Source organism: Cyprinodon tularosa, unplaced genomic scaffold (genome assembly GCF_016077235.1).
Source record: "Cyprinodon tularosa strain WSP-4 unplaced genomic scaffold, ASM1607723v1 ctg49, whole genome shotgun sequence".
Classification (NCBI taxonomy): domain Eukaryota; kingdom Metazoa; phylum Chordata; class Actinopteri; order Cyprinodontiformes; family Cyprinodontidae; genus Cyprinodon; species Cyprinodon tularosa.
The window spans coordinates 1,177,676-1,249,764 of record NW_024039218.1 but is presented as its reverse complement, the minus strand read 5'-3'; the positions used below and the strand labels follow the sequence as shown (position 1 = coordinate 1,249,764).

The 72,089-nt window shown below is 37.7% G+C and overlaps 2 protein-coding genes across 4 annotated transcripts; one reads left to right on the top strand and one right to left on the bottom strand.

Moving 5' to 3' along the window:
• Positions 1-4,286: 4,286 nt before the first annotated feature.
• klf5b (Kruppel-like factor 5b) lies at positions 4,287-8,687 on the top strand. 2 transcript variants are annotated; one of them, XM_038302364.1, is made up of 5 exons: positions 4,287-4,644; positions 6,499-7,177; positions 7,298-7,384; positions 7,470-7,529; positions 7,884-8,687. In XM_038302364.1, exons 1-5 carry the CDS (start codon positions 4,468-4,470, stop codon positions 8,072-8,074), a joined length of 1,194 nt encoding a protein of 397 aa, XP_038158292.1. In that variant the 5' UTR covers positions 4,287-4,467; the 3' UTR covers positions 8,075-8,687. The 2 variants fall into 2 exon arrangements, with proteins under 2 accessions (XP_038158292.1, XP_038158291.1); XM_038302363.1 differs by having other exon boundaries at positions 4,294-4,644; positions 6,499-7,384.
• A 3,576-nt stretch (positions 8,688-12,263) lies between these two features.
• klf12b (Kruppel-like factor 12b) lies at positions 12,264-70,190 on the bottom strand. 2 transcript variants are annotated; one of them, XM_038302374.1, is made up of 6 exons: positions 70,161-70,190; positions 48,432-48,514; positions 40,253-40,808; positions 32,826-32,961; positions 21,087-21,244; positions 12,264-18,661 (listed from the first exon to the last, which is right to left on the bottom strand). In XM_038302374.1, exons 2-6 carry the CDS (start codon positions 48,495-48,497, stop codon positions 18,480-18,482), a joined length of 1,098 nt encoding a protein of 365 aa, XP_038158302.1. In that variant the 5' UTR covers positions 48,498-48,514; positions 70,161-70,190; the 3' UTR covers positions 12,264-18,479. The 2 variants fall into 2 exon arrangements, with proteins under 2 accessions (XP_038158302.1, XP_038158301.1); XM_038302373.1 differs by lacking the exon at positions 70,161-70,190 and adding an exon at positions 63,689-63,722.
• Between the last annotated feature and the right edge of the window lie 1,899 nt (positions 70,191-72,089).

Below are 72,089 nucleotides of genomic sequence, written 5' to 3'. Positions count from 1 at the left end.
AAATGTGGACTTTAGAAAAAAATTATAAGAATAACATAATAGTGAAGAGGTAAAACATAAATAATAAAATATTGTAATGTAGAGTGTTTTAACAATATAACACTATGCACATGGACAATAAATAACCAATATACAGCTATGTACATTTTTACAGTAATGGATATTTCAAAATAGCAGCAACATCAGCAAAAGTGCAAAAATGACAGCAGCATGTTATTCACTGACTGAGGTAGAAAATCAAAATCAGTATGAATGTAACAAATAATTAAGGTTGTTGGGAACAGTGGTGGTAATAAAGTCTTACAGCAACTAAGAGGAAGGATCTGTGATAACGCTCCCTGATGCATTTAGGGTGCAGCAGTCTGTCACTGAAGGAGGTCTCCAGTTCTTCAACAGCCTCGTGCGTGAGGTGGGAGACATTATCCAACAGAGATGTTAATATCATCAGCTGACATTACAAATTCTACACATCTTACGTTTACCATTTCTAATTTCTTCCCGTGGAAGAGGTTTATTGAAGTAGTTAATTGTTGAAGCTGGTAAAAAGTGATGAGAATCAAGGTCTGTTCTCTAACTCTACATAAATAGATATGTTTTGCGCAAATGTTTGTTTAAATCAGCCCAATTTCTTTCCTATCAAGTTAAATTGATAATCTGGGATAAAAAGACAAATCAGACGTTTTTCAAACCAAAGTAATCAGAGGAAGGGAGGTCATAAAGTTGACTGGAGCAAATAAAGGATTACAGTAGATGACCCAAAAAAACAAAAAGAAATGTTTCTGATGCCAAAAGGCCTCTAGCAATTTTTATAACACATTTCTACTTTGGTACAAAGAAATATATTTTTTTCTCCAACTTTTAAACAATAAAGAAACAATAAACATTAGTGGATTAACTCATTCCTACACAAACTGTATAAAGAGGAAACGCAATTTAGTTCAATTCAGGTCTATGTTCTCTAACATTTACAAGTTTGACCTTATATAACCCCAGTGATGCTGATATTTAGAACATGTTCGTTCAAGCCTGTAGTGGGTAGCAGTTACAGGATTTTAATAAGAGGACAAGAACTGCCAGAAGGAGCGTTTGGTTGAGAACAGCAATATAAATGTCTCATGTAAAAACATCTTACATACACTCTGAGATTTAATGCAGAATGTATCAATCAATGAAAGCTGCCCCACTCAGGTTTCTATCCGTGCTAAGGTTATGACACACAGCAAAACATGTTGCACTATGCAATGCTTACTTTCGTGGTAAAGATGAACAAGTGAATACAGATTTTTTTAAGCTGTGTTACAAAACTTCTGTCATTGGGATCAAAAGAGGGATAGAGGCTTATTATTGAGCCAAATCCATTGATAGCGAAACACAATACAGAGACTTTCTATAAACCCGCCAGTGAACTGAGTACATCATGTGGTGTTCAGGGAGACTTATTTAAAGACGACATTCCAACAACTGCAGTTAGAGATCAGATCATAACTCCTGAATGTAAGTATGAAACACAATGTATTTGCGTGAAACGGAGAGCTTCGCTGCAGGCTCAGGAATGTTGGCACCAAGCATGCAGTCCTGACAGACAGCTGCACCGCTGTGGCGTTTTTAACATGCCAGACCAAGGATCCGAGGCTTGCTGGATCATTAAAGAAAAAAAAAAAATCCAAGTTGAAAAGAGATGCACTGAAAATGGGATTTCAGATTAAGGTGTCAGTGACTAATGGAGAAAAAGAGGAAAAGCCAGGCCTGGCAGGGGTTGGACGTCGATCATAGGCAGATTTATTTCGTTCCATTCATCAAATAGAAACTATTTTTTAATACATTTGGGGAGCTTCCCATATCCATGCGTGCTTAGTGTGATGGACAGAGTCCATCACAATTTTTTTCCTCCATGGTGGCAGTTTTTAACATGGGTTAAATGGCTGTATGAATATTTTTTTCTCCCTGAGATTTGCATAAAATTACTCATTTTCCTACATACGCCTCCATTGAGTTTTGCAAAACATGCATACCCCTAAAACTTTCTAGCATTTCATTACATAAAAATTGAAGAAAGAAATATTTCCTATAAGTTTTCCAGATTTTTCTGAAAAATTATATACTGGCCAGGAAGTTCAATTTGGTCTGGAGCACCATCTTTCACACATATATATTTGGTTAGAGTCAAAGCAAAATGACCTCCATTCCAATTGAATAACACATTAGATGCTCGTTTAAAAAACAAAAAACGAAAGCCATCCATCATTTTTCGTTTCACTTTACATTCATGAATGAAACTCACAATGACATGTGTGTCTTTCTATTAATCAATAGAACTCAATAATCCTTTCTTTGCCATGCTTTGAAAGAACAAAGCTATGAGTGGTAAAAGAATAAACAGACCAGGAAATTATTAGAAAATAAATTTTTTACTCATGAAAAAGTAAAAAAAGTAAAAAAAATCTACTTTATATTTCTGTCATTCAGAGGTGTAGCTATATGGGGGGCCATGGCCACCCTTAGCCAATCATTGGCCACCCCTGTGGCCACCCTTACCATTTTCCCCTCTAATACAGACGGTGACATTAGTAATACTCCAAAGGGGAATGTTCAAACTTATTAAACATTTAAAATTGTCATATATTAACAACTACTTGACAACAGAAACACTGCGGTTAATTATGCACATCAATATACAAACATTAAAGATGATAGATAAAGAATTTATGCTCTTTTCAGAACAAAATTTTGAAATATTTGGGGTAAAGATAAAATTATGTGCCTCTGCAAGTCATCTAGGAGTCTTCAGTGAAATCATGGATAAATAACTACTTTAATAATAACATAAAAATTCATTAAATGTGGATATTAGTAGATTTAAATATCTTTTTTTTTGAAGAATGATTATTGATAAAAGCATTTAATGGCAATTGAAATATGTTCTACCCAGAACTCAAATCTCAAAGAATTTTGTTTCTTTTTACACAGCATATATGGTTGATTCTTTAACTATGGGCACTTTTATGTCCTTTGGTCATATTTCGTGAAAAAAATTGAAAAACAGACATTTCAAACCTTTTTTAGTTATTTTTACAATGAAACTGTTATAGGACATTTGTTTTAGTAGTCTGTGATGACTTTTTCACCTTTTTTCAGCCTCATTTATATGTAAATATTACCGTTTTGTGCTTGTCCCACACCCAGACTTTTGATCTTAAATGATAAAAAATGAATAGTAAAGAAACATTCTTTTTAATATTTTAAAATATCATTGCATAAAATATCAGTAAAATAATCAAACTATAATTGGAGTATTTAATGTCATACAGCTGTTTATGTGATTTTCTAAACCAATTGTAGTTGTCCCACACTATTGTTTTAATTTCCACCACACCATTTGTTTTTAAATAAAGTGTTGCAAAATTCTAATCACTCATTAAAACCTTCTTCATAACTTAAGAGATAATGCTCCACTTTAATTAAAAACACAAGTATTTACACCTTGAAATGTATCTTGCGAATCCAATGCTATATCTCAGGTTATGGGGAACATAACAATAAAGGCATAAACAGTTAAAACTATATATGAAATTGTTCTCCCACTGAAAAAACATTTTGTGTATCATAGTATTTTAGAATAAATGACAAATATATGTGATGGAAATTACATTTGTGCCAGCCGAGTTGGGAAATCTGTTAAAAAAAAAAAATTGTTTCCTCTTATGAATCTTCAAACTAGGCTAGTTATGCTCACCAATTACATTTTGAGAACTTATATTTCATTATAATTTTTCTCTTCAAGTTTGCAAGCTCAATAGCGTCCGTAGTTAAAGAATCACCCAGATGTTTAAATATATGCAACTATTTGTTAGTAAAGGCTGCAGGAAAGTACAGTTTGTCTTTATTTAGAAAATATGGATGTTTTGCGTGTTCCTGTTGGAAGAGTGTAGATTGACCCTGAGGTTCTGGTGCCTTTCGGCCACCCCTCAACGTTCATTGTTTATTGACTGGCCACCCCTGTTAGGATTTTCTGGCTACGCCTCTGCTATCATTTTCAATTTAACTAGAGAATGTGTAGAAAACCCCATTTATTTTGGAAATTAAACCAATGTTCAGCTGATAAGGTCACCTTATTTGTGGGCAAGCACAAACATGAACGCGAACAACTTAACACTTCTGAGTATTTGACTCATCGTGAACTTTTTAAAGCTCCACTTTATTTCCCCTCATAATCACTCACCCGCAGCCTTCATTGCTCTCTGTGCGCCAAATGCCGCCTGGTGCGCCCTGTTTATTTTGCACATGTTCGGTGCCGCCCTGCAGACGCGCTGATATCACGCCGTTGCGTAATTTAACAAGCCAGTGCAAACCAGAGGAGGATGAGCGTTTGACAGCTTGTTGCGAGGGATTGTTTTCGATGCAAACATAGTCCATATGTGCTGAAATCATTGAGAGATCTTTTTATTTTTTAATCTGTCTTCCATATTAATGGCCGCAGCCGTGACCAATTCGTTTTGGGTTGCTCCGGGGCAGGACGCGCAGTTTGTCCATAAAACCCACCCAGCGGCGCCGCTGACATCATCCGACGGTTTTAGGGGTGAGGATCATGGACAAGTGCTTTGTAACGTCGTCCCGGGAATATCATCCTTCCCGGATTATAATCTGGTAGGTTGGCTGTATTTGAACTGCCTCACAGCATCACTGTATCTCTGTTTTATTTTAATTTTATATTTTTGTTACGCACTGATTCTGCGTTAAATAAATATTTTCATTGCAATCTAATCTAATCTAATATCGATGGCTGCTTGAGGATTAGTGCCCAATATGTGAGGTTGACATTCACTTGCTGTGCTGGGATGAATGGGATGTGCACCCGTCCAGAAACTTGTCCTGCCTATAGTCCTGCAGAGCAACTGGGTGTTCTAATTTCAGCTATGTATTTGGAAATAGTTTACATGCAGGCTGGAGCATTTGCATGGAGCTGCTTGTAAATCGGAGCTGTGGTTAAGATGACTTTCTATTGAAAAAAATCTTACTTTGGTAGACAGTATCCTACATGCAGGCCCCAAGGTGTTTTTGATCCTTTCCTTTTTAGCATGCAATGAAGCAAAAGCAGGAAAAAAAACCTCTTGATTTCACTTCTTGAAACCTTTTGTTACATACTAGAAATAAATAAAAGGTACTATTTTTGCAATTCTAGTCCTGGATTAAAAAAACAATCAGGTCATAATTCAGCTTTCTGGTTTAGATGTTTAAAAGTACCAATGTTTAACATTTGTGAAAATTAATGTCAGTTTAAAATGTATCACCAATCAGTAGCTTGCCTTTAGTAGCTACTTTAAAGCTCTCATATATTCATTTTGCATAAATCCGAATTAGTTGGTTATTATGGCTTTTCTGTGAGGAAAAAAAAGTTGAAACAAACTTCTACCATCTCAAAATGCTTTCAGTCTCAAAAACCTCATAATGGAATATGCTTAATCTATTCGACTGACATTTAAACCACTGTTTTGTTGTTTGCTTTTGATTGTTATTCACACACGGTAGTGGACCCAGATAATTTTCATTGGAGTGGCTTGGCATGGTCCAACACCAGTTTAGGATTAGTCTACACCTATCGCAATGTACCAACAGAAACATGAACTTGTAAAACATCAATATTTATCCATATTCAGACTATCATAAAGCCCTGGCTATTAAATCAATATGCATATTTATAAACTGGCACTGTTCTACATAATATACACATTGAATTGGTTGAGAAGTGGTTCTTCATTGCTAATATAGAAGACTACCCTCCCATAAAGCACAAAACCTAGCTCTAAAAACACAAAACTTAGCACTAATTCTTTAAATGTCCCATTTAGTATTTAATGTAGATATTTAAAATGTTACTGTCATTGTTTTGTCAATTTATTGTTAATATAATGCCAACTGAAAAACCAAGTATCCCTGCTGCCACCCTCTGTTTTAGAGGTGAACTGCATGTTCTGGAGGTTGTAGTGTGTTCCAATGGGTACAACAAATCACCAGGTTTGGGTGGCCACTCATTGGCTTTATCAGGGCCTTTAGCTCCGCCTCTGTTCACACGAAAGTTGCCAATTTACATGTTAAAATTAACGTAGGAATGGGTGTCACCAGCGATTTTCTTCTGTGAAATGTGTTACAAAAATCATCTAAAGCTTTCAATTACCATTATGATACCTGCTTGAAGAGATTTCTGATTTAATGGTTTCCTCTGCTAGTTCAATGAAATGTATAAAGGATGGTCAAATTGATGTCTTGTTGCAGAAAATTTCTTTTCATACTAAAAAAAAAAAGTCTGGTTGGAAACAACCACCTCTGCAAAAGTACAAAATTGAATTCAATTGAATTGATCTGAATGAATGACCACCAGCCGGCCAATGTCTAGCCCTTTTGTTCCCGTGTTTGACTAAAACCAATCCTCCATCTAAAGTGCATAATGCTGTTATTTGAGTTAAAAAGTAAAATGTATTTCCCTTCTGCTTTTTTGACCAGGTTAAAGCCGAGATGGATGCCTACATACATCAGGATACAGTAGATACCAAAATGTTTGACAAGGATGGTGCCTCTATGCTGGAGCCATCATTTATTGAGGACTTCGCCACTTCTTACAGCGTCAACATGAGCCTGTTCCTCCCTGATGCATCCTACCTGCACCCTGGCCTATGCCGGACTGTGAAGCAAGTCAAAATGGAGCCACAGCCCTCCCTGATACACGCCACCTGCCAGGGCAATGAAGCACCAGCAATGCTGCCAGAGTACTCAGGAATGTATAAAGCAGTTGACAGTCCAGGTAATTTTTTCATCAAGCAGGAAGCACCAGAATTCCAAGAGATTCCCCAGTTTCAGATGCTGAACACTGATTTAGAGCAGGACTCTTTCCCCATCACACAACTAAGTCTTCCAGTGAGGAATCTAAACGTAAGAGAACTATCCAGCAGTTCACTGACTGTGACTGAGTGTTTTCCATTTAATCATCACTCTGGCCATCAGTTTAGGTCAAATTATTTGCCCCCATCTCCGCCAACTTCTAAGCCTCCAAGTCCAGACGTAAACAAGGAGCTCCTTCATAACATCTCCCCTCCTCCTTCCTATGAGGCCAGCATTGCCTCCAAGACAACACTTCAGACCCACAGTTCCACTGGATCCAGACAGACTTCCGGCAATTCTTTGAGTAAGAACCTCGACCAAAATTACACTCCTAAATTCAGCCGTAGTCCGGTTGTTGGAGCGGTTCAAAACTTGAGCCTGGCACCAGCTAACACAGCTCCATGTGTTGGCCCACTGTCTCCAGAGTTGGCCCAGTCTGCTCCGGTCAAGTACAACCGGAGGAATAACCCTGATCTGGAAAGGCGCAGGATACACCACTGTAATGTTGAAGGTGAGAATATGAAGCGGTACTGGTGGCAGTTATGATAGGACTTTGTAAAATGTATATCTAAAAGTAGTTATTCTCTCTTTTGAAGGTTGCAAGAAAGTATACACAAAGTCTTCTCATTTAAAGGCTCATCTACGGACCCACACAGGTAGACTCCTTTCAGCTCCACATCTTCTAATGGGAGGGAACATGATGATGTTGCCAGGCAGAGAAGTTTTCTTGGCTTGCATGTTCATTCTCTCTGGCCCACATCTTGCTGCTGTCAAATCACATAAACCCTCCAGCTCTCATAAAGAGAGGGGAGGTGGTAGATGCATGCAGTGATTTATAGCCCACAGATGAGGTGTACTATCAATTTTGTTCTTCTTTTCCAAACTCCTTTATTAGATGTGTGCTGTCAACAAAGTGCTGATATCCTCAAGGGACGATGGGGAGGGGGGGTAAATCCCAAAAAGTTGTGGAGTATGCTTTAGCTTCTCTGTTTGATTTGTACTTGGCAAAGGTGAGAAGCCGTACCAGTGTTCCTGGGAGGGATGCGAGTGGCGCTTCGCACGCTCTGATGAGTTGACACGACACTTCAGGAAGCACACCGGGGTGAAGCCTTTCCAGTGCGGCGTGTGCAGCCGCTGCTTCTCACGTTCGGACCACCTGGCCCTGCACACAAAGAGACACCAGAGCCACGGAGCCCCTTAGCTGCAACCTCATGGCTTCTACCAAACGTGGGGGAAAATGGAGTAAAAAAAGACAGCAGTTTATTCTATTTACTCTCAATAGAGACAATTTGATGTTCTGATCTGACACTATTTGACTTTTTTTCTAAGTGTCAAATCAGGTTGTTGCCTTACTACAAATATCTCATCAATGGAAGACTTATCAGTTAAAACTATTTAACCAGTTGTGTCCTTTTGAAAGCTTTATTTTGTTAATGCACAGATATGAACAGGTGACATTTTTATATCTGGACTGTTCATGGTGAAGATCATTTTAGCTTTTTGCTAAATTAGTTATGGTTTTATGTCTGTGACCTATGGAGAGTATTGGCAGTTAAGGAAAGCTGGACACGCTGGATGAAACACTTTGGTGTAGAGCACAGTTTTGTCATGCAGTCTGTGCATAGTCATATTTTGACTTTAATGCTGCCAGGTTCACAGGAAGATTTTTTTTTCCTTATTCAAAGGATAATGTTTGGTGTTAAATGACAATAGATAAGATTTTTTTTCTCCTTTTTTTGTCATACACTGTGTCACCAAAACATTTTAATGTAAAACAAAGATAACCTGAGTAAATATAGTCTTTGAAACGATGAGCAGTTTTCTTATCCATCCATTGTTTATACCTGTTTTTCTAAGTAGTGTGCAGCTGGTAGAATGAGGCAGGATACACCCCGGACAATTTGTTCATTTATCACAAGGCAACATGGAGACACACAGGACAAACAGCTATCCAAAGACACACTCAAAAGGGCAATTTAGAGTAACCAATAAACCAAGCATTTATATTTTAGGACTGTGGGTTGAAAGTCAGAGTACCCAGAAAGAAAATCTACACATGCAAAGGGGAGAGCATGCAAACTCCCAGGACCTGAGATTCCAACCCAGGACATTCTGGATACAAATGAACAGTGCTAACTGAGCCCACATGCAGCCAAAATACCACAATTGAGGGAAAACAAGATACCAACTTTGTCTTTTGGGAAAACTGTGATTAACCAGATTTTCTTGGTTCAGTTTCAGTCGCCACACCCAGGTTTGCTTACTGTCTGACCTGTAGAAAACAGAAATCATGTCTGAGAACATGAGGTAAGTTAAAATTACACTGAACTGCAAAAAATCAAACAATAGAACTAGTTAAAAAACGAGGTTTATACGAAATGTTAAAACTATTTTTAAGATGTTCAGAGTTCAGTTAACAAAGGGGGAGGCAGTTTTTAAACAAAATAGGCAATGAACATTGTTGAAACTAAAATACTCCAAGATTCATCCTGGATCTCACCAACATGGAGCAATATCTAAACTACTGCAGGCTAGGTGCATCAGCCTCAAATCTGTGCTCAAGAATAAACAATAGCAAAAAAGGTCTATGTAGAGGAAAGAAAGTTCCAAAACTAACACCACTGTCTATCTAAAATATCACAAAGTTCATTCAAGGTTACTGGGGGATCGTCAATATGATTTTTTTTTGGCAAATAGGATGTTTAACCAAGAACCTTATGCTTCCAAATAAGTGTTTTTCTGTTAAACCTCAGTTTAGACCATTTTAGAGTAAGTGCTGTCTATTGGAATGTGTTGGAGGGGGAGGATTTTTATTTTCTAAAACTGCAATATCAGGCAAAGTTTTTAAAACTGTACCTAACCCCGTCTAGCTGAAAGAGATTAAGATTCAGTGTGTATATATATATATATATATATATATATATATAGATAGATAGATAGATAGAAATAAGGACCTATCCATGCAGACTATCCATGTCTGCAATCTTTATAGAAAATAAAGTATAGATATTACATCAAAACTGTCACGTTGCAGATGAGTTTTCGGAAACTTATGCAACATCACAATTTAGATTAAACCGAAATCCGTTTTTAGCAGGAAGCAATTAAAATAGTAATCTTTGACCTTATCTCTCTCTATGACACCTTTGCAAAGAATGTATGACCCACTGTTATTAAAGGGTAATTAAAGATCACTTTTAAGGTTAGATCCAGTGTTAATTTTGAAAGTTTATTTTCATTTAGTTTGAGCCATTTTTAAAATAATTTTTAGATTCTAATTAGTCTTTTGTAGTCATTTTTTGTTTCAGTCAGTTCAATCTTATGAAATAATTAGTCAGATATTGTCTAAAAGATATAGTCATATATGAAAGAATTTTAGGTGATTCATGTTTGGGGAATTTCTAAATTACAGATATGGGAAATAAATTTACTCGTACTTTGCAAGAAAACACACATTTGGTTAGTTTAAAACTAGGCAGTAAAACTACATATAACTTGAGTAGTTTTGTCTGATATATATTAGTTAACAAATATGTCAGCCATTTTTTATTAAAATTCCTGTTTGACATTTAAGTTAGTTTTGATCTGAAAAGTTTTATCACCAAACCTAACAATTCTCCCTCCATGGCAGTTTCATATTGTTTAATTCTGAGCTTTTATTTTCTATCCAGTCTTTCTCTTTTCAGCTATTTCTGCTTTAAATCTGCTTGTGTGATTTTCCTATTACATGATCTAGTTTTTATGGAGACTTAAGCTGCCAGACAGATGACGTCACTGGTGTTTTAAACACCTGGTGGACTTAAAAAGCTGAAAATAAAGTCAGAAGTATGACTTACAGCTCATCTCTATCATGTTGGTTTGAAATTATAAAATCATTAGTTTTCTTGTCGGTTCAAGTCATGCATTATCTGGAATTTTATGATTAGTCTGATCTAAACCATTATTAGAACCGGTTTTAGACGCAATTGGGGCACACAACAAGATGTCCTCGTCTTTATTACAGTTTGCAAAAAGTGTGCTTGTGACATGAGTCATAGAGAGGGTTCCGACAAAGGGAGCCAAGAAAGCCAGAGAAGATGCCTGAGCTTGTTCTAAGAGTCAAGAGACGTACCTGCATGCAAGGACAAATTAATGCAAATTTTTTTCTGTACATATGACTCAACATGATTTTTACAGCATAACATCTAGGAACTGATAAATCTTGACTACAGTACAAACGAGGAATACTTTGTGGAGTCAGAATAGCTAGTAATCATCTAAATTCTTTAGCTGCTGACAAAAACATTCATCCAGATCTGATTATAATAGAGCAGAGTACAGGATGCTCAGGGTGTTTCCTTTAAACTGTAACCTGTTCTTGGAAACCGCATTGGCTTCATGCTGGGTTGGAGCATACCAGGTCTTAAAATATCGCTCTCTGTTAGTACAGGATTATAGCAACAAAGCAACGTGGTTTTATTCTGAGATTTATGATGTTTTACATAGAAGTATGAAAACATCAAAGCAAGAATGTGACTTCCAACTAGGTTAATTGATGCATTAAAAACACATACTCACTTTATATTGGCTATAGTTGAAAATGGTTCAGTTCAGGTGTGCAATGGCTCAACTGTTGGATGGGAAGTTATAGGTGGCGAAGATGACTGTAGTGGACTGATTGTCTCCTGACAGTTCCAATACTTAGATTTAACGCTTACTGATTCCTGGTTCATTTGGCTGTTTTAATCAGTTTTGTTTTTAAATGGACTTGTTTTTTTCTTTTTTATATTTTTTTTTGTCTCATTGTTTTCTATTTATGCTCAGAGCCTTTTCTCATATAAAAAATGCACATATTTGGGCTGAATCGAGCTGGTTGGAAAGTAGCTTCTTCAAGGTTTGACACCAATGAAATTAATGTGCTTCTTTGTCAGAGGGAGCATATTGTGGCCTCGTCAAATAATAATAAAAAAAAAACATAAAGCCTTAAGCCAAAAGTTTTATTTACATATATAATAGCTTTTGCCTCCTAATAAAGTTGTCATTTAAAAAATTATTTTTCAGTTGGTCTGATATTAAGATTTATTAAAAGATTTGATACATTTTAAGTGTTATAAATAAAAGAAAAAAATAGAAGAGATCTATAATGGAGAGAAATACTTTTTTCAGGCCTGTTTTAACACATTTTGCTGCTGCTTTTTTATTTATTGTTGTTGATTAAGATCATATACTTCAGGGGGTGTTTCTGCAACTCCAGCATCTCACTTGCTGTACTCCACACTAATGGTTTCCATCAAATCCAGATTAGGTTTCTGAATGCCAGTGTGAGTACAGCTCTCAAATGTCACTCAAATGTGTCACTGAAACCGCATTCCATCCATCCCAATCATAGATAGCAAAGGGCTTCATCCCAGTAGTGTTACATACAAAATGCAACTTTATTAACCTTCATGCCTCCATTCATTTCAATATACATGTATATGTTTCAACTTATCTTAATTTCACAGCTCCATCCATATGAAAAAATACAGGAAAAAAAAAGGCAAAACACTGACTTGTTACTGAAACAACTTTTGGAGAAAATAAAACTGTAACAGGGGGAAAAAAAAGAGAAAGCAAAAGGACACCTGCTTTTAAAGTTTTTAAAAATACCAGGATTAAAAATGTCTTTTTTTTTCCCATTAGCAGAATCTCCCTTTTGAAAACAATATCACATTTTATTTTCTCACAGTAAGAATGAAAAGATCTGAATATATTTACACAACACTCACTTTACATAAATACAGGAACAACAATTACTGTACGGAATATTAGCAAACTTGAAACATAGGCATTGGCTTCACTACTAAAGTTTTCAAAACCAGAAAAATGAAATACGATGTTACACTTAAATTAAAATATTTACTTAACTGATTGAACGCCTCAAATCATCAGCGAAGGCATCAATTTACCCAGCTGTGGGTTTGATTCCTCATGGCCTAATATGAAATCACTGTGCTGAAGCTGAAACATCCAGAGGTCTTTGTAACTCCGGTTTATTGCCCTTATGGAGAGGGACTTATTGCAGCCAAAGTAATGTGTGCTTCAAACTGGTGTTATTGTGGGACACTGCGTTTGACACTGTGATATATAAGGCTCAGTGCGAAGGATAGGTTCAACATTAGAGGTCCGACTTGCATATTGTTGTCTGTGCTTTTTATCCCCAAAATAATATCAATAATAAAAAGAAATCACTGTTTCTCCTTTTGAAATGTAGCAGTTGAAGAACAAGGGTTGGAATCATAACGCTGCACACAGCGGTTGATATTACAAGTTTGTGGTATGAGGCACTATTTATCATTATTGCATAACTTTGACCCTGGTTACCGTAACAAAATTATGCTTTAAAAGGAGCAAAGAGATGGTGTGTGTGTGTGTGTGTTGGGATGGGGGGGATTAGGAAAACAATACACCCTGCCTCCGTGGAGACATCATCAAGTCTAATTGAACTGTTTAAACACTGGTGTATTAAGGCATCCGACATCATAAAAGGATATACGGAATAAAAAGTAAATGTGTTGATATGTGAGATTGATTTGTGTATGTTTTTATTTTTATCAGGGTACAGTTGAAATCAGATGTTTAACTACACTGGATTATAGGACACAAATGCTGTATCTATGATTAGGTCAGACTGAACTTTTAATAAGCCGATTAACTAGGATTGCCAAAATTATTTCTATTTTTTTTTACAAATTTTTTATGACTTTTTTGAAAAACTTACTAACAGTTCAAGCAATTTCGAAAAGCCCACAGTATGTTATGGCTTTGGAAGCTTACGTTGATTGATTCAAAGCAGCTCAAAAACATTGCTTTCATGCGTGCTATGATGGAAAAAACAAAAGTATTATAGTACCAGAAAATATTAGCCAAATGATCAGCCTGGTTAGCCCTTCAGATACGATTGTTCCTTTGTGGTATAAATAACAGGTGATTTTTTACACATCATACCGTTAAAACGAACCGTTCCTGTGTCCCAGGGGTGAATATGTTTTGGTGCTTAATGTGATTTTTAACTAAGGCAAAATAAAGTGTGAATAAAGAAAAGTTTTTTACTAACATGGGCTGAAAGGCCACTTGGCAAACAAGAAGCAATCAATCCAAAAGCAATATAAAAAGCCAGATTTCCATTTGGAAAGGAACACAGCGATTGAAACTTTAATAGTCAAAGACGTGATCTGATGAAACAAGAGCGTTTGGCCATAATGACCATTGTTACGATTGGCGGATGAGGGTACAAAAATGGCAGCTTCAGGCTGCAGGTCTGGTCAAGTAACACTGAAAGGTAAAAACGGGTCATCCAGATGAATAATCATCTTAAACATCCAGCTGGATAAGTTAGAGGGTGGCTTAACAATGACAGTCAATATTATTGAGGGTTGCCAACACATACCTTTGATCTCAATCCCTTAGAAAATTAGCGGGAAGAGCTGAAAGGCAGCCAACGAACCTGACCCTGTTGGACTGGTTCTATGAATAGGAATAAGTCAAAATTCCTGTAACGACTATAATAAACTTCTGGCAGGTCACCAGATAAAAGCCTATTCTACCAAATACAAAGGAGTTTAATAAAATAAGGTGAAAAATATATATTTTAAAAATGCTTCCTCGTTATTCTCGCCTTTTAGCAAATAGAAATAATTATTTTAAACCCAAGTGACCTAAAAAAAAAAGAATAATTTGATCTCATTTACCATGAAAAACTGGAAAAAAAAGAATGTGTATGTAAATATCTGGTTTCAACTGTATGATAGTAAAATGGCAACAGGGGCAATCAAGTACCTTAATACAGTCAGTGTATATAAATAATTAGTTGTTTATAGCAAACACCGATTTTGCCTTATAAAATAAAAAAAGGACAATTTGACCATGAATTTGTCTAAATCCAAGCCAGAAAAATAAAAGAAATCAAATTTCTATATAACATCACACATGATCATTTACATGATGAACACCTTTAGCCCGTTTTAACTGTATATCAAATTAGATAAATTACGGTCTCAGAAAAAAAGACTTTACGTGTATAAATGTATCTGCTGCATCTACAAATCGAAAGCCCTATTTCTCCATTGTATGCACAGGTTGTAGAACTTTGTAATAGCTTTGTATCTACACTATCACATATATTACAACATTTCAAAAAATCATTATTTTTTTTCGACATTGGAGAAAGAGTTACAAGCCGTCCCATGAAGTGCCCCTCGATCATAAAAAAATTGTCTTAATACATTATACGGATGATAAAATATGATTATTTTGTTCAGAAATTGACATCTGGAATAAAATATCTGAAAGTCATCTCGATAAACAAAGAAGGTGCTAATATGCTTTTGCCAAAATGATAATATAATTGGGTGTAATGACATGTGCACAAATAATATACATAAATAAAGAACATACAAGAGGGATGCAAAAACTCTATGGAAACTGTTCCCTGGGTTTGGCTTCTTTACTAAAAGTGAGAGCTTTCAAGTGTGCATGTGTGTGTCTGTGTGGAGGCGTTAGTGTATGAGTGTATGGATTTCAAGATACCTTAATCAAAAGGTTGTTGTGTCTTCTTACTGGCTTCTGTCCAATAACTGCATTTGGCAGAACCATCGAATAACATTGGTTGGCTCTGTACCTAAAGTTTGAAGCTTTTAAACAGCATAAAGAGCACTGGATATACTTGAAAAAAGAAAACGAAACGCCTGCCTTCAGACTATAAAAATACACTTTTAATTTGATTCCCTGATTGAGGTCAAGTGATGTGATATTTCTGCCAGTAACAGCATCTAAGATCTTCCTCCTTGATATAATGTAGGGATTAATATCTGTGTTTTGTGCAGTGCATTGCAAAAGTACTCGGACTCCTTGAACTTTCTCAAATTTGACTATATTACAACCACAATTCTGTATATTTTGTATTAGTTTTAATGTGTAGACTGACTCAAAGTAGCAGATAATAACAAAGTGGGAGTAAAGTGATGACCCTTCCTAAACTTTTATCATCAAGAAAGTGTGCTGATGTATTCAGCTGCCTCTACCATAATGCCCTCTAATAGTGTGCCTTCAGATGTCACCTAGTTAGTAAATAGAGTTCATCTTTATCTTAGAATAAATGCATATTCTATATTAGGGCCTAAGCATGTTCTTAGAGAACACTGGTGAGATCAGCTTAATGAATACAAAGGAACAGACCAGATAGGCCAAGGAGAAATATGTGTTCAAAGTAGGGCTTGATTCTTAAAAAAGGATCACAAGCTTTGAATATATTTAAAGAAATGTTCAATATATAAAATTGGAAAGAGAGAAATTAAACTGCAGATCTACAGTTAAACACTGCATTAATGAGAGGAGCTGCAGAGAGGTGCATAGCTTCTCTTAAGGAGCTGCAGAGAAACGCAGATCAGGTGAGAGAATCTGTTAACAAAATAACCATTAGCAAACATGTGAGAGAAGATGCCCTGGCTAAATGACATCAAAATCAACCCCACCCAATTCTAGAAAAAATGCTACCTTATCTTCTCTCTTAAACATGGTAGTGGCAGCATTATTCTGAGGGGTATTTTTCTCTCAACAGTAAATGTAAAAACTGGATTAAGCTAAAACTACCCAAAAATAGCTTTTAAGGGGCTGCCAAAGACTTAAGCCTCTGGAGGTTCACCATCCAGCAGGACAACACAACCCTACACATACAGAGCTCCAGTTTGTATGTTAAAATGGACAAGTCAATATCCAGATATAGGTCCGATTGAGATTTTCTATGGCAAGACATCGAAAACTGAATACTCTCCATCGAATCGAAAGTATTTTACCAATTATGAGCACATATTTCAACCTCCAGATGTGCAAAGCTATTTTTTCTACAAAGTACTTCTAAATCAGAGATGCTGAAGACATACAAACTCTCACTTTTCAGATCTTTATTAATTTACAAAAGAATTATATTTATCAATTACTTCTACTTGACAACTACGTGCTACAAATTGTGTAGGTCTATGACAAAGAAATCCAACAAAATGCACTGATTTTTTGTCATTGTAACGTAACAAAATGTGAAACAGTTCAAGGATTTAGACTATTGCAAGGCACCATATGTATATATGGTATTCTGTATGTTACTAGGTGTGCAACTCCTGCATTTTGAACACCAAACTTTTGGTAAATAACCAACAAAACTGCCCAAAGTGAGGTGAGAACATTTCAAGCAATGTTTATGTAAAATATAAATAAAAAAATGTCAGATGATGTGGGATAAATGACCAGCTGAGAATTCACTTTGTGACTCAGATATTCAGAAACAGAGCGAGGCTGACCTGGTTGACATCAACAAAGATTTTAGATCAGAATGTATTGCTCTTCTGTGTGCAAGATTTTCTCTGTCAATCTCCAGCTGGTGTCAGTGACAGCTTGTGGTGAAGGGGCGCCTTGCTGTATGAAAACTACCAAACAAATTCCTTGTTTCGGTTTGATTTCATTGGAGGAAAAGTGGGTTGACTGATGAGCACAGGTGAATGGGGACAGGATGAAAGTCCCTAAGGTGCCTCTGTTGGTTTTCTTTTTCCACAGACTCTCCTCCGATTGTTTCAAGGTTCGCTGTACACAAGGGGGTTGTATTTGTCAGAATTAAGCATAAGCAATAAGCAGGTATTAAAAAAAAAAAGCAAGATTCAATAAAGAAAACTTTTTTATACTGAAAGTTTATATATATATATTTATATATATTCTTTAAGATTGCACTTTACTGATTGCTAATCACAGCTCAAAATCCACATAAGATTTGCTTGAAGAAAATTATTTTAAGAGGCTCAAAATAAAGAAAAGCACTGATGAAGAATGGGGTTTGTCCAATGTCCATGTGATAAAATGGTGCGTCTTTGCTGGTGTGATGATTAGGCATGTCCAGGTTCTGCTGTTTTGGAAAAAAGCAGCTAATGGTTGACTGGGTGGATGTGGGGATGAAGATGGATCCAGGTGAAGATATTTGCACTTTGCTTGGTGGAAAATGTGAAAGCCCAACCCTCCTTCAGCTTCTGAAAGAAAACGTAATTGCTAAGAAAACCTGTGATCAAACACTGCCCTCTGCTGGCCATGTGTTAAACTCACAGGGGGGGCAAGCAAAACAATACTGTCTCTGTAATTCCAACTCAGGCCAAGTCTTTCTTGTGGAAATCCGCTCCAGCTCTGATTTCAAAGGGGTCTTTCACATTTTGCATGCTGGAAAAGCAGCTGTAATGTAAAGTGAGTAAAATCCAAATTTAAAGAGTGCCACTTCATCCTAAAAATCAAAGTGAAACATCACCAAACAGTGCTGCTCATAACAGTTCCCTATTTTTCGCCGATGATGGTTAAAGATCCTGTCATCGCTTCCTATTAATCCAAAAGGATCCAGAAGTCCCCTTGTTTTCTGCTCCGACCATCCATCCAGCTTCTCAATCTCAGGATGCCAGCGTGTGTATGTGTGTGTGTGCTCATCTGTGTTTGATTTTGGGCGTCCAGGCCTGCTGAAGAACATTCAAAGGGAGATCCTGCTCCCTTGGCTGCCTGTGTGTGTACGTGTGGATGTGTCTGCTCCGCTGACATCTTCTCTTAATCGCCCGTGTTGTGCTTTACACCAGCATGTGTCTCCGTCGGTGCAGGGCTAAGTGGTCGGATCTGGAGAAGCTGCGGTCACAGTCTGCGCATTTGAAGGGCTTGACCCCCGTGTGTTTCCTGTAATGCCTTGTCAGCTCGTCGGAGCGGGCGAACTTCCAGGTGCAGCCGTCCCAGGTGCATTTGTATGGCTTTTCCCCTGCAGAGAAGAGCATCAGAAAGGAGAGTCAAGCCTTCCATACAATTAAGAAGACAATTGAACCACTGATCAGGCAGAACGTTATGGCTGCAGATGATTATAAGCCCTAAGGTGTCTCCAGCACATCCAGCAGAAGCTAAGCTAATTGTAGGGATATTTATTAGTAGTTCCTCATACTATCCCTGAACTGCCTTTGCTCTGTGACAACAATGCTAACAATCATAATGTTGTTTATTACCAACCAATTTAGTCTGCGGAAAATGTAGTAATAACTCCCCCTGTATGACCAACACGAAAACAGAAATCAGTGACATTATTCGTTAACGAATAAAAAACAGATAAAACTGATTTTTTTATCCATTCTATAGCAATAAAAATGGGTTTCATATCTGTTTTACTAACAATATAGATTTTACCAATCAACAGTGTACTTCATTCATTACCATTTACAACACACTAAACAACTGTGAGTCACTTTTGAGGTATTTCTAATGTGCCTTGATTTTTTAGGAAAATCTTATTAAAACTAAGAAATTTCGACATATTATCTTATATCCCATTGGCCTTTATTATTATTTGTAGCATAGCTTTTAACCTGCTTCATTTGTTTAAATAATATCATTATTTAGGCAAATATCACTATAGTCCAAAAAGTTTCAAAGGGCATCTTTGGATCATTTATCATTGGATAAATGCAGGCAGAGTCAATCTGAGGTTATTTCTATATGGGAATGCTTTAATGACCAACATAAAAAACACATTTTTGTTTTTTGGTAAAATGTCAGCAAATTAAAAAAGGCACTCATTTACCAATGAGTGTCTAATATTTCTAAAGAACCTTTTCTAAAGCCTCAAGCTACTGTACTTGAATAATTTACGAGTCAAGCTTCCTCTGACCCACTTTTTGTTGAAGTTGCCTCAACTTTAAAAAGCAAAGAAGAAAAAAAAGAACAGCATCTGTGTCTGAATCTTTGGTTAAATAGACTGATCCACCATTAGTTTGTGGGGTTTATTCATCATTTTTAGTGGTACCCCATATTTAAGGTGTGCTTAAAACAAAAAGGATAATTTATTGCTAAATACGGTGAATACAATATGAAATTTAAGTGTGCTCATTAATTAAGAAAAAATATATCATGTTACTGCATGATAACAGTTTTATTGTATTCTTTACAAATCCCTTTTTTTCAACCAATAATAGAATCCCTAAAATCATCTGCAAAATAAATGTACTTAAATGTATATTTTATTTTTTCTTCACTTTTTGGATGTGGTGAACCTTTAATTAGAAATAAATGATTTCCCATTATTGGGGTATAAATATATAATATAACATCTTTGAGCTGTTATTCAAAAAGGCAAAGATATATAAAACATACCATTAACTTGAGGTGGATGTGTGTTGATCAGTCACTAAACAAAAATCAAAGTGCGTATGTGATTTGATCCTCAGCCAATAATGTCTAAGGATGGGAAAACATTCAGAGATGCATTTAAAGTATGTTAAAAAATGTTTTTATTTTTTTCTATTTATTTTCTATTAAATGTGCTTTCTAATAATGTAGCATTAGGATTGGAGAGATAAGTTTATAGCACGGTTGACCTGTTTTGAAAAAAAGTGGAAAAAATTCCAATTAGGTCTATTAGGAGAAATCTCAACAAGCTTGGATAAAGTAAAGCATATTTAGAATCAATGGATTTATGATGTTGAGAATAAAGTTCATATACTTAGAGAAATGGAAAATACTTCTAACGAGAGGACTATTATATACAAACGAGGTCAATACTCAAAAAGAGCTAATATGCTGTGCATTTTTTTCTTAGATTTTTTGCACTTTAAGCTCAACTGACCATTAAATCTTGTATCCTTACTGGTAATAAGTCAAATATTTTTAAATCCACAATAGGATGTAAAGATTTCATCATCGTATGACTTTAAGATAATTTAAATCTCACCCATCTTAGTAGGGGTGAAACAATTAATGGGATTAATTGATTATTGAAATAATCACCAACTAATTTAGTAATCGATTATTCATTAACTGGAGTACAGAGACTCTATAACATGCCTTTAGCTGACAGAGAAACCCACTTCATGCAGTAATTGCAAGAAAAATGTAAAAAATATATATCAATATTTTGCATTTAAGATTAAAAAAAACTTTTTTGTCTATTAATATACTTTATCCAGAACTCCACAATTGGAAAAGTGGAGTTTGACCTAGTTTAATCATGTAAAAAGTCATCTTTAAGGAACCTTTTGCTATCCGATTATTATTATCGATTAATCAAAAAAATAATTTACGGATTAATCAATTTGCAAAATGATCGTTAGCTGGAGCCCTGCATCTTAGAACTGAGGAGAATCAACACTATTCAATAATATATACATATATATATAAAACAGAAAGCAGAGTGGACTGACCTGTATGCGTCCTCCGATGCGCTTTTAAATGGGAGCTTTTGGTGTACACTTTATTGCAGCCCTCAAAGTCACATCTGTGGATTCTTCGCTTCTTTGAGTCTGGTGACTCTGACCTCCGAGGGCGTCGGATGCTGTCAATACTGAACGGCGACATGGAGCTGTAAGACAGATGACACTCATCAGAAAAAAATCCCTTTAGAGAATTATAACGCTGTGATGAGAATAGCAGCAGCACTGTGATGTAAAAGCTCACACAGCGGTGATTCCTGAGTTCATGAAGACAAGGGACATGTTTCTGTTTAAAATGATGCAAGAAGGTGAAATATTAAAGGAATGTAGTCCATCTTTAAATGCAAACGTTACAAAAGTTAAATAAAAAAAAAAACAGATGTCCCCTTGGGTATATCGACCTTACTGTTTGCAACAGTCTGCAAACTGCAAAATAACTGCCTTCTTTCTAGCCATTTTTTATTAGATGATTGTGTCATTTACCATCAAAAACAAAAATCTTGTTTATAGGCATGAATGAAAATATAAATAATTTAGAAGATATCTATGCAGAGATCAAGAGAAAAATCTGGTTCTGCAGAAAGGTTCAGTAAAACAGGGTGGTGTACTCCTAAAAACAAGAGTTTTATCAAATTAATGTCTAAACCTCTTACATAATACATCAAATTGGCCAATATTAGCAATGAATCAGAGAAAAGAACGGCTGTGAGTTCAAGCTGTTTTATTTAAAGTTTATTTATATACACAGTAAACTTTGCATTTACAGAAAAAAAATCAGTAGTCATAATAATTTTCAATTATTTCAATGACAATAATCATTTCCTAAGTTTTTTTTATACTATTTCAGTTTTTAATTTAAATGTATGTTTGATTATCCTGTAGTATGTTGCACTGATTTACATCTGCTTTTTGATTTGAGCTGCTTAGTCTCAGTCCAATATTGTTTTATGTAAAAACATTTTCAATTTCCTCTTCTAGAATGAATACATTGTAGAAATAGAATTATAAACAATAATAAATGTCAGAAATAAACATATATGTTGGGAATGGGTATTTAAGGGAAAAGAGATTAGAAGAGGTATCAAATTATGTTCCTCTTATATGATGTTAGCACTTTTTATTGACATCAATCTTCTATTGCATATGTAGCAAACCTACAGAAGGCAGGTCAGTAGTTTAGAGAGAAGCTGAGGTGAAGCTTTGCCAGTAGGTGGCAGTACGACTCTGCAGAAGAGTATCTGTGAGGCAGCAGCTGAGTTCAAGCCTTTTGGGTCAGCAGGAATAGTACAGTCTCTTCTTCCATTCTTGTCCAGTAATTCAAATACTTCCCTGATTAGTTCATGACACTAAATTAGGTGTGGATTTGTTGATTTTTCATTGCTAAAAAGGAAAACCCTAAGTCAGTAAATAGAGTTAGACTAAATGTTTAAAGTAAGTCTAAATTTAATCCCCGATTGTCAAAATTAGTCTTTACACAGTGAAGTGTAAAAGAGACAAAGGGTTGACTTAGATGGTGAGGACTTCATGCCTTGCCTGGGACAGTTGGCTGCAGAACAGAGCACCTTTCACTAAACGCTAAACACATGACTGCAGCACACACCCAGCCCAGAACCAGAGGCAGGAGATACACTACAGGGAGACAACAAGACAGTCTCTGTTTACTTAAGGGGAGGAGTAATATCTGTGAAATATATTTACCAGAGGAGTTTATGCTGTAGTGGGGCAGGTGAGGAGGGGGGTGGGGGTGTGGGGAGAAAGGAAGCACAGCTCTGATCAAGTTAAAAGGGTTGAGAAGAGGATCAGAGGCTGCCAGACAGGCCCTCCTGTGAACTGTCTCCGCCACACACAATCCACTTCCTGTCTTGCTGTCTTTCACCAAAAGCATGAGCTGTCAAACACAGGCTCAGCCGTACAGCACAGCCGTACAGTGTGAGAAACACACAGAGATAGAAACGCAGCCATGTAAAACACCAAGCCACACTCCCACACACCATTACAAATCACCTGTTACTCTTGGCTTTCTACCAACCAGAAGCTGTACAGGAAATGAGCGCACGGGTCAGATATGAAACAAACTCATACTACCCTCTCTCTCTTTCTTACTCCGTTGCTCCCTCTGGGCTCGCAAACCGCGCGGAAACCAGATGTGAAAACTGTGCATTTAGACCAGAAACATACATTTGTGATGTCATGATACATCATCTAGTAGAAAAACCCATAAGTATTCATACCCTTTGAAAACATTTCTTAAATACTTTCAAGTTAGCTTCAAAAACTTGAATTGAAAGAAGAACACATTTTGATAAAAAGAAGGAAAAGAGTCTATTATTTTTTGCCCTTTTTTAGAAAACACAGCTGCTGTAATCTAATACCGCTAAATAAAAGCCTTGTGCAAAAATGTACTGAGAGGTAATATAATAGTCCAGGAGGCTCTAATCTGATGGAAAATAATATCTCTGTAACAGAAAACTTACTAAAACTCATGAAACTGAACAAACCAATGATGGCAGCGTCATACTGTGGGGTTGGTATTTATACAGAGACAAGGAAGCTGAACTTTGGTTTATTACAGAATAATCATAGCATAGAAATATAGCCAGAGTCTGTACTAAGATCTAATTCAGAGTCTGCAAGTTCAGTTTAGAGTTGCTCTCTGTCTAATCTTACTGACTCTAATTTTCCAAAGATAAATTTACACAAAGTGGAAACATATTTAAAAACATATTTTAAAAAACTTGCAACTCTAATCTTAACATTGACTCAGGGGGGCTTAATGCAAATGCACACTGTGCTTTTACTGTTCATTTTTCTAAATAAAATCTAGAAATGTTTGTTTTCCTTCTACTTCACAATCATGTGACAAAATGTAAACAAGTTGAAGAAGTCTGATTCTTTATTTGCAGTGGACCAGCATTTAGCAAGTGTGCTAGACTACATGAGGGAGTGTGTCTGCTGGGGAAAAGTGAAGCAAGGAGCCAGGATTTACAATGGAAACACTCTAGGCTCAGACACCGAACAGATCAGGCAGATGTTTATATTCTGACTTCATCCTGACTTCATGATTACAATATAATGCAGAAAAATCTAAATCTCTTCATTCTGCTCGGTCTCTCTTTCGATAAGCAGATTCATCAATAAACACATCATTTTTCTCCAGCAGATTATGTCATTGGTGTGGCTGTGTTTCAAGAGCTCAGTAACAAAGGTCATGTTTGCGCATGTTCGATATTTATGTCCCATTCAAGAGTTCACAGCTGCTTTTTCACAGGATTTAACATAACTTTATAAGGACTAATAATGAGAGATCTATTACTTTTTTCTCACTAACATCCTGCTTTTTGTTTCATCCCGCATGAAAAGTGGAATATTTTGGTTCAGCATTGTTGGTCAGACTAAAATGTACTCTGCTGGATGGAATAACAAGGAGTGGAAAAGTTGTGCAATGCAAAAAAGGAAAAAACAAACGCAATAATTTGTTTTGCCCTTTTAGGGCCAGTTTTAAGTAATTCAAATGAAAAGATCATAAAGATATAAGGTGATATTAACAAATAATTTGGCATTTTACCGATCAGAGACATTAACTACTGAAAAAAATAGTGATTTAGTAAACGTGAGGAGTGAGTTCAAAAAGCCAAACTGAGCTGCAGGGATGTACAGTCCCTCAGCTCTGTGGTCACTACATGAGCTCAAAAACACGTCTGACAACAGCTGACTCTCACCACAGGTTGTTGCTGCTTTAAAAAAGTAGACATCTTCAAAATATAAAAGCTAATAACATAAAGTAAAACACTTTACTTTCATTTTGTCACATTATTACCTCAAACTTTAGTGGATTTAATTAACATTAAATCAAAGAGTCAAATACAAGGCAGCACATTATTGTGAAGTGAAAGAAATAAAAATAAATGGGAAAATCTGAAAAGTGTGGAGTGCATTTAGCCTCTTTTTTATTAAGATATCACTTAATACATTTTAGTGCAACCAGAAAAGCAGGGTTGGCTTAGTAAAAGCTTTGAAAACTTCAGAAATTCATCATCATGTTAAACAGGAGGGCATGGTACAACCCTACCCTTACCAAAGCATGGCCGTCCACCTAAACTCACAGCCCGTGCATTTATCACAGAGGCAAGCAAGACACCGAGGGTAACCCTGGGGAAAAATACAACTTAGCTAGAATGATCTGTCAACAGAATCACTATTAGTTAAACAATCCACAAACATGGTCTTGGTGTTATCAAAATAATTATAGGAGGAAACAGTTTGAAACAAGTCATAGGCGAAGGAAAACATGTTGAAGAAGGTGCTGCCCTCAGATGAGACTATCTGACCTGCATTCACAAAGCTCTGGGTGAGCAAAAACTAAAGACCCTGAAGGCACCATCTTCATGGTGAAACTTATACCCCTTTCACACTGAAAAAAAACATCTAAAACTGGTTCACAATCGGCTTTTAGTGGCAGTGGGAACAGCTCACTGACGCGTGTCTACCCAGGTCAAACGACTCGGCAAGTGCCCCGCGTTAAAATCGCATGGGCTTTAATCTGCATGCAGGGGGAACACCAGAGCCGGGTTGATCCACTAAATTATGTGATGCCTTTGAGTGCATCGTACATATGTTACAATATCACGCCAGTCATGTGTTAAATAACGAGCCCAAACAACTCTGCTTTTATTCAAGAAATATGGCACAGCATTGGAAAGGTGGAGGGATTTGTCAACTCCTTAAGATCCGCGGAGACATGCATGCGGGGACAGTGCCCACTCAGCTGGCTAGCAGGGGGTCAGACTCGGCTTTTTGTTCAAATGGGATAAGAGCCAAAAGCCGATTGTCAGCGGGTCTACCTGGTTTTGAAAAACCCGGGTTTTCAGAGTGAAAGCGGCTATAGTGGTGGCAGCATCATGCAGTGTGGGTGCTTTTCTATAACATCTACAGGTTAGCGAGTCAGAGTTCATGTGTAGAGGCTTGGCGGTAAATACATGGTAAACCTAGAAGTTTCCACAGAAGGAATTTAAAGTAGCACAAAGGTAGGATATGAGAGAAAACAAGCAACCAGAGCTAAAGTGGAATGGTCTTCTGACTTCTCTCATCATGACCCACTGTCCTTCTTTCTATCGAGGCAATGAGCAGTTCTTTTAGGTTGTGTTGGAAAAAAGAAACCACACCAAAATGTCATGTGTTAAGAGCGAGAAACTGAAAACCCTGCCCTGACTCCAATAGCAATTATAAGGCAAGAATATTGGTAAAAAAGAACAACCATTATGAAATACAGAAATGAGTTTCTCTCCACTTCACACATATGCACTATTTTGTGTTCTTTTGCATAAAATCCCAGTAAAATAAAATGTGACACAGTCCAAGGGGTGTCGATACTTTTGCAAAGCACCAAACATATAAATATAATATATATCTTTATATTTGTATTGAAAACATTCACTATGATATAGCTTCTTTATAACATGATTTTAAATTAATCTCACTGTTTCCAGTATAACATTTTTGGTTGAATGGATGTGCCTGTTAGAATCCCTCAAAAAAAGTGTGATTTCAAAGAGAACTGACCTCTACTTTAATTCATGTGCTTGTCCCCTCATCTGCTTTGCCCCGCCCCCCTTACAGAGGCACAAGGTGTCACCTGTATCCTCACAAAACAAACACTTTTTCAGATTTCTGGGGTCTGCTGGTGTCGTAACACACCAGCTCCGGCACAGTAACTGCTTTTTAAACAGATTCATGGAATTATCAGGAAAACAGGAAAAGGAGAGTCTGACTCCCTGTGTGCTTTGGAAGGAAGCCCGCCAAGCATTCCTGTACCTGTCGGAGGACCCCACATCTCATCGGTCCACCTGCTCCGTTGCATGTCCCCTGGGTCCTTGGGGACCAGCCAGACTTCAGCAGAAGCTACTCCTCCCAGACACACTCACACCCTTCTCTCCCGCTCTCTCTCTCTTTCACCCTCACTCTTCCACAATAGCCTAACCAGCCGTCCCCAAGGAAACGCATGAATATGGAGGAGGCTGCCCTAGAAGAGCATGATCCACTCACACACACACTGTAACACTCTCCTTTCACTCAGTTATTTATTTATGGATACCTGGATTGCAAGCTGGAGGCACTCCCATCCTCCACCCTAACACTTCTCCTCCCTCATGCCCTCTGAGTGGCCGCTTGTGAAAATGGCGGGGGGCAAATTCAAAAGAGGTTGCTCTTCCTGCACTAAATGTGTGTCAGGCATTCTGGTGAAAAAACTAATACAGTGACACAGTGGAGTGATATTCCAGCTGTGGTTACAGCGAAGATGTCCGCTGAACTATTACCGTGTATCAAAGGGCTGTGCACTTTCTCCTTTCCTGACGCCAGACCGGCATGATTCTCAAGAATACTACAGACTGCTTTGTTTTTCACAGACAAACACGCAAGTCTGTGTTCCTGTTGACAATACCCGACCTCCCTACGGAGGCAGCTGTTCCGTCCACCATGCAGAGACACGTGCATGCAAACGGCACTGAACGCACATATGCCAAAGGATTAATACTTACAAGTGTGCATGTATCTTTTTTTTTTCCCACACATACACAGAGCATGCACACAGTTTCCACACAGTCTGCACTTTGCACACAGAGAAGTGAGTGTGTGGGCAGGCCCTGGCAGGGTATTGCTTATCCAGGGTGGTGATTTATCTGTATAGTGAAAGCCTGGGCTGTGGAAGGTTAGATTCTGCCAACTTTTGTTGTCCTCTGACCAACCGGTGCCCACGTGTGGCACTCTGGGGCACGCCTGTCCCTTTCAATAACCTGCACTGAAACCTAAATCCTAGAGTGAGTCCCTGCATGCATTGGAGAAATGGCCACCTCTTCTTCTGAGCAAAGTGACCCTGATCATTTTTAAAGCCTAATGTAATGTACCAAAGCTCATTTAGTTTAATTAGTGTGCCTGTTAATGGAGCTAGTGTACAAACAAATGATGACCCTGTAAGCTGGAGCAGCACCACAAAAAACAAGCCAAGCTGGGCTTCAGCCTTACTAATGATGTTGCATCATTAAAAGACATTTCACACACTCCACTAATAATTTCCTTAGGGTTGATCTAAAAATATATAAATAAAAATGCATCTTGAGTTTGATTAGTTGGAAAGTTTGACTTTTCAGGGTTTCTGAGCAGCAGGATGACAGGAGGAGCCAAATGTGTCTGAATGCTTCTGATTTCCTGCTTTGGATCAGAATACCATAAGCTGTCATCCACTGGAGAGGAAGTCTTTTCATTTCAACACAGATGGACTGGCACCGTAGGAGCTGATGTCTGCAGGCCGAACAGGGCACAGAGTATGTCTAAGCCATATGCATGCAGACATATAGATTCACACCCACACAGATGCATCATCACATAGGGAGGCACTTTTGGAGCATGTCATAAAGTTTTTACTCTCGCTGCAGGTCATCAAGTAAAAGTGATACCACCTTACTATATGTATATGCTTTTTATTTTTTTTAAGGGTAGGAACTAGGCATGCTTGACACATAAAAATGCATAGATTTTTAGTCCAATTCAAAAGTAAAACTATTTATCTTGAAAATATATATATATATTTTTTTTTTTTTTCTCAACTACATAAATTTAGTAACGGCATGATGTCAGATTCTCCAAAATAAAAACGCTTAAACAGAAGGGTCTGTATTCACAAGGGATCCTAAGACTAAAAGTAGTTCAAAGGGATTTAATTTTAAAAGAAATCTTAAAATTTGTCAAATTCTAAGATTTAATTGTAATTGTATCTCAGTAAGATAAAAGCCGTTCACACATAAGCTTACACTTTAAAGGTATAGTGGAGGATGTTCTTTTTCCGGGTGGATCACCTAAATAAGTGGTCCCCCTAACTGTCAATCATTCTGGTGATATGTTTACGAAAGGTTGTCCTACATGCTCCTCCCCATTTTCACTTACCGGTGGTGAGTCTGACATAGTGGAAAAATTGCAAATCTTTTTTTTTTAGAAAGTAAGCTTGTACAGGTGATGCAAACAGCAACTTTTAAACAGAGCGTGCACGAGGAGAAATGGGCTTGTGCATTCCCTCATACATGTTAAATAGGCGAATCCTCTTGGGAGCGGGTTCAGGGTTGTGCATGTGCATTTTTTTTCCTAAAGTGGAGAAGGTGGGTCTTTTCAAAAATTCGCAAAAATCCTCCACTATACCTTTAAGAAGATGGCAGAAACAAAGAATACTTTGGCATACATGAGCAAATAGGCCTCTTTAACATTTCCCCCTCTGCTAATGATAAATTAGCAGAGGGGGAAATGATTTGTTTCAGCAGCCAGAATGATTAAAAGTATGCCTCTAATGACGTGATTTTATTGAAATAAAAAGTAAAAAAAATGTTGAATAATCATGAATAAATGGTGGAAAATGTACAGGATTATACAAGGATTTTAGTATTATGTATACAGTGTAAAATGCTCTTAATGGTTAACATTTTTAAAAATGGATGGAGAATAAATGCATGAATATACAAAGCAAAGATAAGCAAAAGATACAATAATATTCATTCTAAACGAACATGTAGATGAGGTATGAACGTTTTTCCTTTACATGTTGATGACCAGAAACCCAAATAGTCATCTAGATATTTGGACCAGTGATGCCATCTCCTCTCTGGCTTATGATTGCTGTATATCATGCTTTTCACTTTGCAGGCTGGTGTATAAAATCTGAGAAAAAGACTCTCATAGAAAAAGACAGCTTCTTTTATACCCTGATACTGGAACCAATTTACCTTTCACTCCTCTATTCAAGCACACAGAAGTGTGCAGAAAGCAGACACAGCTACCCATCCAGTTGGGTTTGCTTTACCTTTTTTCTCTATTTTATTGTGAAATCAAACTGTTTTATACAAGGACATCACAGTGAAATGTTTCAGGTGAGCCTATGTTAATTCCAAACAGACGGAGAGGTAAAATGGACAGCATGGTGATTAAACACAAAAATATAAATACGGATGAGGATGTAAAGGTTTTTACACATTTTTATAATCAGAGACAATATAATTATATTAAATCTCATCATGAGACACATTTCTTAATCCAGTCTTAATTATCCACTCTTCATGGATAGGTGGGAGTGTGCTTGTCTTGTTTTGTTTGTATTTTGTCAACCAATTACAGTTCTTAGGAGACAGAATCACACCTAGCAGGGTCATCCACACCTCCTGAGTAATAGAAACGCCTGTCAAGTCTTTAGTTATAATCAGGAAATGTCTGAATTACTTTAGTTAAAACTTCTTGGCGGGATTACTCAGGCTTAATTAGGAGATTATTGAAGGGACCAGATTTATAAAATCCATCTCATCCCTTAAAATTACAACTTTTAAAATTTCCAATAAATCACTTTTTAGCTCTCACCCACTCTGTGACGCATATAATTATCACTATTATTATATCTGAAGGTATGAAGACTTGAAAAAAACATTCTGCTGTGTTATGGTGTAACTTGTTGTTTCTCAATCTCTCTATTATTTATGTGATATAAAATATTTCTAATTTTGATCAAATTCTTTAGGGTTAGAAAAAAAAAAAAAAACAAGAAATCAGATTAACCCTAACGCAAAACTTGTCACAGTCTTGGTTCTGTTATGTTTTACTGTGCTCCATTTTTTCTAGTTTTATTGGTTTAATTCCTATTTTGTTGTGTTTTCTGGATATATTTTAGTTCTTATGTTTTTAATTGTTGCCCTCTTGTGTTGGTCTTCTTTTCCCTAGCTCCATTCTAGACTCCTCTCTTCACACCTGCTCCCAATCAGCTCGTTAGTCCTCTCTTTATTTAGTCTCCCATAAATACTCTCCTTGTGCAGTTCCTCAGTACTGGTTCCTCGTCCTGCATTGTCTTACTTCGTCTTGCCCTAGCTCCTCGTGATTGTCTCCATGGTTCTGGTACAATTTGTGGTGCAACAATCCACATACACTAAAAACTCATAGTGTTACAATTATTATGACCTTGGATACATAAAATCAAATTCATAGATAGTATTTTTTTCTTTTTTTGGATGATAATAATATTTATTAAGAAAGCATTTGATTTATCAGAACTTTTAATAAAACAAATATACTTTACAAGGTTATTGAAAGCTTTCAAATGCAGAAGAAGATCTTAAAGCGGATCTGCTGCTTTACGGAGCTGGGGAAGGTTTTTTGCTAGGGTTGTTACACAGTTCTTTGAATTTAACTTACACTTTGACTTAAAAAGATGTCTCTCATTTTCTCTTTCTTTTTTTAGACACCCTGCCTGCGAGTCTAATAACCAAGCACACAAACAAACACATGCACGCGATACCAATTAAAAGTTTCATGTAAATCAATACACCTGATATTACAACCCTTCTATATTACGTGGCCCAAGAGAAGAGCAAACGCTTAATTTACAGTCGCAGACTCCCTCCCCAACTGCTAACTTTTGCAGACATGGTTTTTCACAAGACTAAAATTCCTGGACCATTTAAGATATCTCAAAAATTAAAAATGTACCAGAAAGCAGAGATAAAGGCTTGCGACCCTACAGTTCTAATTATGGCAGGATGTACTATAGGGCTTCAGTAGTGCTGTGACCGTCTCTTCACAGACCTGATTCAGCGGCGCATCAGATGGTTGTAAGGTGAGCTTCTCAAAAGTGACAGTGGTGACAGTCAAACACACCAGAAAAAAGAGGGCCAATCAGGAGCTTTTGGACGGTCTAAACTCAGGGAAGCTGGCTTCAGTCTGCAGTCTTAGGTCCTAGTACTCAACGTTTGTCGATGTACTTTAACGTAACATTTTTTTTTGGTTGATAAGAAAAAATTTATTATGTCCTACTTCCTTGATTATGATTAAAAAACATCACCTTTAGCTATTTTAGAACCAGTTTCAGAAATATTCTGAATGTTAAAGTACAGAAGCACATGTTACAATTTATCAAAAGAAGAGCAGCAGAATGAAAAGGTTGAGAGAAAAGAAAGCCCCCCTCCCTCCAATGAATAAAAAAAAAAGCCTGAAGTGCACCCATTTTTGAACTGTGAAGGATGAATAAATGCAACACCCGTCATTGTGGGGTATGATGCCAAGCACTCTAGGAATGTGATGTGAAGCAATCAAAAGGGCTTCAAAAAGAAGAAACCATGATGCAACCAACTCTTTGCAACCTTGGACACCATTGTTTTTACTTTAATACCAAAAAAAAAAAAAAAACTTGACAAGACGGACAACCAACTGGGTAAGATTAAATGTTCGGCCTAAAGGCTGGAATTAAAAATGTATTTAGAAATGAATGAGGAGAAGAGGTCACAAAGTAAAATGAAAGAGTTGAGAAGTGTAGCTCGTGTTCATCTCATGTCAACCTTCACTTGAAGAATCATTCATTAGTAAGAAACAAAAAAAAAATCACAGGTGAATCCAATTCTTTCATTAGTTTTACGTTGAAATTTGTTCATTCTAATTTTTTTCAAACCATTTTACAGTAGTTGCTAAGAAACTGTGAGGTATTAGATGCACCTCTATTACACAGACAGCTGGAAAAAGCACCCTAATAACAGGCATGTCAGGGCAGGTTCTTTCTAAGGTCACCCCTATCGGTTAACCTTCCCTTATGGCTACTTTGTTTCTTTTTTGCTCCCTTCTTCATAAACAAACAAAAAATAACTTGCAGAACTGACATCTATTTACATTTTTACTTATCCATAACATTCACTTGTCCAAAAAGGCAACGATACTCACTCTTGCACAGCTCGGGCTATAGACAGCGCCGTGGAGCCGGTCTCATTAACACTGTCCAGGGTCACGTTCGGCAGGTCATCATCGTCACTGTCACTTTTGATCTGCCTTGGTGACAGGCCATTGGGGTCTGAGTGTGCTGCAGGGATGGGAACATGGAAACGGGAGTCAGATACATGACACTGGAGCTGTAAACCTATAAGGCGTATCACATTGTCTGTGCTGAAAAGCATCACTAAGTCTAATGAAATAATTCAATTTCATTCAGTTCAAACATGTCTAGTCATTTTTAGCTCTGCGTTCATAAAATATATATTCCTTTTACAAAGAGCTGTGTCCTCAGCCCTCGTATTTCCAATTCCCAACTTGTGGACTGAGCAGTGAACCATGACACTAAACCCAGTGGCTGCGCATTTACAGAGTAAAGAGAGCGCATGAAAGAGGAGACGCACACAAACACACATCCACACATAATCTATAAGAGTTTAAAGCTAGAGAGATAAGAAGCTGGGTGGAGCACTGTTTGGCTGTTGCTGCAGTTGTGGAAACATTAAATGATTTTGTCGTTGCGTGCCCCTGTTAAAAAAATGTAATATAGCTGAATCCAAAGTGCATGTGTACGCATGAGTGTTGTTTCCTAACATATATTACAAAATATTCATGCACATTAAAAGTTTTGTTTTATGTCACATCATATGTTCAAACATTAAAATCTTTTACATGTTTTTTTTATATGATACACGAACAGAATGCTGTATTATTTTAAACAGGAATGAAAATTCCAACAAATTTTTTTTATTACCAAATAATCTGAAATTTTTACTTTGATGCCCCTAAAAGAAGCGTAATCAGATGGCTACACTTGGAAGTCATCAGTCATCCTTTGTTAGAGAGTATTAGTGAACAACAAACATTATAAAGACTGAGAAACACACCAGTATCCTAAGCTTTGAAGATCTCTGAGAGTGCTGTTTAATCCACAATCCAAAACCGAAAGAGTATGGAGCAATTCAAACTTACTAAGAGACAGGCTGCCACCTAAACTTACCAGCTGAAAAATCCACAAAAGCAGTAAAAAGGCCTATGGTAACTCTGGAAAAGCTGCAGAGATTCACAGCTTAGACAAGAGAACCTCTTGACAGGACAATTGTTATTCAAGGAGCCTGGTTTGCAGTTTGAAACAAACCATGTAGACCAACAAAAGTGATGTGATGTGTGATTTGATCAGATTAGACAAAAGCAGAAATTTTAGTTGTAGCAAAGGTTATGTGTGGAAAACACCACCTGATTGCGCAACACATTTTCACTCCCACCTCACCAAATACTCATGCTTGGTCAAAGTCCCCTAAGCATCACAAACATGTACTTACAGGTTGGGGACGTTGTATCATGTGACAAAAAAAAAAAAAAAAAAAAAAAAAAAAAAAAAAATTTAGCCAACACAGTTATTATTGAAAGCTTTAGGTGGGCATGGTAACATGTATATAAGTGTCTGATCAGGTTTAGGGGTTAGGTTAAAGGATGGGTCATTATTTACATTACAGCTTAAAGAAACATTTTCTAAGTTAGGTACCACCATTGCATCAGTATCTACTACATAAACCTACTGTATGGATGGCTCTAGAGTGGTAAAGGATCTGGTCCTGACCCCTGTTATGACTCCTGTACTCGACACATTATACTAAATCAGTTTTTTTATGATGATATGGGCTGACAGAATAAAGCATGATTGACTGTATCCTTAGACAAATCTAATCATACCCCTTTACAGTTTAATTTAACAATTATTTATTCAGCAAATGTATAGAAACACCAATGCATAGACCATCACAATCCTAAATATACAATAAAAACTACAGTATGATCATTTAGATCAAAGCAGTTGTGTGTTAAAACAAACCAGAAACAAGAGAGAGGAAGGAAATAATTCAATCTCAATATCTTTTAGCAAAAAGTGACATTAACTGCCTTTACCAAACGTTCATGAAATTCTTCTATTCCTTTCATTTTACTTCCCAAATATGCAGAAATGCTGGTTTGTAAAGTTAAACGATACTAAAAGTTTTGTGAAATGACAAAATGTGCAAAGGAGCATAAATACTTATATAAGGCACTTTGCAACTGACAGAAATAAAACCCACACAGCTCTATAATCAGCAAGTACAAATTATCCTTTACCTGACTGCTCTTGTTTGCTAAGCCACAAAGAAAAAAGTCTCATGTCACTGAAATAAATCTTTAAGTCAGTTGGACAATTTCACATGCAAGAAAGTTACATCATTGTGACAATTCGTCCTTTGGGCAGAAATTCGGGTACTTTGCCAGAGCTCAGAGAGATCTGTCTCCATGGACACAGGAAGCGAACATCCTGGAGTACTCCAGAAATCATTGTCAAGAAGAAAAAAAACATAAACACAGACCTGATCGAGAGTACTTGTCAAAGAAAAGGTGCTAAAATCTGCAGTAATGGAGCAGTTTCACAATTAGACTGGAAAAAAAGCAAAGAATCTGAAATTATATGGCAAAGATTTTATGTCTGAAGATAATACACCCGGCAGATGGAGCATATATGGATATATAGAGTGGTGTTCACTAATGTCTGCATCTCTAGTTACTCTGAGCTTTAGGCTTTTATAAGCTATCAGGACTTCACCTCCTCTGCCCTCTCAGCTGAGACTGTGTCCATAATGGTCCATAATAATGGTCTTGAGTTGGGAGCCGACATGGTGTTATTACTGAAGGGGTGGAGTGGAGGGGACACAGAAATAATCCTTAACTCGGCTGGACTTTTGCTTTGAAAGGTTCTGCACTGTCGCCACAGATGAAGACATGCAGAGTGGTCAGCGGCCCTGTGAACAACCTGTAATTAGTTCAAAATGCATCACTGGAAGGGGGGGGGGTTCTGAAAGACGGACACAAAGGAGTATTGGTGGAGAGGTGGGCAGAGCGCTGGATTTCTTTCTTTCGCTCCTGTTGTTTCCAGTCAAGCCCTGTTTCCATGAAAACCTCCTGCCGGAGACAGGCAGACAGCAGTGAGAGAAAAGGATACCCACCCTCACTGAAAGAGGGTGGCCGACCTTTATGTGTGTGTGTGTTTGCACAGAACAGTGGGTGTAAGAGTGCATCTATAGGTCTTAGTTGAGAACTGAAAAAGGTGCTCATAATAAAGTTCTCCTTGGGGAGGAGGGGGCTTATTTTAATGCTTTATTCAACCAGAAAAATCGAATAAATTAGTTAGAATAGTAATAAGGACCGACCAGGTCATGTTAAATCAAAAGAGCACTAGCAATACAATTCATGCACAACAGAAAAATGTAATTGGCAGCCTCATCAGCTAAAAACTTAACGTGTCGGTTATTCACACTTTGAGACAAGCTGCATTTATTGGTCAGAAATTTACATAGCATCTTAACACTATGTAAACTCTATCAATTGCTTAAAAAGGTGTGATGAAGCATTTATTATATTTCACCAGCATAGTAAAGCAAAGAGAACAAAGTTACAGATGTAATATTTTCTTAGCTTTAAAAAAGAGACTTATATTAATCCAGTGGAGGAAATTGGGATTAGCTCAAGTGTCTTTACAAACAGCTTGATAAAAAAAAAAAGATAATGATGTCATTTTAACGTTCAATCTATAATTGTTGGTGACAGAATGAAACTTCAGACACTGAACATATTTATTTAAGGTTGCCTTTTTCATTCAAAACTAGAATTGAGTTTCCCAAAATTTAATCTAACAACATCAAAAAGAATGTTTAAAATTACATAAATGCTGTAGGGCCTGATAACCTGTCGAATCAACAGACATCACTGTGTATTTTGCATAAAGGTGAAAATTAGCATTCAATGGGCCTCATGAAACATTTTGTGTTCTTGTCATAACTTTCTCTTATTTTTTCACCTAGGCTCCTAAAAGCGCACCGCATCAGATTCAACACATTCTTAACTTCAGATAACTTTGTACATAATTCTCGTTAATATGATGCATTCCACCCTGTGCATAAGGGAGTGCATTCATGAGAATTTCAAATGCATTTTAAACTAAAAATAATTTGATCCAAATGTTGTCAATAACATGTTGAGCAAGAGCAAGAGAGCCAATGAAAACTAATGGTGGAGGTGAGTGGTGCACCATATAATGTAATGAGTTCACCATCAACCAACATGAGACAACATACTGTAAAATCTCCTTTTAATACACGTGTACTCCTGCAATGTACATTTCCAGACCACGTGTCATCTTTTCATTGCACTCAATACATTGCACTAAATATTAAAATGTTAATAGTGAAACCCTAATTTGACAAATTCAGACAAACCCAAACATTCTACGCTTTATAAGTAACAACAAAGCCAAGGAGCTGCCAAAAAGTGAAATGAATACATGTGTTAGGGTTAGAAGAGTTTCAAACAGCAATGCACTGCTGAACCGCATTTCTAAACTTTCTATTCATTTTCTGTTCCAGAAGTTATTTCAATAGTAGCTTGATCTCAGAAAGAGCTCAGTGACAGTTCTTTCTTTAGATGAAATGACAATAAATTAAACCTGGATTAAATTGCAACTGGATACCACATGCCAGCTTTAAGTGTAGTGACAGATATTTCTGTGAATAAAACCCATCCAGGAGGAATACTTAAAAACCCAACTGAACGAGGTGCCTAGTTTTCACACAATATGGTTCTGTGGGAAAGATATCTAGCCAACCAATTTAGTTTATTTTCAGTTTTATATATTTGACCATATGATATTGGGCTTTCAATACAGAAACATAGCAAACATATCTAATCCAAACAAAATTATTAGCCAATATCAGTCTATCAATGCACTGTCAAAACTCCCTTGCCTTTGTAGTACAGCAGTGATTGGGCAAGTGATGGAGTACACCCTGTTAAGTTCAACATTCTTTGCAGTAATACCCAATATGCTGTTGGAATTTTGACCGGAGCCTTTTTTTTATCATTAAGTCTTATGTGACAAATTAGCACAATAGTCTGCTTGTCTTGTTGGCCTGCTACATCCACCACACCCAACGCGCAACACTAATTCACAGTATTTCCTCTGTTTCGGTTTGATTCTATTAGAGCCAATGCTGAGTATTGCATGCATGCAAGCATGTGTTTGTTTATGTGCCACCCATCTTTAATATCCAGCAACATCCACACCCTTTGGTGCAAGTTTTGTTTTTCTTATACTTCCCGCTTCTTTCCTCTCCTCTCCATGAAAGCAGATAGACGGTATTTAAAAAGCCCCATCTCTAAGGACCACCCCACCCAAGCAGCCAAGTGTCTGTCTGAGCATATGCTCTAATTACACCTTTGTTGTTTTGCTTGTATGTACAGAACATACTGTACATGGGCGTGAGTGCAATTCTAAATGCGTCTATCCGTTTTCTGCAGGGAGTGACGAGGAGCGACCTCTTTTGCAACCATAAGCTGCTCTGTGTACTTCGTGGACTCGGACTGAAACACCTCCTGTAGGCTTTCTTCCAGCAGCTGGCAGTAAAACCACACACACAAAAAAAAAAACTCAATACACAGTAAAGATTGTACCAGAAGTCTAATACTCAAACTATCTTACATATCTGCCTTTGAAGACAGGCTGTTGAAGACAGAAATGCCATTTTATCTGTAAACCTTATCATTATTCAAAAGGTGCAACATGTTTGCATCCAAAGACCATTTATAAACACCTTCGGCAATAAATCTGCAGGTAAATTAACTATACTCCTCAGAACAGACTTAAAACAACTGTACACACCATGGGTTACAATATCCAATGTCACAATCCCCTTAATACCACACCACCCTTTTTCCTTCCACTTAACCTTTCCTCAATATATTTAAATGTAATAATCTATCAACAGCCAGTTTCTTAAGCAATATTCTGTAGTGGCTTACTTTAAATGTGAAGAAGGTCAAAGAGAGTGTGCTTGATATCTTGAAGTCAGCAATTTTCCCCACGATTATGTTAAAAATGTATTAACACACATGAAAATTACTTTACCCATCGTTTTGGAGTAATGTGCCGGAATTGATTCATTAGCCATAAACCTTAATTCTCGAAATTCAATAAAAATATAGACTTCCAATATCTCTTAAACTATGATTGTTTTATGCTGGTGAAGATTCTCAGTCATCCAGGTCATGGTCATTCCAAAAAAGTAAAAAAAAAAAAAAATCCACTGGGCTTGGTTTCCAAGTTTTGAAATGGAAGCATTTTCTATAAAAATTGTCACAACTAGCATTGAGTTGGAAGCTTTATTTATATAGTTTATATTTTGGGCTACCATATAAAGCTTTATGCTAATTCTGACATTTTGAATTGAAAAAGCATCCTGGATGGGAAGCAAAACATCTTCAAACTTGGAAACAAAGTCCAGTGGATTGTTGTTGTTTTTTTACTTTTTTGGTATGATCATTTTAATTGGACCTTTTTTCAGATGGGAATAAATACGAGTGAGCTTTTCAGCATTAATATCTCCAGGATGGGCTGATATAAACCAATTGTTTATAGTACATTATGCCCATTTTAACGAAGAAGAATCCATGATAGTGTGGGCCTTTTTTTCATACCAAGACAGTGGGAACCTTATTAGATTGAACAGCTACACTATAAGGAGATTTTATAAAGAAAATTGGGTAGTCTCTGCTATGAATCTCCAATTGGTTTTTCCATTATTGGTATAATATAAAAATTCAAAGTCCAAAAGAAAATTATGTCCTCATCAGACACAGATCACATGTCTTCAGCTTGATGTGGAATTTTCAAAAGGTTCTTGAGTTTATGATACTGGAAGAACAGATGAATTTATGTTGAAGATGATAGCACATCTTTGGCACAACATCTTTTGACCTTATGTCTGCACTGTATCGTTTGTAACCAGTAGAAGGTGAGGCATTTAAGAGCAGTTGGAGGAGACATCTATTAGGAAGCAGACAACCTTTCTATGCAAAAAAAAAAGTCACTAATCTGCCATTTCTTCTTTTCTTTACATCCATTAAGTTAAACTTTAAGATAAACATTTCCTCACCGACACTACTTCAAAATTTATCGTTGAGGAAAAAAAAAAAAAAACAGCTTAATAAAAAGAAATGCTTTACAAAGCCTAATGAAAACAATCTAGAGTGGAGCTGCCTTGACTTGGTACAAAACGTTTGCAAGGATGTCTGGCTTCACAAAAGCAAAGTGGAAAGAAAAAATAGCTGGTAAAACAATTCTCTGCTGTGTTGTATGTAAAGTTTACCTGGTAGCCAATGATATCTGGTACTGTAGATGCATGGAATCTAAAACTCTGTATTTACTTTTATGGGTTCTTTGATTTTAAACTACAGGAGAACCACAAAAGAATTACATTTTTTCTTTCAATTCCAAAAAGAACAACGTCATCCTCATAAATATGTAGTAAATCCAAAGAGTATGGTCTCACCTTTGCCCTGGCTTTTGGCCTCTTCCAGCAGAGGTAGCATGATAGCACTGTTGAGGCTGGAGGGCGACCGTACTGCAGTGGTGTACATGAGGGGCAATGACTGTACCACAACTGGGATGCGGTGAACATGGCCGGCCAACTTCCCAGCTCCCTGCAGGCTCAGAGGACTGGACGGAGGCGGTGGCACAGACTGCAGAATGTGCAAATACGGCTGACCTCTCACCCCGCTTCCGGGGGCAACCAGGGGGCCTGGAGTGAGCACTGAGGTGGCTGAGGTGATAACCGATGGAGAAGACGAGGAGGAGGAGGATGAAGACAATGAAGATGGAGAAAAGGCGGATCTGTGGGGGGGCGACATCGAGGAGGTTGTGCTAGTGGTGGTGGTGGAGGACAAGGTCAAGGGACGGGGCTTGTTGATTGACAGGTCCACTGGTTCTGTCTGCGTGTGGAAGTGCAGGTCATGATGAGCGAGGAGGTCTTCTGGAGGTTCAGATTTAACTCTGCTGAGAAAGAAGGGGACGCCATCCATCGCAGAGTAAGGTCGAACTTTAGGGGACTGTAGGAGTAAAACAAAAAGGACATTAAGAGTTTTGTTATTTTAAAGCTGTAGAAATGCATTAACCTGCGACATACAAAACGGAAGAAACAAATAAGTGAATCACAGGCATAAAAAGCATCTGAAATCTAATCTTTTGCCCATCAGTGAGGCCAAAAAGTTGCCTGTTAATGAACAGGGGTCACAGACAATTGTTTTTACTCATTTATAGCTCTGCAGAAATAATTACTCGGCATGATAGCAATGTCACAAAAGGCATATGCAGTGACATTTATATACTGTAGAAAGGGGTAGCATCAAGGAAAGCAACATAAAATGCAGGAGTAATGATACTGGCGCTCACGCTCGCCTCCTCTAGTCTTTCTTTCCTCTTGGCGTGGGCCGCGCTCGCTCCCTCTTCCTCCTGTTTTCCATGACTCCCACTCAAATGCAGCTCTCTTGGCTACCCACGTATCTCTCCTAAATCTCTCTTTCTGACTGTGGAAAAACATCATGTGGGCTTAATTTCCTGACCGTCTCTTAGGCAAAGGGCCTCCAAAGGCCGATGCTGGTGGCTTGAAGGAACCCTAAGCACATCTTTGACTTAACACCAAGCAGATTGGGACAAGACTGTTTCATGTGGCTGCAAGTTTAAGGGAACGGTTTGAATCTTGAGAACACTGCCCATTCTGCAGTTACTGAATGTGTTCTGTAAACATAGAGACATTAGCCCTTGCTTATTAACAGTGTTTTGGTCATGAAATATTAAATTCTCCTGAGTCTGATCTGGCCAAAAGTCTTGCATCACTTAATTAACTGATTATTTAAAAAGCACTTTGCAGAGCTGTATCACTATCCTAAGCTCCTAAATAAACTAAATTAAAAAACAAAAAAAAGCAGGAACAGTAGAAAAACCGAAATGAGTCACTAAGCCTATTCTTTCCTTGAATAGACTTACATTTGCTTTTTACCCTACATAATTTGGAGAGAATTTCACATTAGCATGTGACAGCATTTTTATGCAGTAGTCCCTCGATTTAGCTCAATTTCTTTCTTAAATGAATAATGTTACCACAAGCAAATGCATTGTGTTCTAATTGAATGTTATGTAATAGAGCAATTAAAGCATGATTGTTTTAGGATGTATTTTCTTTGGTTTGTCTCTAACACATCAAGTTTGCTTTAAATTGTACAGCGTAGTTTTGGCTTTATGTTTAGGGTCGTTTTGAAGTCTTTTACACCCTCTGACAGCCTATGGTCCACTGGGGCATAGGCCTTTCATCTTCCCATCAATTTGACCCGCTTCCCTATCCACACTGAAGAAAAACATCCCCAGAGCATGGCATGCAACATTCATGTTTTACTGTGTGGACAGATAGTTTATGGTAAAGTATAGGTTTAGTTTAACACAACAGAGTTCTTTTTTTTTTTTTATAATTAATATTTAACAATAGGCAATAGTGCAAAGCACCTTCCATATGTTAAAAATATATCCTTCATAGCCTGTTGCAAACTGAGAATGACCTGTCTGCTTGACACACCTTAATAAGGGCGAGGTCTGTAATTTACGTTAAGAGACATTCCTACCTGAGCGACAGAGATCTGCAGCTCCGCCATACTTAGCACGGTAATCTTAATCAATTCTCTGATTAATGCAGTCATTAAGCTTCTTAATTCATGTGGACGGCCATGTTTTGGTAGATTTACAGCTGTGGCACATTCTTTTGCTGAGATGGAAGACTGCTTTATTAAAATGTCCACAAAAAATCTCCCCAACACTGATGGTTTAACAGAATAGATGCACAGGGTTATATTTATGGCTATTAGACTTTGAAGGGCTTCAAATAAACTCCATCCCTTTTAAAATGTATTTGTAACAAAAATGATCTAGCCTTTGCTTCATTTTCTACCAAATGCATTTTTTACCATGAAAAAATTGTTGTTCTTTTACAGTCAGATACATTGGGGGTTGTGACTATAACGTGGCAAAGTGTGATAAAGTTTAAGAGGTGTGAATATTTTTGCAAGACACTATAGTTAGAGTCCTTATTTGCACATTTCTAGAAACATTTCTGAGCGTGAAGGAACGGCTGATGATTCTGCTTGTACAACTCAGCCCCAGTTGTAAAACAAATGGTGCCCTATGAAATCTGCCCTCCTATAGCCTCGGGACCTTTGAAGGGTTCAGCTCAGGGCCACTGCTGTCAGGTCAAGATTCAAAATACATGACGGTCTGGTTCATATTTACCACCCACAATGTCTCTTCCGTAGAGTTTTATTACACTATATTTACTTGTCTTTAAGTTTATCCACACTACATAAAATTCAACATAAATTACTCTAAATATGATATACCAAATCCACCATATATATAGAAAACCAATGAGTTGATCCTTCTTCTTCCATATACATTTTTTTTCCATCGGTGCAGTTCAGTCAAAGACATTACTGGTTGCTCTTACAAAACAGAGCAACAATGAATATTTAAATCATCTAAACAGACTTTTCCTAATAATTAAACAAACAATTACATTATCCAAAGGTTTAATAGGATGATATTTAAGATGCTATGGATGAGAAATATATGGATGAGAACAGCTGCAGCCGTTGCATTAAAAGAACAGCCTCCCAACGTTTTAAATTGAGCTTCATCAATCTTCTGAAATACTAGTAGTTCATAAACAGGTAACTGTTGCTATTTTTCCACCTAAAAGAACTAAAACAAATCAAAAAGAGGAAGAGGGTTCAGAGTTATAGTTCAGTTACACAGGAATACCATGAGAGGAAGCTTGGCAGCTTTACAGATCTCGGCATATTGTGAGCCAACTTACTGTAGGTCACCTGCTATTCAGCTATAAATAAACTCTACAAAATAATTTTCTTCATACTTAATCTAGAAAAACTGTAATTAATATACTTAGAGAGTAAATAGTGATGTTGTACCTTGTTCAGACAGATGGATTATTATGCTGTTTTACTACAATTTATAAATATTTAACATAATGCTACATTATTCAATCAGTACTCTGACAGGAATTGCTATATTTTAAATGTTGATCTGTAGTTGCAGTGGATTAATATGACGGAATTAAAACCCAGCCTGGAAATTTGAGTACTTTTGGAACAATATGATCTGTTTCTCTAACAATTCTGGAGGTTTCTTTTTTTTTTATAAGCTTTTTCCAAGTTAATTTTCCATCAGTATTCAGTAACATATCAGATGGCACAGAGGCAAATATCTTCTAGCTATTTTTCAAAATATAAATGCGGAGACAATATGTAATTCAAATAAGGCGGATGATCTTCATAAAGGAAGTCGTGGAAAGAGCTCATTGTCTGAGGAGGTTTATTCTGTCAGAACCATAATCAAAGGGTTTAAAACACGTAGCTTTAGGAAACACAGCAAGATAAAAACCCAAAGTTATTTTAATACATCCAGATGCAATTATTAACATAGTAAGGGACTAAAAGATTGTGCGAAAAAAAATGTTTAGCTAACTTCTACAAGAGCAACATTTTAGAAGATCAAAGTTTCACGATAACAATAACAAAAATCCTGGTGCTGATCCTATTGTTTCCTATATAAGAGCCCAGAGTAAACACTACAAATGGGGAAAACAGTCTACACAGGTTAAACCTTGACAAAAGCCACAAATCAGTGTTTTGCCACAGAACTAAGAATCTCTAGTTTTGTAAACATCTTTATTACAACAACAATTTAGAGCTGCTCAATATAATGGTGATCTAAATTCAATATGCTTTCATATTTTAATATTTTTGCTCTAGAATAAAACCTAAAAAAAAAAAAAAATAGAATGGGATACTTTTTTTCTAATAACCCGACAAAATCCCAAACTGACCTTCCTGAGCAGTGGATGACTTTAACCTTCTGTATGCCATGTAGCCTTATCTGTAACTGGGGTTCAAGCTGTCTGACTAAAACTGCAGGGTGCAAGGGTGCATCTGTTACATATAGACTAAACACACACACACATATATATATATATATATATATATATATATATATATATATATATATATATATATATATATATATATATATATATATATATGTGTGTGTATATATGTGTATATATATGTATGTATATATGTGTATATGTATGTATATATGTGTATATATATAACTACGCCTCCTCATATATATATATGATTAAAAACTATATGACATCAAGCAAATAACATTCATGTTTAAATTCAACTGGATTCTGAGAAAACTACTCTGCCCACCCAATAGGACATTATTGTGACAAAAAAAGGATGACTGTTTATTACTTTAATAAAAAAAAAAACAGAAAACAATTTCTTCTGTCTAATTTTTTTAGAGGATGTTAACAAAAGCAATGATGCGTTACACAAAACACACAAACCAGAAAACTGTGTTTTTTGGGGCTTGGTTCAAAAACAACTCTCAACCGTCAAAAATGGAAAAAGCTGAAGCCACCCCCAGTCTCGTCTCAACAGACGCAAAAACAAACAAGCTCAGTCCTGCACACACACACACACACACACACACTGATACACACATAAAGATACGCCCGACCTGCCTGTCTGCCTCTGTCCTCATACATTGTCTTTATTAGGGGATACTGGTTAGCCGGGCAGATTTTCCAGCCCCTTGCAGGCGAATCTCCTAACGAGGCAGACCATTTCCAGCAAAGGATTGGCTTCGTGCCACTCAAATGAAGACCACATTTCGGCAGCAGTCTAAACTGTCTGCATCTGCCATGTAAAGGGGAAGCTCAGTCTGTTAGGGCAAGATTGGATCTCTGAGCACTTCAAAGCTGTGTGGGCTGCACAGCGCTCACATCCTGTCTATGACTGACATCACTACAAGGGGAATGATTTCAAACCCCAGGTATTAGGTAGAAGCACAGGAGCATGGCTCTTAAAGCCTTGAGCCACAGCTGAGAGCAGGACACCCAGAAAGGCAACCACCTGTCGCCACTTTTCCCAACCTCTCATATGTGGTGAGGAAGATGAATTTGTTATCAACGGAAGGCACCCTTATGGCTTAACAATTTTCCTCCAGATCGGCAACAACCTGATGGCTTATCAGAAGCCAGTATTTATCTACCACAAAGAGAAACACTGTGATGTTTTCCACAAAAATATGTTTCTCATACATTAGAAGTAAAAATACACCATTGATATTTTATGAGGGTAAATTGATCGTGTTTGAACACTAATCTATCGCAATTACAAATATTAAGTGGCCTGCACCCACTGAACACACCGCTATGACAGAAACACAGAGCCACACAGGCCTGGTAACCAAGCAACAGTCTCACAATAACAAGACCACTTCATTTCTAGGTATGTCATCGCAGGGAGTGTGGATATTGTACACTATGTGAGCTTTAAAAGCAGAGCAGCTGAAAAGTAACACTAAATCCTCCTATGTGTCTTTGCAGTTGAAAACTTGAGATAGAAGATGAATATTTCTGCCAACTCTAAATATATAGCAGATTTTTTCTGTCTCCATCCCAGCGCTTCCTAAAGTTGGGGCTAGAACCACCATTGCGGACCTTTAAACGCTGTTCTGTCTCAATTATTGCAGAGATATAAAGATAAGCTCTGAGTGTATAAAATCAGATCACTGATTATAAAGTCTGCAGGAATTGTTCTCACTTAATTAGCTTAGCATCATGTTTCTATATCTGAATCAGTGATTTGCTGGGGTCACAAGTCTAAGTCGTGACTATAGGGTGACCTATAAGCCTAAAAAGGGAAATACTGCTTTATCAGTGTCTGCAAAAGTAAATATATGAAAAAGTTTAGCACGTCATTTGATAGTGACCTTACAAATATGATATACGTATGTATGTAGGTTTTCTTAGAAAAAGGGGATTCTATTAAAGTCATTGCATTATAATCAGCAAAGACCACTGTAAAGAGAACATGCAAACGAATATTTACTTTCCTGGCATCTCCATTCAACAGAAATTAAGAGTTTTGAGCAAATCATCATTTGCAAAGGAAATGGATAAAGGTGGTATTGAAAATAAAAAGAAATGTTTTTTGGACAGAGTGAGTTCCTTATTGAAAGGGAAGAAAATGTAAAATAGCAATAACTTTGTTCATTTGAGCTTTTACATCTACACTCATATGTGATACAGCTTCTTTATCCAAAAATGCTTTTCTTTTTCCTTCCTTATTTACATTCATTGGAAGATCAGTGGCGGTGTTACGCATTTATCTTTGATTTCCTGTGTTAGTAGGCCTAATTTTCATCATCTGTGTTAGATATTAACCAACACATACCTGGTGACAATCATAGGTTTCAAAAAGTCTGATTTGGTCTTGGCCGTTGTCCTACAACCTGTTAGCATTAGCCTCCAGATTGAACTAATCTGGATTAACCAAAGATGCTATATATCCTTTTAACATAACCTCATTTAAAACATATTAACTGTTCAATGCATAAATGTAAACTGGTTAGGTAGGAAGAAACAAACAGCTCCAAACAGCATTTGCAGTTCATATAAAAAAAAACAGACAGGGGCTCCATGGAGATGCTGAAAAAATGTTGTGGATGCAAAAAAAAAAGACAGAAATAAAATTTTTTCCAAAAAACACAAAGTAATGGTGTAGTGTGGTAATATAAAACAATTTTAAAAAACAAATTGGGGTATCTGAAGCTAGTCAGAAGTTCTGTAACTGAATCAGAAAATGACCAAAATGCATAATTCACAAGAGCAGTTAGGATGTCCGACCTTATTCACACAGACACACAGAAACACTGTGGAATAACCTGAAGTGAGCAACTCGTTTTAGAATTGGAAGCATGCCTGCATGGATGAATTGGCTCAAATTCTTTCAAGCTGATACCCAGGACTGATCAACAGTTACAGGAAACATTTAGGTGGAGTAAATAATGAAGTCATACCACATAGCAAATGGATAACTTTGTTTCTCAGGCTATCAGTTATGCATATTGACTTGTTTTAAGATCCATGTATATCTCATGTGTAACTATATGAGGTTTGACATTTCTGGATTGTAGAGAAATAGTGATAAGTTTGCAAACTGTTATTGTCAAACCTGGGGCTGGTTGTGGGAAAAAATCTCTGAGCGACATTTTTTTATTGAGTGATAACAGTGACAAACATCACTTTAGATGTAAGATATGTCCAAGACTACATGTAGTGTTTGCGCAAATTTGCGTGCAAGAAACAGATATTATTCATATGTTTGTCAGAGCTCCTGGCAAAAGAGGGTGAAGGCTAAACTGAGCAGAATAAAAAAGCAGCAACAAACAAAGCCAGATTAGATTTGGAGTTTCCCATGCAAACTCTCCTCCCCAGAGTAGTGACTACATCTGTGCACTAACCCTCCACCTCCACCCCCCTGCTTGCACGGACTCTGTTGGCCCGAGTCACCTCCCAATAAGACCCCACTGCATTCCTGCTCCAGCTGTGGCTCTCCTCCTCTTTTCGTGGTTCCTCTCTCTTTTCTCTGCCTACCACCATGCTCCCCAACCACAGCTCGTAGCCCCCACACTCACTAGCTTAGGCCTGGGAGTGATTATCAACCCATTGCCAGGAGGCGGAAGAGAAGAAAAGGAAAGCAGAGGGGAAAAAAAGAAAAAAAGAGGAATTGTCTGGAAAATAACTGCTCTCTTACCCCTTGTTCCGATTCCAGGGGCTCGGCTTTGACTCGGACTGCCGGCATTCCGTCAAGCATTAACATCCTGTTTCTTAGGCTGCCTGTGAAGGAACACAGAGGAGGTGTAAGACGGGTGTTTTGGCATGAGTAAGCAGGTCCCACACTTTGTTATTCACACACAGAAATTTACAATGTATTGGCTACATCCATTGGGGAATGGGCACATTTTAAATAGAAATGATGTCTGGTTGAAAATCATTACACCAAAAATGTGGAAAGCCAGCACGCATAGCAAGTCTCCTTCTTAATCATTCTTAATATCCTTGTTTGCTGCTGTGAGGCTTATGCAATAACACTGATTACAATCCTCTCAAACCATTAGTGGAATACAAACTCATGCAGTGCCCTCATCCAAGAATAGGAGAGGAGTTTTATTGACCACTAACTCTGTGAATATAAACAGTAAGAGTTTCGCCTTGAACCTTTCCCTAGTACAGTGTGTGTCTATTATACACACACCAACACAAACAACATCTGCACATCAGTTCATCCCTTCTACCTTGTGGTGTTATTTAAAGTGGGCAGCAGGGCCCGCCTCCTCAGTTCCACGCTGCGGCTTTAAGAGGGATACTCAGATGGAGCCAATGACAACAATGCATGTTCCGTACCCCCCCCAGCTGGAGCCGACCTGAGGTAACCCTCCCTCTTATTATTTTAGCAGCGGAACACAGAGGAATGCAAGCAAGACAAATAGACTCCAAACATCTCTATTACTTTCCAGCCTTGGCACCACCAGCCAGAGTTTGTGTCTTGGTCTCAGTAGTTAGCAGCAATGAGGTTACTGCAATCATGAATGTGAAACAGGTGATGAAGAAGAAGAGGAAGACACATTGATATTGTACAGGACACAATAAAATGTATTGGTTGGGATGGCATACATATAAAATCTGTTTGCAAGGCATTGCAAAAGAATCCATCCTACTTGAAGATTTTTCACACCATAAATTTCCATGAATTTTGTGGGGACTTTGTAAAATAAAGCTTTTCAAATAATTGTAGAACTGTGGATGGAAATTGATAAAAGCTTTAAAATATTGTTTCAAACCAAATCATGTCCAAAAAGTGTGGCAATCACTGACAAATTAAAGCACAAGAAACCCGCCAAAATAAGGCTACAAAAACAAAGCACATAAAAAAAAACATTATGGATAGAAAGTGAAGTTTAACCGTTTATGTAATATGAAATTTTAGCCTTTTTTTAAAGAAATTCACTAAGTTGAGACTAACTAACATCTTGGTCTAAAACTACATTTATTTGCTCTGAAATTCTATTATGTTGTATAAAAGGTTTGGTTTGCCTTTGGAAATTCTGTAAAACACCCAGGTCCTTTAGCCACAGAGTATTCAAATAAAGATTTTTGGATCTTTCATGATCAATAAAATTTCAAATCAGATTTACCTGATATAAGTGTTACTATTTTCAGCAGATTGAGCTTCTCTAACAGCTGGGGAGGGTATAATTTAGCTCCATTTACCTGCATGAAGCTTTTACCATCATGTACCACTATGTGGATGGTGTGTTTGAGGTCATGTGTGATGCAGATTTATTGAATCACATAGTGCTTTTGTAGATACCACAAAGTGAAATTTTGGACTTATCTGATCAGATTGACGTCCTATCGTCTAATTAAACAAAAAATATTTTTGTGGCTTTAAAGACAAATTGTTTTCTTAACACCAGATTCTCCTATTTTAATTTGTGCTGCTTTGTGTCTTGTGATGTAAAAGTCTTCAAAAGAAAATGATTCATAGTGCACTTCACTGTTTTAATCTATGCAGCAGATGTTGGAACGCCTAGCATGAATAAAGGAAAAGCCACATAATTCACAGTCTTTTTTCTAATATTTCAAACCAAGTTATGACTTTAAGAATATTGAGAAAAGTCCAAGTTGGATCAAAACATTATCATTAAAACTCTGTCTACTAGTAGTGTGCAGGCTTCTCTCCGTTCTTAAAATGCAAGCCTTTATAGCTCTGCTTTCCCACAATAGGTACCATCTATTATTAAACTAGTATTAAGATTAATAAACTTTTGGTACCTTATTATTTCTCAGGTCATTTTTTTGAAGAAAAAAAAAGGCATCAATAATAACCGTTGCAGAAAAATAATCATGAACCTTTTCTTTTCAGAATTTCAAGCTGGAGGCTAATCCTGGCCGTTTGTGCTTGAGGGGAGGTGGGGAGAGAGAGAGAGCGGATTTACTCCCCCCACCCCCACCAACCCCCACCAGAGCTGGCCTCTCAGGTCTAACTCCCTCAGGTACCCTGGCTGTGCTGCTATTGTGTTGTTGTCCAGGATGTCCTTCGGCTTCAGGTCTTGGTAGGCCCAGATAGCGTTGCCATAGTAACAGTTGGCGGGTGGAGCAGCAGCCTTGGTCCAGCCTTAAGCCATGTGTTGAGGAGAAAATAAAAAGGGGAGTGTGTTCACAGAAGCAGAAAGTCGGATTTGTTTTTCTCCGATTTCATGCAAAACCGTTTTCTCCTCATCCAAAACAACAAGAATATTTTTTTTTTCTAAAAGGAAAACTTCATTTTACAATCTGGAAAAGTTTTTATGTTTTATATTAAAACCGATGCTCATTTCTTGAGAGCAACATGCATTCCATTAGTGCTCCAAAGTCTAGTTAACCCAGTGGTGTTCAAGCCCTGTCCTAATGAACTGGCCTGCAGAGGGCCATTCATAGGAAATCAATGGCAGTTGCATAGCTCTGCTTGTGACTGCAATGACCAAAGAGTGCACCGCAGTAAAGAGAAACCCAACACTGCGTAACGAGCTAACAAAAGACCCATAAAAATCTTGAAATCAACAACTTTTGCCCATGTAAAAGAATAATTTCTGCCTACAAAGGGTAGGATAATACAGGTTTAAATATAGAAAAAAATCTGAATTGATAGTTTCTACAGGATAACAAACCAGTGCATGTCCAGTGTTATATAGCACAACTTTTTGGTGCTGGTGGCATGCCCAGGCAACCAGCAATGAGTTGTCCATCAGCGACGTGAGATGCTGTTTGTGGGAGATAGAGAAGTGGGGGAGGGAAGTGGAAGGAAACGGGGTAGATTAAGATCACCTTTCCATTTGCTCCACTCCTAAATGAAATAGCCATCCCAGGTGTGTGTGGGGGAGTCAGTGAACAGAGAAGTGCAGTGAAGTGTTGAGGAATCTCATTTCTCCCTCCAGCAAGCCCTGCTCTGCCTTCCGATACAGTTTGGACATTTAAAGCTAAAGTTAAAAGTAGCAGATATAGTAAGATGCCTGTCAACTCTGAAAAACTGTGCGTTTGGGTGATAATGGCTTTTTTTTAAATCCCTGGTATTGGTAGTCACTGATGAAAGTCGTGTACTCATACAAATAGCTGCATAACTGAAACACAGGGTGTATACAAAACGACATTTCGTTCAGTACAGCTCTCATCATGGTGATCAAATGTAAACATGATATAGAGATATGATATGATGAGATATGATTTACCGGTTTTCCAACATTCAGTGCTTTTTTTTTTTTTTTTTTTCAACATTCAGCATCATCAGGTTAGAACCAATCAGACAACTACAGACGTTGACGCAAAATCAACTCTCGCTCTTTTTTCTTTGTAATTTTGTAGTCGGTGAAACAGCTCAAAGCCGTTGAAGACAGGGCAGCTGGAGGTACTTTTGAACAGGGGGTGCTATGAAATTTTTATTTTTTATTTTTTTTGACAAAAGACCTATACAATACAATAAAAATAAATAAGTAAATAGATTGAGATTCACTACTTTATTGTCATATACACTTCAGTGTACGCAACCAGGGTCTGTAACACACAGACATCATCTGTTCTCAGGTGAATATATGCGCTGTTGATTAAACTTTACAATAACACTATAACAACATAGATTTGATCAGCTGACATGAACCTTATTCACTGATATGACTCTATTAGCTCCAAAATCCTTTTACACAAACCACAAAATAACATTATATTGATACTATTTATTTATTGAACAGTTATCTACATCCATTACACATGAGATCAAAATAACACTTTCTAAAATATTATGGTTAAGTGAAACTGCTCGATAGATATGAAAGTGCCCGTCAGCACCATACTCTAACTATGAGCTACAGGCAGGATGCCCTGGTTACAGGTGTCCAAATGTTCAGGTGCGCTCTGAAGTTGTGGAGATAAAGTCTCTGATGAGCAGACAAGTACAAAATTAGTTTCTCTGTCATATTTCCTCCTCGTTTCTGTCATTAGAATATGTACATTTACTAGTCTGCTGCCATGATCGGGATACCTCCTTACTCTGCGATTGATAGTTTGATTGGCATTGCTGTGACAATGTAACTTCTGTGAACTTGTGTTGATTGGGGCTAAAAATAATTAAATAAAAGTCCAAATACAGCTAATGAAAAAGTTAAAATAATTTCTCAAAATTTTCATAAGAAAATGTATAAATTGTGTACCTCGCCTCTCGCCCATTGACTGCTGGAGATAGGCACCAGCACCCCTCGTGACCCCACTTGGGACAAGCGTGTAAAGAAGATGGATGGATGGATGGATTTATAAATTGTGGAAAGTATTTTTAATACATCTTTTACAATCTCCCGATCACCACTAGGGGGTGCTCCAGCAACCCCTAGTGGTGATCGGGACCCACTTCCCGCGGCCATGGTTGAAGATACTCTCCAGTGAACAATTTCTGATGGCTTTGCCTAAAACATCTGAGAATATAAGGTGTGCTCCCTGGTACGTTTTTATTTTCCATTGCAACATCGCTCAGTTGCTGTTGTCATGCTCGCAGAAAAGCTGTCCTGCATTATGGCTAATTCTGGTGCTGAGCATCATAAAGTCCAACCTCCTGTGGTTGGACTTGCAGGAGTCCAACTGCAGGAGAATATATATATACACGCAAAAAATATATAACCGCAAAACCAGAAGTCCTCCTGCGGTTGGACTTCTGGTAAAGAAAAATGAATAAAGCTATGCACAAATTAGGTGACCTGGATGGCAGCCTTCTTATTCCAAATATTATGAAATCTAGTGTTATTTTACTGTGTATATGTGGGTTTGGTGGGACTAGGATTCAGCATCAACAAGTGGCTTTTTTAACTGAGTTAGATAAGCCTAAGAGGCAATAACTCTTGACTGACACATTGCTTTGACATCCAGATACTCGTGTTTGGTCATTGAATGAGTCAGCCCCTTAAACTGCAAATATTTTAAAACCACTGCACTGTTTTATGTACACCACCTAAAGCTAAACATATCTCCAATGTACCTTTAAGAATAATATTGATTCAAGTCAGAACCTTCTAAGAAGGTTCCGATATAATGAAGAGCAAATATTAGCCACAATCCATGATCAGCCATTTGTTCGTCCATCATCTTGAATCGTTCAGTGTACATGTAATCTTCAGTCTAAATTCATTAACACGATCTAATTCAGATAATACCATATAGGGTGAAGAAGGATTCATAATATGTTCTCTTCTATTAAAAGCATTGAGTGTATTTAGACTGCCTACACCAGGAAGAACATTATAATGGTCAGACAGATTTAGGGGAAACCCCATACATATCTTATGCTTTCTTCTCTGTGAAATTCTGTGCATTTTCATTCACACCTCCAGAGTTCTGCCAACCTTACTTTTCAGTCTAAAAGTTGAATGGTACATTGAATGGTTTTTGGTTGTGTTTTTATTGTAGGTCTGTGATCCAAAAGGGGCAACTGAAACTTCATCCCTCTTTCTTATCCTTTAGACAGACAGTGGGCAAAGTGATGTATTATTACCACCTGATATGCTGGATTTTGTATACCTGGTACTAATGATTCAGCTTAACCTAGGATTAGATAAATAGGACATGTGCTATCATGGTCCCAGTCAGGTTCATTTGTGGACAGAAAGAATTGGGAACTTTGAAGCTATTGAAAACTCTAATGACAAATTCAAGAGCAATAAACAGAAAGCAATTTTATAATTAGAAAGTATCCATTCTGGCTAGTAAATAATTTGTTTACGTTACTCATAATCAGCTTATCTACTTCCGCACTATTAAAAGTACCTAAGCAGATGAAATAAGGGCGTATGAGTTTATGCAGTGGATAGCGAACATCATTTTTAATTAATAGGAACATGGAGAAAGTTTCTGGATGCCCTCTTGTTATATAAGGGAACTGAAACACACTTTTGTCAAAATAAAAGTGTGTCTGCTTTCCCTCTTATCTCCTGCTCTCATGTGAATATCTTACATGTAACAGCACAAAGCGAGCAGAAACCTGGCGCAACAGAAGGGCCATACCAATACTTTGTTCCCGTGCAGAGTGCCCACAGCAACCGCTTGCATCTGTGTCACAGAGGCCCGACCTGCTGCTACAAGCTGGGGTGGAAGAGGGGATGGAGAAAGGGTGGGCTGCATTGAATTCAGATTGGTAAGGATTAGGGGAGGTGGTAGGAAAACAAGCAAGCAAGGTTGTGTTGAAGAGTGGCTGGCAAGAGCAGCCACTCTTCCCCCCCCCAAACACCACCATCCAACACCGGGCAGATAGAAAGGGGTAAAACAATTTCATCAAAATACACAGTAGGAAAAACGATTATGCAAAGCTGTGAGTGCAAACACACAGAAAGTAGAGAGGTGGTGGATAATATCGGATGAGCATTTCCTGTGTTTTGCTTGAACTGTCTGTCGCTGGCCTCTTTGCAGAGGCTCACTTCCCTCTTCTGAGCCTCTGGTCACCCCGATGTGACCGATTAGCCTGATAACTGGCCTACAACCACTAGCATAACAGTGCACTACTCTACTTCTCTTTTCAGTCGCTCAGTACAGGAAGTTTAAAAAAAAAACTGTTAAAGCTTTTTACATTCACAACTATGCACCTGTTAGTGTGTTAATGTGTGAACCATAATAAATAATAAAGGACACCATTCAAAACCTTTTTAAATAATTCTAAGAAATGTACTCAAACTATGTATTCTAAATGTTCTCTATAAGCAAAAGCAAGAAAAACATCAGTTTTCTTATTTAATTTATTACCAAGCCCTCTAGTTGGCCTATTTCTGCCATTCAAGTTCCTTGCAGTATTGAAAATGAATGAAAACCCTCACAAAGATAGATACTGGTACTCGGTTTGGTGAAAAGGTCAGAAGACTTTTATTTCAAACATTCTCTTGGTAAACTGCAAAGCCGGAAGATTTTGTGCATCAAATAGATAAAATATTTATTCTGCTAGAAATTGTTATGGTCTGAAAGTTTCCAATGTGGTCTGTTTTTCTTGGCTTGTTTGCTAAGTTTAAAATGTCACAACGTGATTCTTGTATCTTATTATGTATGGCTAGAGTACATCTAGAACTAAAAATAGAGTCAATTTTCCCCCATCACCACAGGATGTAATAATTGTTGCTCAGCTTAACCTCCCATTTATTTTGATCCCAAAGAATGATACACCTTAATTAATATTTAATACTATAATTTAGTGTTGTGATGCTTTTGTTCTCATAAGATGTACAGTCCCTCGCAACAATATTTAAACATTCTTTTGTTATACAAAATCTTTGTTATACAACAGAAAAATATTTGTAAAGGTGTATTTGATGGGAAATGTATATCATGGAGAACACAAAGTTGTTAGTGGACGGAAGATAATGAGGTAGGTTTCAAACATTTTTCGAAATAAAAATCTGAAAACTGTAGAGTGAATTTTTATTCATCTCCCTTTACTTTAAATTCTTAAATAAAATCCAGATTGGATTACTAAATTTAGAAATCATCTAATATCTAAAGTATATTTTTCCACAGCATAAATCCAGTTGTTCTGTTAAGGCATTAAACAAACAGTATCCCAAAGACCAAGGAACAAAGAAAAAAAGTCCAAACAGGAGAAATTGAGATCAAAATCCTGACTTAAATGGCTTGTACTTATATAGCACTTTGTCAAGTCTAATGACACCAATGTCTAGATTCAGTCATTCAAACATTCACATGCTGATGATGGCAAGTTCCACTGTAGTTACAGTAACCTTGGGACCCAGTCACAGAAGGTTAACTACCAGACAACCGTTGCTACTTGGCCCACTGATCACCAACAGCAGGCAAGACACAACGACGGAGACGCACTGAGCAAAGCTTCAAACCAGCAGCTTACAGAAGGAATCCACACCTCCTGAGCAACCATCACCATACATGCTTGAAAAGAATACAATACATCATCCTGAGTATATCAAACACATAGTGATACACAGCGGTGGTCTCATCATCGTTCTGGGAATACTTTCTTCAGCAGGGGCAATTAAGTATACTGTAGAAATAAAGGCACATTCTGGCAGAAAAATATATAGAGGCATTCAAAAGCTAGAAATTGGGTGAAGGGTTCACTGTTTAGGAGAAGGAGAAACTTAAACATGTGGCCAAAATGTAAAAAAGTTCTTTGTTTTTTCCTTAAACCCTTTGAAAGCAGGAAACAGGGTTGGAAGGTCCTTTTTGACGGCATGCATTCAGCCTCAATTATTTAAGGGCACATACTTCCTGTGACACAACTAATAGCTTTTCTTGACTTCCAGATCATGCCCAATCATTGTTTATTATTCACATTCGCATCTTAGCCATTTGTCTTCCTCTTGCATGAAATACGCCTCCAGCTGTCATTAAACATCAGCAGGCCTCGTAATGCCACATGTAAACCTTCCTCCAGGGGTACAGAAGGCATTTGTTTTCACACGCTGAGTACAGTTGTACTCCCCATAATGAGATATGTGACCTTTATGTGAAACTGGTGGAGTTCCCCTTTTATGGCTTTCGAGCCCTCAGCCAGAGAATACCAGGTAAACACTGTTGATTATGCTAGATACTCTCATCTCTGAGACAATATGTGTGTTTTCCCTTATGCTTCTAGATTTACTGATATTGACAGAATCTTCATTTTTATATCATTCCTGGCACTCTGTGAATGGCCTCCATTTCATAAGCTGTATTTTTCTTGGCAAGAGCGGCGAGATAAAGTCTTTCGGATGCTTCTGGGATATTTCTGAACCGGACTCAAGAGAGCAGAATCCTTCAGCCTCGCTCCTTTTAAAAGCGAGGACTTCTCTATCAGATGACAAGCCCAATGGCATCAAATAGCAGCTTATATGCAGTGCACTGTTAAAAAAACAGCAAGAGGAGAAAACTTCCCTTTAGGGTTAAAACCTCCTTAAAAATGCACTCAGCTGATGCTTTTACCTTAAAAAACTCTAGACGTTTCCTCAGAGAGCAGCTGTAGTCCAGAGAGGACGAAGACAACTTTCCCTACGAACGCAGCTATTAATAGATTATAAAAACCCTTGTCATGTGTTGGGTAAATAATTCCAGCAAGATCCATAAACCTTTTTAGAATACAAAAAATATTATGGAACATTTTAAAGCAAGTTTTTAGCTAAGCAGGCAACAATCTTCTTTGCAATACAGATAACAATTTTGCTTACTCATTTCCACTCAGGTGGGAAAACTGATAAATTAACCTGAAGTTCAAATTCTTGTCATTACTTTGTATTATTTCCCTTTTTTTAGTCTATTTTCTTTTTTAATCCAATAGAAACAAAATGATTTCAAGCACCAGTTATACCATGTTACCATTTTTCCCTAACTGGATGATTTCTATTGTATTCAGAAATCTACAAATGAGCAAGTATTGTAGTTGGTACTATCCTTATAGAACAATATACAGTAATATGAGATTTTAATTCTGGAATATTTCTTGACTTAAAGATTAAAATCTGATTTTGACCTACCAATCAAACAAAACTATATTGCACATTACAGTATTGCATGATTAGAGAAAAGTATGCAACAAAAAACATTTTTTTCAGCAAGTCATCAGGCAAACGATGCACCCTCTGAGACCAGAAGCCTGTTGGGACTAGAACATCATTGACTAAATGCATATCAGATATTGTCATATGCACAAAAAACTGTGTGTAAAAGTAGAGACATAAAATGTACTGAGACAGCTCTAAAGATGAGCTCAGGATACAAATGGTTGAAGCTAGTATGGTGAAAAAGATTGGCATTGATTTTATTGATCCTTGCGTCAGAATTCACACCAGGTTCTACTTTGAGAAAGTTCAGTCTCAACAAACCTTTCAATGTGTCACAGACATATTCAAATATTGGCTTTTTTCTGTGAAGTACTATAACATGCTTTTCTCAATAAGTCATAATCATGACAAAATCAATCTTCCAGGCTTTCAGCGTGACATTTATAGACGAGGAACAGTTGTTCTAAACTAATCGGCATTCTCTCCTGGCAGCAAAGAGGTTTTAGCTCAGAAGGTATGGCGAAAGCCAACAACAGCAGGATTTCCAATGCTGGAATCATTTTTATCAGAACTAAAGAGCTTTCTTTATCAAATCATCCTCTTACAGTATATTGACCCGCTTTGACTTGAACACTGGCTCACTGCAAACACTGCTGCAGTTTCAGAGACAGTGGGAATGACTGTCAATTTTCTCCTTTCTATGAATTCTCTTGATTTTTTTATTTTTTTTTTATTTACCAAACAGATGTGTAACCAATCGTGTGGCGCATCACATGTCTTCAACAAAGAACAATAAGCTCTTATTTCAGTCTAATAGAGCATCTTGTTCAACACAGGACTGGTGTTATTTTGGGAGAAGGTTTTAGTTAAGTATATGATGAGGAAATTTGCTCATAAAACTTTGACGTAAGCCTATGTAATGGCATTATGAGGGTAACTTTCAATTAAAAAAAGATTTTCCCATCATTTGAAGTAATATTTGTTTGTTTGGTGTTTTTCTTTTTTTTTAACCTGAGAGGGAAGAAGCTTTATAAAGCTGATTTTTTTTATGTAAATACACAGATAACTTTCAAAACACACATACACACATCACACATAATCCTCCCCATGCACATACACACCCACAGAAGAAATGAAGAAATGCTTGCACAACAGAAAGGCCCACGGAAGTTCCCATATTCTGGTGGATTGCCCTTGGGTCCGTGCTATTTCTGCAGGGGGCAGGGGGATCCTGTATCAGTAATCCTGTCAGGATGAGGTCGCCGGATGCAGCCCAAGTCCATTGCCTTTATCCTCTTAACACATATGCATAGAGAAACACCCAGAGAAAATAATCAAAAGTATGTGTCGCTAAGTAGTATGTGAATCATAATTTAGACAGCTTTTTAGATGACAAAAAAAACCAAATACTTTTTTAAATCTGTTTTTGTTTGTTTTCCTTTTTTATTCGAAAAATGTGTTTTTCTTTTCTCCGTCTTTTTGACATTGTGTAAGGTCCCCACCTCCACCATTACCACCTTCTGCCTCTTTTGAAATTGTGGGAAATGAAGAAGCTGTTGATTCTGAGAGGAAACACTCAAAGCGTAAAGAAGAGTCGGTCACTGTCTGGTTTGTCTGTCTACGTCTGTGTGTCAAATGCACTTCTGACAAAGCTGACTTCCTGAGTTGCTGCTTTGTTCAACAATCTGGTAAACACACACACGCACATGCTTATAAACCTTGTGACCTCTCCCTGCACCCATAGTGATCCATTTTATCTTAGATTCAGAGACAGACTCATACATCCACTCCAACATCCCCCATGTAGTACAGCTCTGCCCATGAAAGAAGGATATGGATGCCCATTTAACACAGCCACCCACACACACCTACAGTGCACACACAAGCCATGCACAACTGCACATGCACGTACACTCCTCCACAACGCTCCATAGAGAAGTAAACAGAAGTCTGACATTCTCTTGCATCATGTGCCTCAAACGCAGGAGAGAAGAAGCTAAACAAGCTGTGACTGTGACAGCCCTAAAGTTAGGTGGCTTTACTCGAACCAGCCTCTGCTTCTGAGTCAAAGCAATTTGCGACACCCTTCCAGACGGTCTACAGTCAATTGGCAACAATTTTGATGTAAGCAGAAGAAGGAATTAGTTAAATGTTTAGCATGGTTACAGTTGGAGAAACCACAATTGGACGCAGCTAAACACCTCATAGAGAGATAATTTAGTGAAAGGTCTTCTGGCTTTAACATAGTCTGGTGACCTCCAAGAAACCAGCACACACACTGCATGTGCTCTCCACTCAGTGCAGAAGAGTTAGTGGCTGGGTGTCTAAAAAAGTCTCTGACACAAAAACCTCACATGAGGTGCCAATGTTCTTTGTGCTATACAGCATGTTCTGAAGTCTAGATCTTTTTGAATGTAGAATTTTTGTTCTATTAATGTTGATAGCAAAGAAAAGGTTTAGAATGGTGGAAATTTGGAAAAAAAATTAATAAATAAAAAATGCAATCTGGAAGTGAAAAAGTTTTAAGAGTAACTTTGCTTTTTTCTCAGATAAATTTTTCCCATGTTTTATTTTTCTAGAAATCTTTTTTTTCTCACAAAATGCTTACATATTTTATATTTTCAACTGTATCTCTTTCAGATTGAGTTTGAAAAAATGTAATTCATAACAATGAACTAGGAATGAGAAATCTGAACAAATTGAATCTGAGAAAAAAAGTTTATTCTAAAAGTTTTTTTTAAATAAGTTTTTTAGTTTCATTTTTGGATTGTATTTTTTTATTTCCATTTACAAAAAGTGTTCTTTGCTTGCAACAACAATGGAACAGAATTCAGTCCATAGATCCAAATCTTGCAGTAATAAAACATCAATCATAATTCTTCAAGTGAACTCCATATTATAGAGGTTATTTTGTTTTCAGCAGATAGTATCTAAGTGTAGGTTCAGGTTGCTGTTTTAAACCCTAGAATTCAAAAATGGGGTTCCTCAATCTTGACATCCTGTATCTACATTTAAGAATCTTCACTTGCAGAGTTAAATGTAGGTAGTCCTTTAGTTGCCTGTGTGATACAGTTAACCGTTGAAGACATATTGGCTTAAAACATTCTAAATTAGTGAATAAATCCCCACATATTCAAAAATGGTTTACATTCTAATCAGTGGCAAATGTTATAAGTGTAGACAGATAGCTTTTCTAATTGTCTGCTTACTGTAGTTTCACATGTGGTTTAAAAAAATAAAAAAAATAAATACCTTCTTGTTTTATATCTAGATTAGTTGCTGTGTGTGTGACAGACAGGCATTGATTAGCACAATACTGTAGGACAAGCAAAACAGCATGGTCGTTCCCTAAAGAAAGTAAATACGCTGAAATAAAAAAAAGGCTGGCAACACTTACGAATACCTTTCAAAACCATAAAAAAGTAACTTTCTGGACTTCATTAGGACTCCCTGTAATAGTCTAGAAGTCTTGCTCTCTGTGGCTCTCTTGCAGTCTTAATGATGAGCAGACATGCCTGAACATGTCATGAGACATGTTTTCTTTTTAAATACTTTCCTACACCTTTTTTGTTTACACCGAATTAAACTAAAATGTTGTGAACTTTGTTTCCTTTCATCAGTTATACCTTTCATGTTGAAGATGGCTGTTAACAATACCAGACAGAGCTTAGGTATGGTGTGTTGACTGATGAGAAAAAGATCCGATTGTCTAGATCTTGACTGGGTAGAAAGCGCTTCAACACAAAGTGTGGTAACTGTGAAAGTACAGCAACTAGCTAATTATTAGTCACTACAGTGCTGAAGTCGAAATCAGTGCTTAACTAAATGGGCATGTCACTGGTTTTTTGTGAGTCTGGATCACATTTAGTCATAACTGATTCAAAATACAAAAATCTGAGAGATCAAACGTGAACCGAACCATCTAAAGACTCATACTCCTTAAAACGTTAATCGAAACTTGTGAACCCTATATTAAATTTCTAAACACCAAGAAAGCTAGTCTAAATTTGGTCAGAAATATTGCAGAAATAATGTCTTGTCTGTTGGAGTGGATGTATAGTTAAACCGCGATGTCAGCAGTAGTGTATTATAATAAATTGAATGTACGGTATATGAGAGGTACTTGTTTAAACCATTGTAAAGACAGATACTCTACTACCCCTTAAACTTTGTAATGGTATTTTGAGGCTGTTGAGCTAAGTCGTGCACAAGAGAGAGAGAGAAAAAGGTTAGTTGCAGTGGATCAATAAAAAATGCAGTCAGTTCGAGTCTTTTATTTACTCTCAGTTCACAGGTCTGCAAACGATGTGACTGCAGTGCAGTGCTTAATAGTCTCAAACCGATGTAGCAGAATTATTGGTAGAATTCCATACAATGTATGAATACTGATGAACAAAAATAAAAAAAAAAGCATCCAAATTGGAGCAGAAACAAACATTGACAGAGTGAGTTCATAAATGCTTTTAACTGTAGGAGAAAATGCAGATGCAGCTGCTTCTTTTGTACCCTCCCTGCTGCCCACCTTAACCATCAGGGCATTTCTCCTGCCCTACTATGGGGGATTCTTAGAGCAGGTTTTGGTTTTTCACCCCTCCGGCTACAACCCTGTATATATGCTCTCAAGTGCTCTAACATTTATGTCTAAGTGCAATCCCCCTTCCCCCTGCATATGTCCTGTGCTTATATAGAACTCACAATACCTGGTAATGTGCATGCATCACAGACCATGTGCATCCAACAGCACTCTCAAAGATCGACCTAGATGTTCTACAGTATCTTTATAATGCAAGCATGAGCAGGCACCAATACCCTGACTCATTTACAGTATATTTGATGAACAGCTCACAGAGCGATATCAGCTGAAACGCTTTTATTTCCCCCTCCCCTTCTTTATGTTTTTTTTTCTATTCCACAGTATGTCTCATAAAATGCACAGTGGTTATTGTGAGAGAGCTAGAGTTCAACAGCCTCACAGTCTCCTCTAGATGCAGCATCACATCCTATCTAACCTTACTTTGTGCTGACACAACCACATTCATTCCAACACCCTGCACATGGAAATGGACATTAATGAACCAACCAAAACATTCCAACACACTGACACTTATTACATCAAGCGTGTGCAGTTATTTTCGCTCAGCAAGTTTTTCCCTTCAGTTTGACCCATGCCAGAGCTCCAAAGCCACTCCATGAAAGCCAGCAGCTACGTTTACCTCCATTACTCATCTCACGCCTTCGCTTCGACTATTTTATCTTTTTACTCCGGTATGTTTATACCAGGTTGAAAAGAGTTAAGTGATAAGCAACATTGCTCATAGGCTGTAACTATGTTTGCATTTGGTTAAGTCAAAGAGCTAGTGGAAATCTTTATTTCACAATTTCATCACCTAAGAATTGACCAGCAGTAACCTGAAACTAAAGGCAAACTGTGCTACATCCTTACACAGGTCTGCAAAAGCCATCTGCAGCGATGCTGAAGAGAGGAAGCTCCCCAAAGGTTTTGTTAGTGGAAGCTGATCCAAAAAACCCTCTGAAAGCGCTGAGGTTCAGTGATCCTTCACTACTTTCTTCTTTGGCTTTCTGCTATTTCTTCTTCCGTTTGTCATCCTACCATATTTGGTAAGGTAAAACTCCACACAGGGTGGAGAGAGGAAACAACACTGCAGATAGAAAGCCCTTCCGCTGGCATACCTTTCCACCCTAGCCATGAAAACATGTCAAGCAACTTTAAATCAGAGTCTGGGGGCATGCTCTCTGCAAAGTGAGTCACTTCCTGTTAGATCTAAGTGTGCAACCCCAGAGAGGATGACGTTAATGAAACAACAACAAGAAACGTCATGAATGTAGAAATGTTTTTAGATAGATAGATAGATAGATAGATAGATAGATAGATAGATAGATAGATAGATAGATAGATAGATAGATAGATAGATAGATAGATAGATAGATAGATAGATAGATAGATAGATAGATAGATAGATAGATAGATAGATAGATAGATAGATAGATAGATAGATAGATAGATAGATAGATAGATAGATAGATAGATAGATAGATAGATACTCAGTCCCATGTTCCTTTGTGTTTTTTTCTTTTACAAATTTTACTACTGTTTAACACTATTTGTTGTTGCGCAACACTTTCTGCACTTTGTCTCTCTCGCAGTCCCTAAAAAACACACGCTCCAGAACTCTTTGGACAGCCTTAACTCAATTTGGTAAACAAACGTGGACTGGAGAGCTGGGTCAAAGGTTGCATCCACAAGAGGAAAACACAGAGAGAGAGAGAACACTTTGTCTTTTTGTCTGACATGATGAAATAACAGCACAGAGACTTGAATTTGTAGAGTACAATCGTTAAAACTTACAGTGCTCTGTCGAAATTTCAAATACCGTAGTCACAGTTAAATAAATTATTATTCCATGTGTAACAGGGTACATATCGGTGCATTTTCATTCAGAAAATCAAAGACCAACTTCATCTCCATGGACACCAGATGCTGGAAGTGCCCTTCCTCTTTTATACTACTCTCCTTTCTTCTTCAGTGTCTTTCTATAGTTACAAAAGGAATCCAGCAGTATAGTGTAGTACACTGCAGTCTATCTGTGTTCAATGCAGATACGCTCCATAACCCCCCTCTCGGATCGATGAGCAGTCATTCAATATGTCAGTAGTTAACCCAGCTGATTAGGGAGTATTTCGGGAAATTCAATCCCCATGAAAATTAATCGGTCCCTATATGTTGTTAGTACAAACACACTATAACATTTTGCTTAAAAGAGTCACTCAGGTCTGCATGTGTGTTGTGATTTGTGACCAACAGAGAATGTCTTCAGAGAAGGAATCTCACCTAGTAATTAAAGCTCCAAGGCAGAGCAATGTTGATAGACTGATAAAGTCTTTCTGTTCATGATTGGCTTTTATAGTTGACTTCCACAAACACAAACCTGCACAGATCTCTATCACATGTCCTTGGACAGTGCTGTGGTAAAGCTAGTTGTGGCTAGCTAGATGAAGCTGTTGGGAAAAAAATAAAAATAAAAGATGTGTGCTGCATCATCCTGTTGAATGAATTAGGTGTATTTTTAAACATGTCCATCAAGTGAGGCATATTAAAAAAGTCGGTTTATTAGATACTCTTAAGGCTGGAAACTCTGCCATACACACACAAATATCTGTCAATTGCTTGCAGGGTTGCTTAAAATTTATTATAAATATCTAGACGCAAGCTCGCCATAAAAGTTTTTATGATGCTATATTTGAGATATTGTTTCCTTAATATAAAATATTTACAAGGCTCTTGTGAGCACTTACACAATTCATTAACTAGCACCTATTTCAAGCACCATGATGTACGGCAATCGTTCAGATTAATTGAGTGTATTAATGTTATTGCTAAGTTTGGACCAGCGGCTGCTCAGATGGAGAAACAGCTGAAGGGATGCTCAAACCTGCTATCAAACAATCTAGACTAAAAATAACAATCTTTATATATACAACCTTGTATATTACATGTTAACACCAGTTTTAATCTGTGACTAAAACATATCTTCCTTATATAATTTCTCAGGACAACCAAGATTTGGTTTTGATTTGATCCTTCTTTAGTGTCTTCATTTAAACTGTTTTCTAATTTACTCCAGTTATTTTATCTCTGATCAATGCACAGATCATATCTATAAAAACCCCAGGCAATAAAAAAAAATGTCAGTTATCATGAAAGCACTAAGTCTTTTGAAACAGTCATCTGCATAATGTTTTGCTGAATCTGTAGAATTCTTCCTGAATGGAGTTTTATATTGTAGATCTAAGTATTAAAAGGTTTATTTAAAGCTACCTTTATGAAAAGACAGTCAAAAGTCATTGTGTAAGATCAACGGATTGATAAAAAAAAATGCCCTAGTCACATTTTTAAAATGACATGATTAAAAAAGAAACAATTATAGAAGTAAGAGAAAAGTTTCAAGAACAAGTTATTTTACGGTTTCTGTTTAGTGACTTGCAGTTTCTAAAATTGCATTTTCCTGGCTTTTATAACCGCAAACTCATTATCAAATCGACTAAGGGAACGAACACAGAAAGTCATCTGAAAGAGCTTCAGCCTGTTTGTGTCGTCTGCACCTGTCACACAAATGTTAGCTGAAACCAATGCTTGCATAAACACCGACTGATAGCTGAAGTAAAGTCCCAGTTTTCTGTGAAAAAGCCATTATAAGCTGTCCCCTTCTCAGCCTCAAAAACATGCCTGGCTTTGTCAACTCAGAATGTGAGAATCCTTTGAATACAGGGGAAAACTTTATTAGAAGCTTTGTTTTATTGAATCAAAATTAAATTAGCCAAATTCACTTGATTAGCTCTGATTGTATAGTTTACACTCAGAGTAAAACAATACATCAAGCATATAAGATTAGATGACCCTCAATATAAGGAGATTATTTGACCTTACAAAGAAAGCAAAGGGTTAAAAATCAACAAAAGGTGTTTCAAAGATTCTGTAGCCAATCTAGACCATGTTCTATGTTTACAAATACTATATTTCCATTTACATAAATGGAATATAGAGATAGAGAATATAGACTAAGTATGATTCCACATTCCCAGACCAAGTTTAAGCATTAGTGCTGCCCAATCAACTTTGCAGTGGATTGCACCCTCATGGTTGCCCTAGAGGAGGTAAGCCCTCATCACTCCTTTGTGCTTGGCCTGGCCAGGTTCAGCAAGGATGAAATGATGAACAGGTGTTCAGCAACAAACACCACCCAGAGGCTCCAGTGTAAAGTCCCAGCCCTGCCATACCGGTGTGACATCAGGTGCCTTGATTTTTGTTGGTCTCAGACTGGTCGGCCTCCAGTCCTACCCTAAACCTATGGTCATGGCATGAAAAGCTACTGAAATGGGCTTTCTCTTTTCAGAGTAGCTGGGCCCTCCCTTAAGTAGGGTGAGGAGTTTTTCTATCAGGTATCGGCTCTGTGTAGAGCCCCTTCCCTCCACATTGAGAGAAGTGGTTAAGGTGGTTTGCACATCTTTTTTTGATGCTCCATGGATGCCTCCTTTAGGGGATGTTCCAGGCATGTCCCACCTGGAGGAGACCCAAGGAACAACCCAGGACAAGCTATAGGGAATATGTCTTTCAGCTGGCCTGGGAGCACATTGGGCTCCCCTGTGTAGAGCTGGAGGAGGTGTCTGAGGAGATGAAAAGGGTTTGATTTGATTTGTTTTTTTAGCTAGTTGCTGCAGAAGATCACTGTCTGAAGTTTCCCTGATCAGTGACCACTGAAGCACCTGCAACGTGTCCAAAGGGGCAATCTAAAAACAGTGATAAGAACTTTGCAGATGTTTGTGGTTGAAAAGCCTGACAAGATTTTTGATCAGAAGGTAGCAATAAATGGTAACTATATACTTTGGTAACTATATCCTGTCTCACTTTAAAATAAGAATCCCACATATAGATGCAATGTGTAAATGTTAACACCCCTCCTTTTTATATAGAGACTTTTAATATTATCTTACACTTGATTTAACCAACAAAGTCACATACTGGCACCAACTAAATGGGTCTATGTCACTTTGAAGAGAAATATTTTACAGCTGCAATGAGATATTTCTTCGCGCTACTGTTACACCTGAAAACCTCAAACAGTTTTACATGTTAAATTAATTCACATCTGAGTTTAATAAAAAAAAGATTAGGAACATCCACTGATGCATGAACGGCAAAATTACTTCATGTTTGGTATAACATGCCAAACAAAATAATCTTGTGTATATGTTGAGGAATTCTGTCTGCCTAACTGGAAAATTTGCACAGAGAAAATTAGTTGAGATCAAAAGCGAGTGCCATTATAGATAGGCATCTCTGACCTCAAAGAAAAACCTAAGTCTTTGTTAGTTATCGAAATGTTAGCTTCATAACCATTAAGATTTTTAATATAAACTCCTGTTTTTTTTAAGTCTTTTTAAGTAGACTATATTGGAAACACTGAAAATATGCTGGCTTAAGCAGCTGTATTGAGCTTACCTAGCACACATCCACCACCTGCTGCTGCACATTGCCAATCAGCTTGCTGGCAGAGGGCAACCGTAGGTTTCTCAAGTAATGAAAAAAGGGTTGTGTGGAAAAACATAGACATTCATTGCATGAAAACAGAAATGCCACTTATCACTTTTGCTCATTTTATAGATTTTCATTAACAACAAATGATTTGATTTTGTAATAAAAATACCACAACGCTATAAAAGCAAGATATTATAATGTAAACCATGCTTAGCACTGAACATCAAGTGCCCGATAAAAACATTTTATTTTAACAGTTGTTTGACAACAAAAATCGGTTAAAATTGCGATAACAAACATGCTAGATTACCTGTTATTATCTGTCTGTTTATTACTACAGGACAATAAATAGACAGAACCAACTTCCTGCTGCGGTGACAGGCAGTCCTTAAAAACATTTGAGCAATGTATCAATGCACAAACTACACTGCTATTTTTTTCCCTGTTCATGTTAAAGCAACACTTGTGATAAAATCAGCTTGTGTATTTATGCTAAAGAAGGCGGTCCTTTGTGAATAAGTTCAAGTGAGACTTTAAATGGGCACTAATCTCCTTCCCTGAACATCCAAGAGCTACAGGGGGTCTGATCCACTCCTGCACACACACACTCCCCTGCTGGGGAGATCAAGAGATAGATATATTACTTCCTACATGTACAGGGAAAATGTACTCAAACCCTTGGATCAACCAGGAACATTTATAGGTATAGGATCTAACACAAGGAAGATTTTCGCCTGACTGAAAACACACACAGATATGCAGAGTACATTGACCAATTGACTTTCTACGAATGCAAGAACAGTCAACCACAACCTGACAGCTGACACCCTGATAAAGACAAGTCAGGACCTCTCTGCATCGCGTGGGTAAAGTCACAGAGGTCAGAGCTTAGTTTCCACATCAAACCCCAGAGCAGGGGACAGTCTAAGCCCCCTCCAACCTTCCTCTCTCCTACCCTCCCACTCTCTTTTGCCCACCCACCCCTTTGCACAAATGCACACACAACCCACACTCTTCTCCTCCTCCTCTTCTCCCTCCTCCCTCTCTGGATGTACAAATGCCTTTGCTGTCAGCTCTGTCCTGGACCCCTGTAATTGAAAATAACAGCTAAGGGCCAGCCCCCGGCCACCCTCCCCACCCTGGTGGCTCTTTGCTGTGGTGACAGCCACCCATCAATACCAATGACTATTACCCTGGAAGTGAGAGCGCCACCGATGACATCCAAGACACCACCCCTGTAACACTCCCCCAAACACACACCAGCGTCCTTCCTCAGCTACCCGAGCCTCCTAATGTTTAACCCGTTGCTACCATTGGGGTTGGTTGGAGTTGAGACAAACAAGCCGGTCTCTCTCACACCCAGGGAAATTGCGCGCTCAGGCGTAAACAACTCTTAAGCTATGCAAAGAGCAGCAGTAAACTTTTTGCAGTGCCTTGTCCTCCCATCAAGACACTGATCCAGCGTTACTGAACAACATCTCAACACTGTTAAGCCCATCTGACTCAAGAGGAGCAGAACTATCTCCAGTGTTAAAGTCCAGCTGATGCTCTTGTTCACTCTGAGTGTGATCACTTTTTGTTTTCTGTGCTCATGACAACCCATGAACACGCACTGGCAACAGAGGTTTCATGCCCACTGACCATCACTCAGGGGGTCTCTTGTTTCTCTCGACCCCAACATTGAGGGACACCAAACACAATGCCATAGGTGATGTGAGATGTCATCCGCTTTGACAGAGCAATGACAGCTGAATGAGGTGCGCTGAGCAACACAAGCACAAAGCACAATGTGACGAATGAAACAGACATTCAGGGGGGAGACAAGCAATAGAGAAGAAGACGAGAGAAAAAACGCACAGACCTTGTCAAAAGCTGCAGAGCCGTGGAGACTGTTTTCCTTTCCACAGTCCTCTCTGTCTCGTCTCCTCTCCCTTTCCTCTTCTCTCCTCTCACTCTACGTGAATGTGCGTGTGTGTATGTGTGAGTGTGTGAGCGGCTCCCTCCCCTACCCTTCTGCCTCTCAGCTGCTCAGCTCGGGCAGTTCTCAGGAAATGAATGGGAGCGCACAGAGAACTGTTGTACTTGCAAATGACTTACCCCGAGTCACATGATCCGCTAAATGTAGGGTGGGCCGGTGGGTGGAGGCTTCATAAACGAAAAGGGAAGACAATATACTCTAAGCTTTAACAGCGTGCATCGAATTACATGGGGCCCCTCCGGGGAGGTTTCCGACGCGCCCGGACTCCCTCAGTGCGCCCCGGGCTGCACCGCTGCACCTCCACGGTTAAAGGGCCAACAAATTCACTCCAGTTATATCATACTGCTGTTCACAGATACATTTAAATGTGTTTTTTTTATTATTATAAACATATATAGAAAATAACTTTAACATACCTGACGCATAAAAAGTCTTCTTTTAGGAATTTGTTGCAACATGAAACAAATAAGAAATAAAAACAGTTAAACATATCAAATATCGTTACATTTTCAGCACGAGGTGAACTGATAATAACGAGGGCAGCTAAAAAAAACGAATAATTAGCTCAAAAATGGAAATAATAAAAAAAAATAGGTATTCGTAATTCAGACAATTTGTCTCCTCAATTTAAAGGTTTTAATTATTCATTATTAAAAAAATCAATATTCGATATATATTGAGCAAACTTAAAAATACATTTGTCAGAGAATGTTATTCAATTTCTACACCAAAGCTACATTTTTCATGTACTGTACCTTAAATAAATAAATGAAATACTGGTGCGCCCCTTAAATTTAAATTGTACTGCTGCTGAATCCATGATTTTATCTTGTATTAAAGTTGTTGAGCTCATACGTCCGGTTTGCTCAGAGAGTGTTCTAGAAATGTTTCAGGGCCAACATTGATGTTTAAATCAGCACCTTGTTGGATGCAAGCTGTGTCATACCTTTAGTTAAAGCATAGAGGAAACATTTTTGCTGTTTCTTGTGCTAAAAAGCTTTTTTTTGGTCCAAGTATCCTTCGGTCTACTCAACCCCCAGCTGCAAATCATTTTCTAAAGCCAGCATCTCAGTCCTTGCACACACAGGTTGGCATATGCCGATCTTGTGGTCCATGGCCTTTGGACGGAATTTTGGCTCAACAACTAAGCCCCAATAAGAAGCAAATTAAACCAAGGTGATAGGGTGGGGCAACTAGAGAAATTAAATTTTTAGGTGTCTGCTTATTTAATGTAGCTAAATATACATTTCTCAAAAAAGTAAAGGGACAACACACTTTTGGTGGCATGAGACAGACTCTAAAATCCACATAAGTGGCTCAGATTGTGCAGCTCATCCAGGATGGCACTTCAAGGTAGGCTATGGAAAGAAGGTGTGTCTGTAAGCGTAGTGTCCAAAGGCTGGAGGCCTTCCCAGCAGACAAGCCAGTACACCACTAGAGGTGGAGGAGGCTGTAGGGGGGGACACAAAGCAGCAGCAGAACCATTACCTCCACATCTGTACCAGGAGAAACAGGAGGAGCATTGTCAGAGTCCTGCAAAATGACCTCCAGCGGGCCAAAAATGTGCATGTGTCTGCACAAACGCTTAGAGACCATTTCCATAAGCATGGTAGGGGGGGCCCAAAGTCCACATATGAGGGTTTTGCTCACAGCCCAACATCTTGCAGGACACTTGGCATTTGCCAGAGAACACCAGAATTGGTAAATTTGCCCCTGGTGAACTGTAATCTTCAAAGATGAAAGCAGGTGTGACTGATTTGACAGTCTGGAGACACAGTGGAGGGTATAGTGGAGACACATTGAAGCTTTGGA

Coding starts and splice junctions, on each gene's coding strand:
- klf5b (XM_038302363.1), top strand. CDS start 4,468: ATGGCCGCAGCCGTGACCAATTCGTTTTGGGTTGCTCCGGGGCAGGAC. Junction 4,645..6,498: donor CCTTCCCGGATTATAATCTG/GTAGGTTGGCTG, acceptor TTTTTTGACCAG/GTTAAAGCCGAGATGGATGC. Junction 7,530..7,883: donor TCATCTACGGACCCACACAG/GTAGACTCCTTT, acceptor TACTTGGCAAAG/GTGAGAAGCCGTACCAGTGT.
- klf12b (XM_038302373.1), bottom strand. Junction 40,809..48,431: donor CCCTGGAATCGGAACAAGGG/GTAAGAGAGCAG, acceptor TTACTCCTACAG/TCCCCTAAAGTTCGACCTTA. Junction 18,662..21,086: donor GCATCGGAGGACGCATACAG/GTCAGTCCACTC, acceptor TCTTCTCTGCAG/GGGAAAAGCCATACAAATGC.